The sequence below is a fragment of the Pinus tabuliformis genome, chromosome 7, assembly GCF_031772625.1.
Source record: "Pinus tabuliformis cultivar Carrire ecotype Pingquan chromosome 7, CPIR1, whole genome shotgun sequence".
Lineage (NCBI taxonomy): Eukaryota > Viridiplantae > Streptophyta > Pinopsida > Pinales > Pinaceae > Pinus > Pinus tabuliformis.
In genome coordinates, this window is record NC_142293.1 from 56,136,767 (window position 1) to 56,208,855 (window position 72,089).

Below are 72,089 nucleotides of genomic sequence, written 5' to 3' on the forward strand. Positions count from 1 at the left end.
GCAAGACATAAGTTGATCTGCAAAAACACGGTAAAATCATTTCTACCTGGAATGAATTTGTTTCTTATATCAAAAAGCAATTCTATCCCTTAGCTTACATACAGCAGGCAATGATGAGTTGGCAACTCTTCGTCAATTGAAGGGTCAAAGTGTACAGAGTTATACTCAGGTCAGAAAGAGAGCTTTAACTCTAGGTATATCATTAGACTCACCTGAGACTTTGTTGAAGTATATAGGTGGTCTTCATAGCTATTTAAAGCATATGATTCTCATGTTTAATCCCACTAGCTTAGATGATGTATCAGTTCAAGCCACACATCTAGAAGCTAGAGGTAAGAATGTAAACCTAGAGGTTGGGGGATCATCTAAATATTATGTAAGCAAGAGCAAGGAAAAGAGGAAACTAAAATGGAAGGAGAGGAAAGCAAACACTATAAAGAATGATAAACCTTCATGCACTCATTGCAAGAAAGAATGACATGATGAGGCACACTACTGGTCTTTGCATCTAGAATGGAAACCTATGAAGTTCGGTGGAAAGAAGAAAAATAATGTTGCTGCTATTCAGCAGGACTTGGGATTAGATCAGGCAATGAAACAACAGTTACAACCACAGGTATTAAAGGTAAAGATTCTGAAGCACCCACAAGTAATTCTACACAATCTATTGATAATGAAAGTAATGAGAGGGAAAGAAATGAGCTTTTTCATATTAGAGTAATTTCCAAGCACAATAAGATTGATACTTTATTTGATAGTGGATCACAAGTAAATTTGATTTCTGAAACAATTGTAAAGAAGTTGGGATTACAAAAGAAACCTCATGAGAAGCCATATCCATTAGGTTGGGTGTGTGATAAAACAAAGTTACAAGTAACGAGACAATGTAAACTTAGGTTTGCTATTGGATCAACATTTGTAGATGAGGTTGAATTAGATATAGTTCCATTGGATATATGTGGTATTGTTTTGGGAAGTCCATACTTGTATGATAGGAAAGCTATTTTCTATAGAATTGAGAATAAGTATCAACTCATTAAAAATGGAATAGAATACATTGTAAGAGCTCATAAACTCAAAGGTAACTATTATATCATAAACTCAGGACAGATGAAAAGAATTGTGAATTCAAGTAAGCAATTTTTACTAATGGTTGTAAAGGCAAAGGATCCTGAAAAATCCAATGCATTTGAAGGTTGTGATTCTAAACAGAAAGTTGATTTAGTTAAAGTTTTTTCAGAGTATGTTGTTCTATTTCAAGAACCAAAAGGTCTGCCACCCAAGCGAGAAATAGTACATGATATTTATTTGCAGTAAGATGCTCCATTACCTAACATTAGAATGTATAGGTTGTCAGCTTTAGAGAATGCAAAGATAAAGAAACAAGTATAGGAGTTTCTCAATAAAGGGTTTATATGACCAAGCACATCACCATGTGGATCTCCAATCATGCTGGTGAGAAAGAAAGATGGTTCATGGAGAATGTGCATTAATTATAGAGCACTAAATAAAATAACGATCAAGAATCGTTATCCTCTTCCTCGTATTGATTATTTATTAGATCAATTGAAAGAAGAAGTTTACTTTTCTAAGTTAGACTTGCAAAGTGGTTATCATCAAGTCAAAGTTGCAGAATAGGATGCATGGAAGACTACTTTCAAGACAAAGCGAGGACTTTATGAATGGTTGGTTATGCCTTTTGGCTTAACTAATGCTCCTGCTACATTTATGAGAGTTATGAATGATGTAATCAGACCATTTATTGATGATTTTGTAATTATTTATTTAGATGAAATTCTTGTTTTTATTAAGACATGGGAAGACCATGTAAAGCATGTAAAGCAGACTTTAGATGTTTTAAAAAGAGAAAATATCTATGTAAAACTGTCAAAATGTGAATTTGGCAAAACATCTTTAAATTATTTGGGTTATATTGTAGGGGGTGGTGAATTGAAGATAGATCCCTCTAAGGTTGAAGTCATTGTGAACTGGCCTAAACCCAAATCTGCTACAGAGGTTAGGAGTTTCCTAGGGGCAGCACAATACTGGAGAAAGTTTATTGCTAACTTTTCTTTGATTGCATCTCCATTACATGCTTTAACAGGATTGAAACAGGTGATTAAGTGGGGAGGCAAACACCAGAAGGCCTTCGACACCTTAAAAGAGAAAATCAGTACAGCACCAGTACTAGCACTACCAGATCTTCAACATCCATTTGAGATTAAGACAAATTCCAGTGACTATGCCATGGGAGCAGTGTTGATGCAACACGGAAAACCCATATGCTATCATTCTGAGACATTTACTTCTGCAATAGTTAATTATCCCACATATGATAAAGAATTGTATGCATTAGTACAAAGTGTGAAAAAAGTGGAAACATTACCTAATGGGTAAAGAAACAATCATACATACAGATCATCAACCACTTCAATATTTGCACTCACAAACTAAATTGCAGCAATCAAGAAATTATAGGTGGATGGGTTTTCTACAGAAATTTCATCTTGTCATCAGATATAAGAAGGGCATACATAATAAGGTTACAGACATGTTATCATGACCAATCATAAATTCATCTACTATACTTAAGCATAACTCAGTAATGCACAAAAGTTACATTGAACAATATGCTCAAGATGTAGATTTTAAAGATGTATATGCAACTTTAAGGCATGGCAAGAAAGTAGAAGAATTGTATTATTATGTAAAGGACCAAATCTTATATCATTTGGGAAAGTTATGCATTCCTCAAACTGAAAGAGTTAACATAATCCGAGAGGCACATACTTCTCTCATATCAGGTCATTTTGGTGTAAGTAAAATAGTTGCACAATTGCAAAGGTTCTATTATTGGCCAAGAATGCATGAGACAGTTTCTAGATATATCAAAGGATGTACTATGTGTGCTACAAGCAAGCCCAATAATAGGAAATTAGGCTTGTACACTCCACTTCCAATTCCTTCTCGTCCTTGGGAAAGTGTTTCCATGGATTTTTTTGGGGGATTGCCAAAATCTAGGAAAGGTCATGATTATTTGTATGTTGTTGTGGATAGGTTCAGTAAAATGTGTATTTTGATACCATGTAACAAACAAGTTACAGCTGAACAAACAGCAAAGTTGTTCTTTCAGAATGTATGGGTTCATTTTGGGTTACCCACTTCTATTGTATCTGATCGAGATTCTCGATTTGTTGGGAAGTTTTGGTCAAGTTTGTGGGAGTTGATGGACACCAGGTTGAAGAAGAGCACAGCATTTCATCCACAAACAGATGGTCAGACAGAAGTGGTCAAAAAGATAGTGATCCAGTTGCTCAAAGGCTATTGCAGCAAGCATCCCAAAATTTGGGATGAGCATTGTGTTGTGTGCAGCATGCTTACAACCATGCCAAGCACTCTTCTACTCATAGATCTCCTTTTGAGACTTGTTTTTGTTTTATACCAAAGTCTCCCTTGGATTTTGTCTTTGGTAAAGACATAGCAGTTGATGGACACAGTGATGTGGACAAAGCAACCAAGTTCATTGAACAAATCCAGGAAATTCACTAGGCATTATAGGAACAGCTAGAAAGAAGCCAAGCCAAGTATAAGGCAAGACATGACAAGCATCAAGCTGAACATAGTTTTCAAGTTGGTGATCAAGTCTGGTTGTACATCAGCAAAGACAGAATGCAAGGTGAAGGTAAGAAGCTAAAACCAATAAGGTATCGACCTTTCAAGATACTTGATAAAGTTGGTGAAAATTCTTTTCGCCTTGATTTTCCAGCTTATATGCAGATCTATACAGTCATTAATGTAGAAAACTTGAGATTGTATGAACCCTCATTGGTTGAAGATCCTAAAGAGCAAATTCAGTTGCCTTCTATTGGGGATTTGTTTCCTGAGTATCTCAATGAGTTACAGGAGGACACAGTTTTGGACAGGAAGGTAAGAACTACGCGTCAAGGGGATGTTAAGTACCTGAGAGTAGGACTCAAAGGTTCAAATCCAAGCAAGGCACGATGGATAGAAATTGGACAAGTGAGGGAACTGTATCCTCACTTGATCAATGCCTAAAACCAACTTTTGGTGGTCCAAAATCTTTTCAGTGGGAAGGCATGATCCAAAATGGATCTTGTATCAAACCTCTAAGTCTAAGTCTTCATATATACATACATACATATATATATATATATATAGATATATATATATATATATATATATATATATATATATATATATATATATATATATATATAGATATATATATATATATATATATGATCCAAATGGATCTTGTATCAAACCTCTAAGTCTAAGTCTTCATATGTACATACATACATACATACATATATATATATATACATATATAGATATAGATATATATATATTATCGGAAAACACTATCGCAGAAGAAAAACACTAAGAATGGTGGAAAACAGAGCTAAGCGGAACGTAAAGTCTTGTTGCACAGGAGCCGTCAGATCGGAAAAATCAATGGCCCAGATTAGATCGGGATATCGCATCGGGAGAGGCCAGCGGAGTATATCGAAGGTGGCCCTAAGGGGAATGCGACTGTGATCGATGACTTAACGTGGACCGTTGATCGGGCGTGCAGATCAACGGAGGAGATTACAGACATTGCATCACAGATCCCTAAAGGAAGGACTTAACACAGGCGAAAGGCTTTCAGCGAACCCGAAGGAGTTATGAATTAAACAGCAAAGGATTTGAGTTCCGTGGTAAATGGTATTTCGGGTAGGCTTTAGGTGGTAAGTGTTATTGGAAGGGCTTCACCTGATTCCATACACCAGCCGACACGTAGCATGCCGCAGGAGAGAGAAAAACACTTTTTCAGGCGGGTAATCTTCATGCAAGTGGGCCACCCGAAATGGCTGACAGTCGTTGGATTAGAGATCGTGGATCAACAGTGGAGATTGAGAGGACTACTTGATGTTTCGAGTTGGATGCGAACTATTGGATTGAAGGCAGATCAACGGTGTGGAATACAAAAGGATTATGACCCGTAGCCAATGCGACTTGTGATTGCGATCGAGGTGGACCCGAGAGGATTATAGGGCGAACTTTATATTGTTTGAAGTCCGGCTTTGGTGTTTTCGGTCGGATTTTCCACTATTTTAGAGTTTTTCCTATGTATTTCTCTGTGTAAACAGAGAAGTGTATTCCCGGGGATTTCACCTGTGCCAATGGCCCTTTCCATTTATAAACAGGTGGCCTCAATGCCTTGAGCATTATTATTATGATTGTTTAACGCTCAGTAGGGAGAGGAAGGGATAGCGGCTGAGAGCCAGAGAGCTAGAAACGGAGGCGAACAGACAGCGTTGATAGGCTTAAAATCCATCCAATGGCAGAACAAAGGGGGGTAGAGAGAGAGCAAGAGAAATCAAAAGACGGAGAGCAAGAGGAAGCGGTTTTGTACTCTTGTAGAATTGAGGATTTCGAGTAAATCCCTATTGTTCTTGTCACTGTTGTGTTGAGACTCTATTTGAGCTCACACTTGTAATATTTTTCTCTTAAAGACATAATATAGAGGTTAACACTGAAAGCTTGGACCATGAGACATAGCCAGGGGGTTTGGTGAACTCCTTCATTATTTTTACTGTGTCGATGTGTGTTTATTATGTTTTATAACTATTCATTGTCTATATTATTCACAATATTTTCGATCCATTGCACTAAATAATATAGGCATTCCTGCACATGACTCTGTAATATCTTTTCTTCTTGATTTAGTATCCATTTCGAATCAACACTCCATGGAGTTATCCTTTATTTATTCAATTCTCAACACAAATTTTAGAACTTCAAACACCAAATCATAGCCTGACTCGAATGATTTCAACGAGCTTCATATTGTTTACTTCATTCAAAGGCTCGTTATACTCAACATCACGTTGTAATCTTTTTGTATCGAACAACTCTCCACATGATTCACTGTGAATCCATTATTCAGACAAACTCCTATTTCTAGAGGTCCATTTCTGAAATTCAAATACCAACACGAGAGGGGAGATGGTTTAAAAGTAATATGCTTCTCCACCAATTCATACGACTCCATTATAAGTCGCTTGTCCCATTGTGTCCTACAAACAATTTCAGGGTTTTCCGTGGTGTAAAAGTTGGCATTAAGAGTAGTTACACTTTCCAGAACTCTGGATTTCTCTAAAGTCACTCCAACTTCTGAAATAAATGTCTGGGTTGGGGATGTGTATTTTCAGCCTTACCCAATATTTTTAGATAAATCCTTGATGTTTGGATTTCCATAAGGAGATCCTCCCCTCTCTATTACTAAAACAAAATGCTTTAGCAGAGAGCGTTATTGAGAGCACATAGCCAGTTGTTCCTCTGCTCACTACAATACTCATATGTTTTTTAAACTTTTCTCTCCCGTCAATAACACCATGGAGGCGATGAAATGCTAGTGTATAATCATAACTTCATCCAATTTCCGGTCCATGTGAAGATTGAAGGCATAGAAACAATGAAATTTGAACTCAAATATACGTACTTAGGAATAAATCAAACTCAATGCAATGATTTATCACACAAGGAACTCAATGACATCACAAAATCAACTCTAACCTTGAGCTCTAATACCAAAAATTTGACGCATGTACAAATAACATAGGATCAAACACACGCATCAAATTGAAAAGAAAGCAATATGAATGCACATAAACTCAGAAATAATTAATAAATAAACAAGGTAATTATAGGAAAACTATTGGCCCAATGATTGGCCTCTTCATTCCTCACACTCGCTCACATAATACATGCTTTCATGCCTCATAGGCTCACCTCAATTTATACAAATGGATTAGAGCCCAGGTCGGTTCTAGATCCCTAAACTAACTCCCAAAATATCTCTCATGATCCCTATCATCGTTCATTTAATTTATTATCCCTAGATAAGAGCTAAATAATACATAATCCTCTCAAACCTTCCACAATACTCTCGAATCTTCTCTTATTTACAATCATCTTCATTCTCTCTTAAAAACTATAGAAAAATACAATAAATAATTAAATCCCCACTTTACAAAGTCACTCTTCTAGTAAACAATTTACCTAGGTTAGATGCACCTACATCAAAAGGTGAGCCTCTACGAGAGAGGTAATAGTACCACCCTAGAAGAGACACACATAAACAGGAAATATTCGTCTAACATCCAGTGGAATAGTCCACAAATATATGGTAGTCATTGTGACCATTACAACACATTCTCAATATGATAAGCACTAAAATAACCAAAATAGTTCAACTACTTTAGTACAGGTGAAAAAAAACATGAATCATAAACATTCACAAAACAATCTTACAAACATTCATAATCCATCCATCAAGAACATGTTGTCCATCAAGCTTCATATAATAAGTAAAATTCCCAGGACACATTTATACAACAAAAACCACTAGCTCCAATAATGGAGCATTGGAGCCACGACTTACTCCCCAAAAGTATTGACTTTGTCTCTCTGGTTCCTTATGGGAGAAGCCAAGGTGAAAATTCCTTTTATTTTATAACGAGGGTGAATATATAACAAGTAGAGTGATCCTTTACCTCCCTTGTGACTCTTGGACTACCCTCATGACCTTTTGACTTCTCTATGACATTTTGACTTCCTACATTACTTTTCACATTACATCAATGAATCTTGGACTTCCACTTTACATTATATTTCTCCATTATATAATTTTCATACTCCAAAAAACGATGTGGCACATGATGACACATGACAGAACATGACAGGGCACTCATGACTGTTGTAGGGAAAAGTATCCGACTCGGATGACCCTATCCCACTCTAAGGGTGATAGTTCCTTAGCAACAACTGTAAAACAAACTACTTAAGGTTTACTTCTTTATGAAAGCAAAAGAGAATGGAGAAATGCACTAACCGTTGCCTTGCGCTTAATGTCGAATCCAAACTCTTCTCTTTGGCCGCTTGCTCCTAGCTCCTTGTTCTTTTGCTTGCCCAGCTACAATGAGATCCTGCAAAATAACAAAGAAGGAAACTACAAGAGGCATGCAATCATAACTGGTTCATGGATTAGTGTAAACCAAACATGCAATCATCACTATATATTATTGAAACAAGAGCACATAGAAGAACCTCAATAGCTTTTATTAATGAAGAAGTAAAGGTTCTGAGAGTATTACAACCATTGAAGGCTCCAACCCAGCAACACCTCCCAGCAGAAAGAATTTCTCCTTTTCACCTCTCTCAAACAATCACCCAATAGCTCAATAGTGAAACCAACAGCATATCATTACTTTGCACAAAATTCCAGCCTCCTGAGCTCATAGGAGAGAGCTCAATATATAGATGAATTGAGAAAGGATGAGTCAGCTTGCAACTGATGTGTAGCTGCCTTGTGTCCTCTCTCTCTTCAGTTAATCTTCAGTTGATCTTCAGTTCTTGAGTCCACTTGGAGAACCTTGCTTCCACTTGGAGAAACAGAGCCTCTGACTCATCACAAGGCGAAATACCTGATCCAAGTGTCATTTTTGGAAGATTCCAGAGCAATGACTCAGTGTGCCACTTGTCCCATCTCGCTCAGCGCAGGTGGCCTTTGTTCCACTTGCTTTGCAACGCAGGTACACCATGGAGCAACTGAGTTTCAGCGCAGAAACCTAGTGGAGCACCTGCTTTGATTTCAGGATTGCTTGTTTTTGAGTGTTTTCAGGTGGAGAACTGATCTGAGAGTTGTTGGTTTGTTGACCTTGTTCCTCTAGGGGTAGGAACACCATGTTTAGGGAACTTTGGATCCCTTGGATTATCGACAATTCATGCTTGTTGCTGTAAGGCACAAAATTGTCTATAACAATGACATGGATTACATGATCACGTGGCAGTGTCAAGTCACTTTTTGTTGCTAGTTTCTTTGTGTCTTCTCGACAAGTAGAACATGGTATTTTCTTTCTCCTCCTCATGACTTGCAGATAAGGAGTCTTCAATGTGGTCTTGATCTTTTGTCTTTTGTTCTAAATTGTTACTTTTTCTTCTCGCCTTATAATCATCTAGTTTCTTTAGCTCCATAGGTGTCTATTAGAATGGTCTCCTTCTCCAACTCTTTCATCATGATCTTGTCATAACATGAAATAATACCTATGATTGCAATCCACTCATGACAAGATGACATCAGTGTAATAAACCCCTAATTTAAAATTCTTAATGAAATCACTTGTTGGGGATGGAACTAGTCATTGGTCGAGTGGCTGGCTCAGGGATTTCTTAGTTCGAGAGGTCAAGGTCTGGGACTGAGGATTGAGATTGTGCAATGTGTAGTTATGGAGGCCTAGGTAAAGGGACTGTGTAGTTGGGGGACTCAAGAGCTCAAGATAGAGGCTTGAGGCTTGAGACTTCACATTGCACAGTTATGAAGACCTTTGTTGAGTGACTGCGTAGTTGAGGGACTCAAGAGATCAAGCTTGAGGCTTGAATTTTTCCAATACACAGTTCAGACAGGAGAACAGGATGCGAGGTTTCACAGTTGACGGGTTAAAGCACTCAAGCTTGAGGCTTGAGGTTTAAAATTTCCCAATGCAGAGTTCAAGAGGGACAAATACCAAGTGATTACACAGTTTCACAATTCAAGAGCTCAAGGCTGAGGTTCTATGCTTGAGACTACACAATGTGCAGAGAAGGTTGGTTGTAGGCAAGGATTTCGCAGTTCTAGAGCTCAAGGGTTGGTACTAAGCACTAAGATTATGCAGTGTGCATTTCTGGAACGCATAAGTTGTGCATTTCATAGTACCAAGAGACAAGGTTGTTACTTGAGGGATGATACTGTGCAATGTGCAGTTCAGGCTAGCTAGAGGAGGTTCAATGGTCTGGTCAGAGAGTTTTCCCAATTTGACTAAGTTTTGGATCAGTAAGAGGAAGATAAGAAAAAGAAAGGCTTGAACATGATCGCGAAATTAGTTCACTTAATGACACAACATGAAACACTCGAAATACATGAACAACATTCTTTCCTCAATGTGACAACATTGTGAAAACTCACTCCAAGTGCGACACTGAAGATACATAATGTGACAACATTGATGACACGTGTGCGACAGTGCTCGAAAATTTAGAAATGAGTGTGATGCATGTTTACATGATAATAAACAATCATTAACACAAATATTACCCCTTGAAACAAACTAGAACTCCACTTTACATGATAAGTTACACTTCCCATGCTAAAAGATGACATTTTCTATATGAAAATAAAAGTGTTAGTGACACTTGCAATAAGCGAATGACGACGAAAGAAACACATGTCGGAGTGAAGATAACATGAAAATGATACTAATCAAAGTGAAAGAAATCAAAAGTAGCAGTCAAAAATATAAAAACAACACTCGCAAAAATGATGGTGCGCCAAAGTGACAATTTGAAAACCTCACCGAAATAGAAGTACAAATGCAACCAGAAGTGAGAGACTGTCAATGAAAATACACACTAATTGTCGACATGAATTGAACATTGCACAGGAATTGTCTTGATGGAATGTGCTAGGATTTTTCAAGCTTGCATGAATAAATGTTCTCATGAATTCATTACAGACTGAGCATGTGTTAGCAGGTGACTTCGACACTTACAATCAAATAAGGGAGTTCGAGGACTTAACAAAGTATCAACCGACCGAAAAGCGACTACAGAACAATCGATCGCAAGATCCATAGTAGACTCCAAAATTTAAGTATAGGAAAAATTTTGGAGGGTGTTTGTCGCATCAACAATAAAGCTTAAGGTCACTTGTATTTATAGGCTTCCAAGGGTGACGAATTACATGTTAGGGCCGACCTGTCCAAATATGCATATGTGGGATTTTCTTCATAAGTACACTTTCTCTTATTCGATTTGAGTGATCTTTATGTCAATTTTGGTCCTCTCTAAAAGAGGAATTCAATGAAATATTTATATCCATCAAATGAGCTATCCAAAATGGAATTTGACCCTAGTTTCATAATTTAACACTCCCTATCAACTATAGATAAATCCACCTGTCAATATCTCACCATCATTCATCATGTCATCATGTCATCCTGTCATCATGTCATCCTATCATCATATCATGTCCCATCTTTTCTCAACTCTATCTGCTAAAAAATTATTGAATCTAAAGAAGTAGAATCATCGAGGAGCTAAAGATACCACCCTCTACATCATCAGAGAGCACATCTCAATCTGAAACTTCATTCAGTAGCACATATCAACCCAGAATCTCATGGGGGACTAAACATCTTCAACCCCATGTCGAGCAATAGGTGATATAGTGGAGAACATCTCAACCCATCCTATCACCTACTGATCTTCCCATCAATGAACTTCAAGGGTTATGTGGTAGAACACCTGCATCATAATCGAAGCTTGGACAAGATACTCGACTTACCAAAAGGTAAGGATCACATGCCTTCAAGCCTCCTCAAACCGTTGGCCAGAAGGGGAGGGAAAATCCCAACAAGCCCAGCATATGGATATGATGCCAACTAGGGTATAATCTATAAATACCAAGATATTGCAGAAACATCTCAAACCCTATGGGTAATAGATAGGGGTGATAGGGGTAATAGATAGGGGTAATAGATAGGGGTGGACTTGTCATGAAATACAGGATTCTCTATCAGATCGATCCCACTCATGTTATCATAATATATCACTATAGTGTCTAGGACATGTTCAAATATCTCTCCAAAGATCTTCCTCAGCCAAACTACTTCGCAACTAGTCATGCTGGAGACAATGTACTTTGCCTCGACGGTAATAAATGCTACATACTTCTACTTACTGGTCATCCAAGATATCATGGAAGATCGAAGGCTAAAACAACATCCATACTTACTCTTTTTGTCAACAACATTTGATGCCCAGTCAACATTGGTGTATCCATGAAGTTGAACATTTCTAGTAGAATATCTCAGAACAAGTTTGATCATCACAAGATATTATCTCAAAATGTGTTTCACAACGATCCAATGTGCATGGAGAGGCTCAATCATGAATTGAATCAACGTATTCACTGCATAACATATGTCCTGACAAGTGTTCACTATGAACATCAAAGCCCCAATCAATTGTCTATACTCATATGGATTTTCCAAATTAGGTCCTATAGCCTCTCTAAAAAACTTCTTAAAGTTCATTTCCATCGATGTGGGTAAGGACTTGCATTTTTCATTCCAAATCTCTCCAAAAGCTTCACAACATATTTTCCTTATGAAAGGAAAATCTCACTAGGCCTTTACCACACCTCAAGGCCTAGAAAGTAGTGCATGAGTCCAAGGTCCTTCATCTCAAATTCAAAGGCTAGCTCCCTCTTACACTCAATTATTACGCGCTCACTACCTATCAAGAATAGATCGTTAATATATAAAACTGGAATCAACAGAATACCTTGGAATACCTTGAAAAAGAGGTTAGGATCGGAATTTCTTCTTGTGAATCCCAACTTCAACAAATAATTGTCAATGTGGGTGTACCATGCTATGGAGTCTTGCTTCAAACCATAAAATGCCTTCTTCATCCTACAAACATATGTCTTTTGATCCTCTACTTCAAATTATTGTGGTTCCTCAATGTACACTTGTTCTTGTAACATGCCACGGAGGAATGTCATCTTTACGTCCATTCTAATGAAGGGTGATGCAGGGTTACCCCCGCTTACACCCACAGTATGCATGTAAAATGCATAATCCTGTCTGTCCCAGGAATTTAACTCACAAAGGAGTCAAAATTTTCAACCATCAATGATTAAGGCCCCTTTATTAACTCAACGGAACCATTCATTACAATAGCCCAATCTTTCATTTCCTTCTATCGGAACTCTATCCACCCTTATAAACTTAGTTTAAACCCATAAGTCACAAATTAGGCCTTTATAACATTGTTGTCGCATATATATAACAAAACCCTCTTTAAACTTTGGTTAATGCGGACTTAACCCATAAAACAGGCATAACTTACCTTTTTTCCATTTTTAAATCCTTGCACAGTTTCCAAGGTTTCCCCTTTATCATTGATCGCAATTGGGGCTCTCCGTGGTCACATTACACACTCCTTGCATCCCTGATATGCGATAACCTTCCAAAACTCAAATTATTAGATTCGCATATATAAACCTCTCGGATCCGCCTTTCCCATATGCCTTAAATTATTTTTTCCTTTATAAATCAGAACCACCACACTTTATCGCAATACAAAGGATTACACGGGAAACCTGCTTCGAACCATAAGGCTGGACTTCAAATTCATTAAACCCACGTTCATAAAATCGACAGGTCCGCTGCGCTGCTCCTTTACACTCCCGATCTCCAATCAGCCCGTTCTCCAATCGCACTTCATTGGCTATCGGCGATATTGCATAATCGCATATCGGCGCTTCAACATTCCACCATCCCTTGACCTCTTTCCAATGCGATTTGCAATTAAATCTTGGCTATTGATTTGGCGCTCGATCCAACGGTCGAGATCCTTCCCCGATCCAAAAGTCGCTTGATGATCCTCCGTCGTTGATCTACACTTAGTAGATCCAATGGTCCACGATGGTTTCAGGTGGACAAGTAGTATGGGGAATACCCACCCGATGAGACTATTTTTCTCTCTCCTTCGGTTGCTACGTGTTGCGATATGTATGGAATCGGGTGGCTAGCCTTCAATACCACTTATGGTTCTAAGGCCACCCGAAATACTACTTCCATTGTTTGAAACCGCCAATGCGATATCAATTCCTCTGTCTTCACGATATGATCCTGTCCGTTGATCATAATGATCCAACGATTCCTGTGTACTAACGCTTCGCTTCTCTGTTTGTCCCTTTTCTTATGTTTTACGCTATCTCTTCAGCATTTTCTCTGTGGTTCAGGTTCTTCAAAGGTTCTTTTCCTTCCACCATTCTACTGCGCACTCTCTCCTGGGCTTGCCTTCTGTGAATTCTCACTTCGCTACCTCTCCATAGATCCACTCTAATCTTCCAATTGGATTCAAAGACGCGTTATGATTCCTCTGAATGATTCTTATCCTCTGCATATTCTATAGAATTCTGCCTACAACCTCTGTTACAGAACCTACGAATTCATATGTAAATCAATCATTAAATACTCGATTCACACATTTACACAGTTCTGGAATAAACCTCTGTATAAACAAGTATAAACAATTGATTACATATCAAGATCCTCTGTCTCACAGGCCTGATCTTTAATATCAGTGGCCTCCTCTCCTTTTCACTCTGCCCATAGGCTTACATTTATACCAGAAAGGTTCTGTTGAACTAATTCTGGTTCAAACCCTTAATCTACTGAACTGACTCCTAAATGTCCTCTAAGTCCACTTCTAACTCTAATTAATCCCTAAGAACTCTCTCTAGTTCCTCGAATCATGAAACTGCCTTAAGAGTTATAATTGACTTCTAACTCTCTTGTCATTATTAACCACTCATGTTCTCCTTAATTCGAGAGCATTTACAACATCCTCACATTATCTAATTAATTCTTATCCTACTCACTCAAAAGCCTAAATATTACATTAATTCATCACTTAGGAATCCAACTTCCTTAAAATACATGACCCCCTATGTCTACTAAAATACAATGATTTTCTCTTGGGTTGAATGCTCCTGCATCAGACTCCCAAAGTAGAAAATATTCATGATCTCCTGATCATGTGTTTTCATGTGTTGATAAAAACCTCCAAGGTCCCAAACTTTAGTTTGTAGCTACCCAAATGTCTTGAACTTTGCTGCTACTGTATTTTTGCTGTCTTCTGTTTCATCTTCCTCTCCTTGTCAATTAGGTTCAAATTCTAATTAATCATCCTTCCTGCTGCTATTATTTTCCTCCATATGGACTGCTTCATCATTAACTGCCATAACTCTTCAATCTCCATCTCTAGCATATCTTTGGACTGGTCCATATTCTGCCATTCACTGTTACCTCTTTCTCTCTGCTTCAGGTTGTTGTTGCTGTCCACTAACTCTTCAAATTTTTGTTTATTTTCTTCTCTTTGAAGTTGTCGGATTCTTACTTTTTCTTCTACTTTTTCTCTTGCTCCAACTTTTTCTGCCCTAGATATTGTTGTAGTTACTACTCTAGGTGCCACTATAGGCATTGCTTCCACCCAAACTTCCTCAATATCTTTAAGGATATCTCCCTCTGCAACATCTAATTTCTGCATTGAATTCTAACTTTCCAGCATTCTCTCCAGCAATTGAGCATCTCTGTTCCATGGATTAAATTCTTCCATAGAATCCTCTTCTTTCATCTTTATTTGGTTGCTCTTTTGTTCCAAATTTTCTCCAGCATTTGCAACTAAACCTTCATTCACAAAACATTTGTTAAAATCAAAAACATAAGGCTTCAGTGCCTTATTTTCCTTTGGCAACAATTCAATTTGTTGCTCTATTTATTTCTCCTTTGTCAGCATATCAATATGATGTTTTGAATTCTCAAAAGAATTCATGAGACTGTCAATTAGCCTCTCCTCTACATCATCTGTTTCAATGATGCCTCCTTGCTTTTGTTCACAGTAAGGAACTTCTTCTTCCTTAGACTGTTGCTGGTTAACTCTTCTTTGAAATTGTTTGATTCTTACTGCCTCCCTTTCATCCTTGCCCTCTTGTTCTTTAAGAACCTCCATATCATCTTCAAACAATCTCTATCCTTCCCCAGTGGCATTCATTGGATCATCTCTTTGGGACAAAATTTCTTCAGTCTTCATTGGAATAAGACTGCCATCTTTCTGCTCTATGACACTTCTAACATTCTGCTTCCTACTCCCAGGTGACTCTTCTGTCTCCTTCTGGTTCTGAGATCTTGCCATCTCAGTCTTGATCTGAATAGATTTTAGATTCTGCTCCTTCTCTCTGACAAACTCTAAAGTTTGTTCATCCTCCTGTGATGTACCTGCAACCATCCACAAATTATTAATTTTAAAATCATAAGACCTAGCGGTCTTACTCGACTCTTCAGTCATCACATCTCCTTGTTGCTCTAAGTCTTCTACGTGATTCAGCTCCTCAGGCTCAACTTCATCTCCTTCCTTCATAAGGAATGGTTCTTGTCTTGTAAGAACTCCAATTATTATTTTGTCAATGAGTTCTTTCTGTCGTAACAACTCAATACTTTCCTTCTTTGAGAGGTATTCTTCATCATAATCTGCTCTAGAGTACCTTTTATCCCCTAAAACACATTGCTCCTCATACTTCAGTTCAAGAGCTCTATTCATCTTCACTTCATATTATTCATGTTCTGTAAGATACTCCTCCATCCTTTCGACAACTTCACAAGACTGTCTATCCTCTCCTATGCATCCTGCAAGCACACCAAAACTATTAGGTTCAACAACACAAGGCTTGATGGCCTTATACATCAGTTCTTCATCTTCAATCAGCATCTCCTCATGTTGTTTTGAACTATCCCAATAGTCCATGAGATCTTCACTTGATCTCCATTCTTTAGCTTCAGTGTAGTCTTCACTTTCTCCCAGAAATTCTCCATGTTTTGGTTCACAAATGGACTCTTCCATTTCCAACTCAACTTCCTTGAGTTTTTCCCTCAGCCACTTTACTTGCTTTTTTTGTAGCCTTCTCTGCATCTCATGGCACTCCACTGGCTTCTTCCTTAATACCCAACCTTGTCTCTGGTTTTCTTCTAGCCGCATTGTTAACACATCAAGTTATTTTCTTATCTCAGCCAACCCCTTGTCAATCTCCTCTTGACTCAGTCTCTTATAATCTGTTTTGGCTTTCTTCTTCTCATATCTTATGTTGTTGCTTCTCTCTAAACCTTTGCTATGAATATCAGTAGTCATCTTATTCTCCTCTTTCTTCATGAGCTCCTCACTTATTCACAACAAGCCTCTGCAATAGATAGTCCTCCTCGCTGCAATATTACCTCACTAAGCTCCCCTCACTCAGTCTTTTGGTAAGCACAAGTCCTCTATCTAGAACCTCCTCTTGAGAAACACCTTTGCTCCTTCTAAGCTTTTGCAATCTCTCACTCTCTCTTGAGAACACTTCAGTTGTCCTCTATGTCCAACCTCTTGTTGGATTCTTCAGGTTCACTGCCACTTCTTTAGAGTGTTTTCCTTACTCTACCTTCAAGAACACATCTGGTTCTCCTCTCACAGCTTCTCTTGCTGTCCTTTGCTGAGATGCTTCATCGATAACCACAATATTTAATTTCAATTTGAAACAAAACACACTATCTTACCTCCAACATCTATGTAGTATCTTATTCTCCCATTCTTCTGCACTTTGAATGGATTGTCCTCTGTTTGGTCTCCAAGTCCTCTTTCCTTCAAAACCTGTACTAAGCAATCTTGCTCTCACTTTTCTTCAAGGAATCCTCTATTCCTGTCTACTCCAAGCCTCTGCTGGAACTGCTACAATCCCCTAGGAACTGCAAAAGTTCCCCTTACAATCTTCTGTTGTAGTCTCCACCATTCATTAATTAACTTATGCACATTACCTTCTTATGTGTGCAAACTCCTTTTTCATAGGAAATCTTTCCCCACTCTGATTACAGTTCTGCTCTGATACCACTAATGACGCAGGGTCTACCCCCACTTACACCCACAGTATGCATGTAAAATGCATAATCTTGTCTGTCCCAGGAATTTAACTCACAAAGGAGTCAAAATCTTCAACCATCAATGATTAAGTACCCTTTATTAACTCAACGGAACCATTCATTACAATAGCCCAGTCTTTCATTTCCTTCTATCAGAACTCTATGCACCCTTATAACCTTAGTTTAAACCAATAAGCCACACATTAGGCCTTTATAACATTTTTGCGGCATATATATAACAAAACCCTCTTTAAAATTTGGTTAATGTGGACTTAACACATAAAACCCTCTATCGGCGCTTCATTTCTATTATAAATAGAGACACACATAAACATGCATAACTTACCTTTTCACCTTTTTTAAAGCCTTTCACATTTTCCAAGGTTTCCCCTTTATCGCTGATCGCAATCGGGGCTCTCCGCGGTCACATTACACACTCCTTGCATCCTCGATATGCGATAACCTTTCGGAACTCAAATTATTAGATCCGCATATACAAATATCTCGGATCCATCTTTCCCATATGCCTTAAATCGGTTTTTCCTTTATAAATCAAAACCACCACACTTTATCGCAATACAAAGGATTACACAGGAAACCTGGATCAAACCATAAGGCTAGACTTCAAATTCATTAAATCCACGTTCATAAAATCATCGGGTCTGTTGCGCTACTCCTTTACACTCCCAATCTCCGATTGGCCCGATCTCCAATCGTGCTTCATCGGCTATCGGCGATATCGCGTAATCGCATATCAGTACTTCAACATTCCATCGTCCCTTGACCTCTGTCCAATGCGATTTGCGATTAAATCTTGGTTGTTGATTTGGTGCTCGATCCAACGGTCGATATCCTTCCCCGATCCAAAATTCGCTTGATGGTCCTTCGTCATTGATATACACTTAGTAGATCCAATGGTCCACGATGGTTTCAGGTGGACAAATAGTATGGGGAATACCCACCCGATGAGACTGTTTTTCTCTCTCCTTCGGCTGCTACGTGTTGAGATATGTATGGAATTGGGTGGCTAGCCTTCAATACCACTTATGGTTTTGAGGCCGCCCGAAATACTACTTCCACTATTTAAAACGCTGATGTGATATCAATTCCTCTATCTTCGCGATATGATCCTATCCGTTGATCATAATGATCCAACGGTTCCTGTGTACTGACACTTCACTTCTCTGTTCGTCCCTTTTCTTATGGTTTACACTATCTCTTCAATGTTTTCTCTATGGTTTGGGTTCTTCAAAGGTTCTCGTCCTTCCACCATTCTACTGCACACTCTCTCTTGAGCTTGCCTTCTACAAATTCTCACTTTGCTACCTCTCCAAAGCTCCACTCCGATCTTCCAATTGGATTCAAAGACCTGTTATGATTCCTCTGAATCATTCTTCTCCTCTGCGTATTCTATAGAATTCTGCCTGCAACCTCTGTTACAAAACCTACGAATTCATACGTAAATCAATCATTAAATACTTGATTCACAAATTTACACAGTTCTGGAATAAACCTCTGTATAAACAGGTATAAACAAATGATTACATATCAAGAGCCTCTGTCTCACAGGCCTGATCTTCAATATCAGTGGCCTCCTCTCCTTTTCACTCTACCCGTAGGCTTACATTTATACCAGAAAGGTTCTATTGAACTAATTTTGGTTCAAACCCTTAATCTGCCAAACTAACTCCTAAATGTCCTCTAATTCCACTTCTAACTCTAATTAATCCCTAAGAACTCTCTCTAGTTCCTTGAATCTGGAAACTTCCTTAAGAGTTATAATTGACTTCTAACTCTCTTGTCATTATTAACCACTCATGTTCTCCTTAATTCGAGAGCATTTACAACATCCTCACATTATCTAATTAATTCTTATCCTACTCACTCAAAAGCCTAAATATTACATTAATTCATCACTTAGGAATCCAACTTCCTTTACATGACCCCCTATGTCTACTAAAATACAATGATTTTCTCTTGGGTTGAATGCTCTAGCATCAAAGGGTCCATCCTTGACTTGCGGTAAGGGAAACTATCAAACGAATAGTTGTATATAAAGCCACAGGTGCATATATATCGTCATAATCTTCTCCCTCTTTTTGGGATAATCCTCGTACCATGAACCTTGACTTGTATTTCTCAATGCTATCATCAACTCCATGATTGAACTTTAATAGCCACTTTGAAGTCACCATGAAGTTCCCCTTTGGTCTCGACGAAACATCCCATATGTCATTCTTCATGATCGATTCATATTATTTGGCCATAGCATCCTTCCAAAATTGTTATTTCACGACTTATTAAAAGTTAGGGTTTCAGCTTGAATCATAGTGCTCATGGATGCAACATATCCCCGGTATATGCACGGCTTCTTCCTTTCTCTAAATAATGTTTGAACGAGAGCTCTTCTCTCATCATCCTGTAATGTGTCATGGAGCCAAACTAGAATTTTCCTGGCAGGAGGATCATGTGGAGGAGGATCTAAGGGATCCATAGGTTCCATGGGATAATCAACAATATATGTCTCATATTCTGGCATGGAAGGACCATCTAAAATATCCATATCATCATTCTTCTCAGGAGGAGGAGGTAGAGGAATGTCCCTTACTTTCCCAAGGGTAGCAACTTCATCAAACGTTACATCCCTACTAATTTCAACCTTCCTTTGACTAGGAATATATATTTTAATGCTTTAGAATTTTCACAATATTCAACAAACATGTCTTTTCTTCATGTGGCTTCCAGCTTGTTTATTTTGTCCTTTGGAACATGAAAGTATACGGGGTAGCGAAAGATACGAAAATGGCTAACATCGGACTTGACACATGTGAATACTTCTTTGGGGGTATTGTTGTCTAATGATTGATGAGGCACCCAGTTTTGAACATATAAGAAACATTTTTTTGCTCATCCCCAAAGGAACTTTGGAAACTTTTGATCATGGAGCATGGCACGGACAGCTTCTATAATGGACCTATTATTTCTTTCAGCCGCTCCATTTTTTTTAGGAGTACTAAGCACAATATTTTCTTTCTTGATACCTTCATTCTTTCAAAAATCAATGAAATCCTTTGATGTGTACTCTCCACCATTCTCAAACATGAATATTTTGATTTTCTTCCCTATTTGATTTTCAATCAAAGAATTGAAATTCTTGAACATTTAAAAGGATTCATCCTTGTGCTTCAAATAATATATCCATGTATCTATTGAGAAGTCATCAATGGCAGTGATGTAGTAGATATGACCACCAATATAATGCACGAGAATTAAACCACATATGTAGAAATGAATGAGATGGAGAATTTCATTTGTCTTGTTCTTGTCAGAGGGGAATGGTCCCCTTGTCTTCTTTCCACTGGCACAATCTAGACATACTCCATCATGTTGGGCTTTAACCTTGGGAGCCCCTAAGACCAACTTATCCAATTTCGGAAGAGCATCATAATGTAGATGGGCCAATCTTCAATGCTATAGCTCACTTAGATTATTAGTATCATGGACTAATGCTAGAAGAGGTCGTCCAGTAACCCTATAGAGTCCTTCAAATCTTAATCCCAATGTGAATGCATATCTCATAGGTGATCCAATAGGCCAAGTAAGAACCTTTCCTTTCATGAAGGTAATCCTCATCCCTTTGTCTTCTAAAGCATATATTGATACCAAATTCTTCTTCAAACCTGACACATACATTACATCATAGAGAAAAATAGATTCCCCGGAATCCAAATGAAATTTGATAGACCCAAAACCTTTAACGGAATGAGTGGAGTTGTCTCCAAGAATAATTTTCAAATTTGACTCCTTCTCTACCAATTTAGAGAGAACTACCTTATAACCAAATAAGTGATAAGTGGCCCCACTGTCAACCAACTAACTAGCCCACGAATTCGGAGGAAAATAACTAGTAAGGGAAGAAATAAGAATATATTCAGATTGATTTGTAACGTTACTTTCATAATTGGAGAATCTTGACTTCTTATGGGGATGATTATCTTATTCATGATCACTTGGAGCATCTCGTCTTCTACTTTCATCTCTTCCATTTCAATCATTCCTTCAGTCATCTCTTCTTCTTCGATCATCAAACCTATTGTGGTTACTTCTAGTGTTGTAGTGTGTTCCATTGTTCTTCACGGAGCAATCTTGAGCATAGTGGCCTCTCTTATAACAATTGAAGCATTCAATTTGCAATGATTCCTTCCTTCTACTTGAATTTCGAGGAGGAGGCTTCCTTGAATTTGATGGAACTCCTTTTCCTTTCTTCTTCTTCTTGTCATGAATGATGAATGCAACAAGCTCTCCGTCTTCATGCTTTTGAATCCTTCCTATTGATATCACCCTTTATTATTATTGAGTGAGCTTTCTAACAATCTCATCAAATGATGGAAAAACATGGTTTTTGCTTATGGTAGTAATGAAGGTTTCCCAAATAGGAGGGAGACCTCTAAGAGTCACAATCACCAATTCCCTGTTAGGCACAAATTCCCCGACTCTTTGCAATTGATCTCTATGACAAGATATCCTCATAATGTAGGATTTCACAGACTCCCTTTTGTTCATATTTTTGTCTTTGAGTCGATCCTTCAAGGAGATGATTTCATTCAAGTTGTTGACTTCATACATGCCATCTATATTATCATACATGTCATTAGACTTCCTCAAATTTCCAACATATGCAAGTAAATTATCTTGTAAACCATCAACTATAATTTGTTTTGTTTTTAACTCACCTTTCTTGTGATTTTTCTTGATAGCATCGGAAGCATTCTTTGGAGGCTCATGTACTTTTCCTTGAATGTAATCCAAAACATCATTGTTGTCAATTATGATCTCCAACCTAACTTTCCATGCAACAAAGTTAGATCAATCACCCAACTTCTCATGTTCCTTGAAGAAAGAGGAAGACATCTTGACTTGATTGGATAGGCTCCTGCAACTTTCCAAAGATGATTTCTTTGATTCTTGTCTCCTTTTGGGATTAGCCTTCACCTTAGATCTGATACCATGTTAAATTTTCAGGTTGTCCTATGTTGTTTCAAATACTTTAGCCCAATTCAATTCTTCAATTAGAAATATTTCCAATAAAAATTCATCTTCCTAATAATCAACATTAATTTAAGATAGAAAAATAAATGCAACTATAAAGGAGACATTGAACACATCAACAAGAGACACTGGGTTTGGTCAAAGACTAGGGGAAAACCCCATAAGGGGGAAAACCCTTTGAAAGTATTATTCTATTATATTGTCATAAAATGTTCCATGGAGAGTACAATAAGCCCAATACAATATCATCTAGCAAAATTATCCCAACAATATTCATAAATATGTTTCTATCGGCCAATTGTGGTCAGTTGCGGTCAATTGTCAAATTTTAGCCCTACTTTCTAGTCGCAAGGAGAAGGAGGTATTTGAGTGACTGAGATTTTTCAGTCACTCCCTTGAGATTGCAAGTCGGTGTCTGCAACCAAATATTCCCTTTTTCAAGCCAACAACTATAACCCAAACCCTAGAAACGGATGTGAGCTTCAGACCCTGTAACTCCAAACCTTTGTGAACCTCTTTTTTCGACCCAGCCTTAGACCTGTGTGAACCAATCAATGAAGAATAGAATAAGAAGATGCTTTATGATTTCCAAAGTATCTTGAGGTCACTTATACTTATAGGCTTCCAAGGGTGACCAATTTCCTGTTAGGGTCGACCTATCCAAATGTGCATATGTGGGATTTGCTTCATAAGTACACTTCCCTTTATCCTATTTGAGTGATATTTAGGTCGATTTTGGTCATCTCGAAAAGAGGAATTCAATTCAATAATTATCTCCACCAAATTAGTTGTCTAAAGTGTAATTTGACCCTAGTTGGATAATTTAACAAGTTACACTTTTGGGGAAAATGTGGCAATGAAATTTCAAAATTTTACTTTGAAGCCCTCAAAATTCATATACGCATGGTGAATTTTGATTCAGATTAAAAACAAAATTTATGGAGAATTATGTTATTGTCCTAATGATATTTTTTGCAAAAAAAAAAAAATAGTGTCATACAATATGTCAATTTTCTATTAAATGAAACGTTTGTCCTTGCAAATTTTCACACATCTTAAGAGGTATGGTGTGTTCATGTAGCATAACTTAGTCTAAATTGTGTAGTTTTTAGAATATATGTATATGTGTGTGTGTATGTGTGTGTGTGTGTGTAAGCATGATCTACACTAAGAGAACTAAGTTTTTCATATTAAAAAATATTTTTTTATGCAAAATTGTATTTTTTATTATTTTTTGAAGTTGGCGAAGTAATATTCCAATTGCATTTTGTAGAAATATGTGTCCGCGTAAGGTTTTTTCCAACTATTTAAATAAATTGAAAAACCAAGACTACCCTTTTGAAGAGGACTAGTAAACAAAGATATTGGTATTTTTTGAAATTTTTTCGTTGTGTATATATTATGCTATTGATTTTTTATTCAGCCTCTTTAAAACCATCCAAAAAAATGTAATGAATAAAATATATAAATAATGTAAATATAATATAAATGATAATAAGCATAAATAAATATTAGTTAATTAGTAATTGGGTTGAAGAGGCATGTCTAATAGGACATGACTCTTCATGAAGAGACACTTGCTTGGTACATAAGCAAGCCTCTCGTTCTCATTTGTAATTCATTCTTATTCATTTTATTTAATATAATATTTATATCCTAAATGGATATCTTGACATTCCAAGTCTTTTGGAGTAATTAATCTGTAGAAGGAACTTTGTTCGCTTCATTTGGTATCAGAGCCACGTTTGGCTGATCACCAGGCCTTTGACTATCGTCAACCTTGTTGCCGTATAATTGAAGCATTTTGCTCAATATTTGGGAGTTTCTCCTTTTCTCCGTTTTTCTAGGCCTTTGGCCATTGAAATATATATATATATATATATATATATATATATATAAGTAAATAAATTTAAAAAAAAACAAAGAAGAAAAAAAAGTAAAAGAGAAAACAAAACGGATACAAAATCTCATACCAAGTATATTTAAAACTCTTTACGTGGAGAAGCCTATGGTTTTAAAAACAACCCATGGTAATTGCCCATGGTATTTTAAAAAGTTAAAAAAAAAACAAAACAAAACAAAACAAAAAACAAAAGGAATACGTTTTACTTTTTACGTGGAGAACATTTTAATGGAGGTTTTAAAAACAACCCATGGTATTTTAAAAGTTAAAGAAAAAACAAGGATACAAAAGCTCTTACATGAAAGGTAAACATTACTTTTTACAAGAGGTTTTAAAAACAACCCATGGTAATAGCCCATGGTATTTTAAAAGTAAAAGATATTTTGATTAGAGAAAAAAGGTGTGATCTAAATAATTTTAATCGTTCAAATCGAAAGATTGTGACCGTACCAAGAGTCACGTCTCATCCAAATTTACTGAGAAAAAAAATATTATTATAATTATAAAAAGGGATACTATATAAGCCTTATATAGTTACATATAAAAGGAAAAGCGGGTCTCAAAAAAGTATATATAAAATTTATATAATTATAATTTTATAATATATATAAATTAAAATTATATAATATATATATAATTTAAATTATATATAGAAAAAAATATTATTATATAAAAAAAATTATTAAAAGAGTGAAAAAAAAAGGAGAATATTTGAAAAATATTTGGAAAATATATATAGAAGAAATAAGTAATATTTTATAATAATAATAGCTCTAGTTGACATATTGTTTACGTAAAAACATCAAGGAAAAAATGGAGACTAGTAATGAAAGGTTTCATGAAACCCGTAGTACATGTGTTTGCAAACTATTTAACATCAAAGGATCACTCGCAAGAAGAGACATCATAATCTCTATCAGTCCTATTGAAAGAAGTAATTATGTTAGTCCTAAATGTGTTAATAAATTGGTGATTCCTGAATCAAATATAGTTGAAACAAATTTTTTTGGCAAACAATACGATATAAGCAATTTACACCTAAATATTGGAGATTATACTTTTACCTCACAATTCATTGTGCAAACCTTATCTTTTAACGATAGTGACATTGTTTTGGGATCACCATGGATGAAAACTCTAGGTTCCTTTATTCTAAATACTAAGAAAAAGTTTTTAACATTTTCTTACAAGAAGAAGAAAATAACGCTCCAAGATGTTACACTGAAACCTAATTCAGTAATGCCAGAAGATATATCGGATATTTCAAAAGTAATTTCTCAAGAAGGTAAAAAGGTATTAAAAAATATGTAAAATGAAATTGACAAAATCACTATTGACAAAAATGAAGAAGTTTATCGACTTAAAAACCATAGTGAAAAATTGTTGACACAAATTAAGAAACTTAAGAAGGATAAGAAGTCATTAGAAAACTAGGTACAACAACTTATCAAGAAGGAAGCATCAAATGTAGGAATTCAAGTTGATGACAAAATAACAAATACCGATTTAGTGAATGTCACAACTCAGGAAGAAGACAAGCAAGTTGAAGAAAAGACGCGCTTGGATGTTGCAGTTCAAACAATGAACATCCCCAGTGAATGTTTCATAACCAACTCAACAACATTTTCGCCAAAAGAAAATATAAAAATTGCCGCATGCCCATTAAGGAAAAATCAAATAAAAAAAGTTCCTATCGGCATCTGAATCATGAGAACAGAAAAATCAACCATGCTACATATTTGAACCAGTCAGAACCAAAACAACAAACTAATGTTCTAGAGAACAATAATGTAACCTCAATCCAGTGCTACGAGGACAAGTCATTACAAAATTCCAGTGATCAGAATGCTATACAGAAGATTAATCTCGGATGGTCTAATCCCTTCTCGGTGCGACAATTTTGTTTGTCACTTAGAAGATCATATCAACTTGTATCGACGAAGATGATTGTTCCAAGACAGAAAGATGTTCAAAGCCGAAAAAGAGATCAAGCCTTTTTCATCGACAAGCTTTGTGGACAAAGCTTTTTGAGGAAGGAGGCAATGTAACGAATAAAATATATAAATAATGTAAATATAATATAAATGATAATAAGCATAAATAAATATTAGTTAATTAGTAATTAGGTTGAAGAGGCATGTCTAATAGGACATGACTCTTCATGAAGAGACACTTGCTTGGTATATAAGCAAGCCTCTCGTTCTCATTTGTAATTCATTCTTATTCATTTTATTTAATATAATATTTATATCCTAAATGGATATCTTGACATTCCAAGTCTTTTGGAGTAATTAATCTGTAGAAGGAACTTTGTTTGCTTCAAAAAAATTCAAGTATTATGTTTAAAAGAAATTAGATGAAAAATATCATATGACATCAAAAATGTCAAACTCTATTCCATTGGATAGAGGATTCATTCATGAATCAAATATGATCAACTCCGCCACTTAAGGACAAATGTTTCCCTAAGTTCGCTAAGGTGAAAAATGGTGTTGCAAACCAATTTGCAGAAAGGATGCTGAAATTGTGGTTTTTAGGACTTCAGAAGCTCGATCGAATTCTTAAAATGATTGATCAAGCGCCTAAATTTTAAATTCAAATACCTCAATCGAGGGTTTCCTAAACCCTTTATTGATCCATCTACATGGTTACCTATATGGATCAATCGAGCTATGGAGCTCGATCGAGTTATTAAGCTTGATTGAGCCTTTATAAAAAAAAAATGTGAATCCCATAATTTATGTTTTAGAATCAATAAAGATCTAAAATTTAATCCATTAATAATTTAACCAAGTTGATATGATACTATTTTACTAGAAATGAAATTCAACTAGATCTAAGTTTTCAACAACATTAAAAAAAATTATGTTATTGCGCTAAATGCACATTCTATAACCTAGTATGTTATGTTATGTTAAATAACCTTATGTTATGTTAAATAACTTTATGTTATGTTATATGTTATATATATAGAACTCTAACCTATAGCTATGTGATATCATAGTTTTAATAGTTAAATATATATAGTTATATAATTATGTTATGAAATATATTTATAGTTATGTTACATGTTATGTTATAGTTATAATATGTGTGTGTGTTTTTAAATAACTCTATGTTATGACTAAATAGTTATAGAACTATGTTATGTTATAAACAATATATATAGAACTATAATATATAGTTATGTGATGTTATAAATTTATAATAGTTAAATAAATATAGTTATATTAATAATTATATAGTCAAATAGTTATGAACTATAGTTATAGTTATAGTTATGTATGTGTGTGCTATATATGTTAATAACTTTATGTTATGAATTAAATAGTTATAAAACTATGTTATGTTTTTTTCCCCAGGGAAAAATCGTAATTTTCTATTATAAATGGAAAATTACATGTTGTAAATGCCAATGGAATATGTTGTATGTGTGTCCATATCCATCAAAATATATAGTTATGTACATAATTACCCACTAAGGGTATGCCTTTAGGTTCTATAAATATTTATACAATATACAATATATATATATATATATATATATATATATATATATATATATATATATAACTTGCAAAGTTTACTGATATAAATTTGCATCAAAAACTGTAAAATTAGGGCCTATCAGCCCTCTATTGTATCTGGTCGATGTAGGGCCTGTGATAATACTGATAAAACTCTGCCTCCCTCTATTCTTGAATCAACCATTGACCTCTGGGTTGATTCGTTGCCTCCTTGGAAATTTGATTTGCAGTCTGGTTGCGCTCCATGTAAATATGTAGACAAGAAATCTGTTCAAATTGTGATTTTAATTGCAATGCATCATCCAAAATGTTTCTGAGGGAATGCACATGACATGCAGATGTGCAATTGAACCAAGTAATGATGATTTTAGAGTCCTCAAAGATCTGAATTTGTCTGCAGTCCTGTACCAAATAAAAATATAATAGGTGTCAGAGAAAAAAGAGTTCAGCGAAGTTGTTTGTGCCAGCTCCCAACCCCATGTGAATTTGGAAGGAATGGCTGTCGGATAGGTAGATTAGGATACCCCCCCCCCCCCCCCACATCCCTAGCCTTGGGCAGATCCATCAAAGTAGGCCCAGGGATGGTCATGGTTGATAGCTTCTGGAGATATAGTGCAAGTAGGTGTCTTTTGATCATCATCAGGTAGCTCATTAAAATTATTGATGATCTGAGTGATAATTAATGGCCAAAAAATTTGCAAATTATTGAATATGATTTTGTTCTGAGATAACCAGGTGTGCCAACATATAATCAGGGGGAGATTACGAATCTTCATGTTGGAGGAAGTAGTCCACCAGTTGTTCCATGCTTCTTTGATATTGCATCCATCCCAATGTTGAGTGATAGCCAGGGAGGTGAGGACTTTCTCCCAACTTTGTCGTAATGTTTTGCAGAACAGGAATAGATGATCATTTGATTCCTCGTACTGTTTACAAATGACACACCAAGTTGGCCCATAATGATATCTCTTCATCAAGTTGGTGTCTGTAGGAGTTTTATTCATGATGGCTTTCCACATAAAGAGACGCGTGCGTGGGGGCGCCTTAAGTTTCCAAAGATCTCTCCACCACCCCTCTAGAACAAATGGCTTATGTGCAACATGAATAATGGGGTAACCAACCTTGGGAGAGTATGCTCCATGTGCTGCAGGAGCCCATATAAGGTCATCATTGTCATTAGATATGCAGACATGTGATTCAGATAAAGCATTTACGTAACCCTCCCAATCCTAAATCCACCAATCTGGAATGCCTAGTGTGGTTGTTGATTTCCAAGCTTGCATGAAAATAATAGTTCTTTCCTGATCCATTATTTGTGCAAACAAGGTGATTCCCCTGTAATTTAGGTATTCAATATGGTCCGGTGGAAGTCGATATAAATTGCCACAGCTTATCCATGGATCTGAACCAACGCGAGTCGATGTACCCACTTTAATTCGCCAGGTGAGGCCATTCCTTATGGTTGGGAGGGTTTGTAATACAGCCCTCTAGATAACTGAGATACCATATTTTTTCCAAGCTCAAAGGAGGATCCAATCCATTAGGTTAAGCGGCCATATGTATTTATTGATTATCACTTCAGTCCATAGACTTCTAGATTTTAGAAGAAGCCAACCTAATTTGGAAGCCAAATTATGTGCAAAGGCTGGAATATCCTTGAGGCACCATCCTCCCCATTTCTTGGGTAAAGTAATAGGACTCCATTTCACCCAAGCGAAAGGCTTCCCCTCCTTATGTCCATTCCATAGAAATTTGCAACATATCTTTTGGATTCTTGAAAGTATACCTTGTGGAATCCATGCTAAGGACATCCAATAAACCAGGGTGGCTTCCAAAACCGATTTGATAAGCACCAACCTCCCTACTCTGGATAAGAAACGGTGATTCCAATTTAGCAGCCTTTTTTCCACCTTAGTCACCAGCCAGATCCAGTCAGCTATTTTGTACCCATGAGATTTTATGTGGAACCCTAGATATTTAAGTCCATCATCCAATTGGTGACTTTGAAAGGGGAACTTCTGATAAGCATATCTGGTTTCCTGAGGAGAGCATGCCGAGAAAGTGATGGTAGACTTTGGCTTGTTGATTTCCATCCCAATGGCAGCACTAAACAGTAGCATGATGTCATAGAAAGTAGTGAAGTCTCAGATGCCACTATTGAGGAAGATAAGCACATCATCAACGAATAGAAGATGGGATATAGTACATTGTTCAGTGATCTTAAGCCCCTGTAGTCGCCCTTCTCTTCTTTCATGCAAGATCAACCTGCTTAGGCCTTCCATGACAAGCAGAAAAAGTAAAGGGGAGAGTGGGAAACCTTGTCTGAGGCCCCTCTCAGCATGGAAGAAGTTGGAGGCAGATCCATTTATAAGTACACTAAAAGAGACAGAGGAAATGCAACACATGATCCATCGGATGAATGAGATAGGGAATCCAAGATGAGTGAGAAGCATTCTAAGATAGAGCCAGTTGACTCGATCAAATGCCTTTGAAAGGTCGATTTTGAGAATAGCTCCTTTAAGGTGCTTCAATTTGATGGAGTGGAGTGCTTCCTGAGCAGTACCAATGGCCTCATGGATCTGTCGATTGTGGAGGAATGCAAACTGTTCAGATGAGATGTTGGCTGAGAGAATAGGCTTGATATGGTTGGCAATGATTTTGGCTATAATTTTATATAAGAAATTGCAAAGGGATATGGGTCGGAAATCATTGAAGGATTGGGGAGAATCCACCTTTGGGATGAGGGAAATGAAGGTGGAATTGATGGCCTCATACATGCGCCCCGTAATTCTGCATTCCTCAACAACCTTGAGTAGGTCCATGCCTAAAGTCTCAAAAAAGGCAAGATATAATTCTACAATCCATCCATCAAGGCCAGGACTTTTATCCTTCTTGAACCATTTAAGAGTACATTCCAATTCCCCCATAGATATAGGTTTGGTAAGGTCTTCAGATATATCAGGATCAACATACCTTGGGAGTGACTAGCAATACGAATGATTTTTGCAAGCGAAGTCTCGGGAGGAGCTATGAAGGGTTGTTGAAAATGTGAACTTCCCAAATGAGCCAACTGGTGGAATGTATGAGCATATTGTCCATGTTCAGTAGGCATCTTCCAAATAGTATTACTAGCCCGCATTCCTTTGGAATAATTGTGGAAGAATTTAGTGTTTTTGTCCCATGCCTTCATCCATATGGCTCTGCTTCTAAGCCTCCATGTCTCCTCTTGTTCCTGTAGGATCTTGGACCTCTGGGCCTCCAACTCGATGAGGGTAGCTTTAGCTTCTACTGAGGTGAACCCCTGGCCATGATCATCCAGAAGGTCAACAAGCTGGTTCTCAATAGAACAGAGTGTCAGATCATCTCTGGATTGTTTAGAGTTACTCATTGTATGGAGAGACTTTTAATTTCAATGATGTTTCGACAAAAACCTTCTGCCAAAGTCCGCCCCTAGGAAGGAGGGTGATCTCTCCAAAAATCAGTGACCAATTTGTGATATTCAGGGTCCTGCAACTAGGTCGAGTTGAATTTGAATGGTGCTCTGGGTTTATGGAAAGGGCCAACTAATTCTAGATAGATGGGGGAGTGATCAAAGATACCCCCAGATCCTACCCATTGGCGAAAATTGGAAAGGGTACCAAGAAAGTCCTCCTTGATGAGAAAACGATCCAATATTCGACTTCCGGAAACATCACCAATTCTCCTATTATGACATGTCGGTTGCTTCTTGTTCATGGGAATATCAATCATATGATGTTGTTCTAGGAGATGTTCCATATAATTTGATAAGGGATCTAGCTGGGCATGATGTCCCCAAGATTCCTCATGACCAATTATGAAATTGAGGTCTCCTCCCATGATTATATTATTTGGATTCATCAGGGATATATTCATGAGGTGTTTCCAGAACTCTACCCTGTTTTGATATGGGGCATAGACATTGATGAGATGGAATTTCCTTCGCATCTCTGAGGAGAAGATATCCATACCCAGGAAGTCGGGTCCCCCGCAAATAGAAATAGTTTTGATGGATTGAGAATTAATGCCCAGAGCGATACCCCCGGATCATCCATTGACATCGAGGGCATGAAAGCACCAGCCAGGCTTCATTGTGTGTAGGATCTAGGCAACCTGTTTTGCCTTCCCAAGGGTTTCTTGTAAAAAAATAATGTCGGACGGCTCTGAATCCAGGAGCCTCTTAAGGGCTATTTTTTTAGCAAGGCTAGCCAACCCTCTATAATTGAAGGATAGCCACTTCATGGATGATCTCGGGTAAGGGTGTTCTTTTCTCTAAGAACCCTGTCAATGGTGGCTTGTCTGCCCAGGGCCACATCTGCCCTAGCAAGTAGAATAGCTCTTGAAATCATGGAAGGGCACCCTCGAGGGGGTTTGGTCACTTTTAGTTAGGGGAAGAGACCAATATCAGTTGGATCAAGAGGGATGGATACCCGGGAGCGAAGGTTATATGGATGAGAAGGACGAGATGAGGTGGAGGGATCTGGGGAAGAGATGGAGTTTGTACCAGAAATCGAGGGTGGGGTAGTGGAGAATATAGAGGTAGGAAGTTCGAGAGGGCATGTAAGAGGGGAAGTGGACATGCAAGCAATGGATGCATATGAAACATGAATTTGTTGTGTAGTGCAAGAAAAATAAACAGAGGAACAAAGTGGAGGAAGTGTACCTGTGGAGATAGCATCTGCTGCAGCAGTCTGAAATCTCGTCATGGGCGGAGATGTAGGCCGCGGAGAGGAAATACTAGTTGGCAAAGTAGTGTTCCCATCCATAGCCATTGGACTGGTAGCACGAGGAGGTTGTTCATCCATTGAGGGAGATTTAGTATGTGGGTTCTCTATGCCTTTAGTCGATGATGAAGTCATCAATGAAACTAAGGGGCATTCCTTATACAGGTGCCCAACCATGTTACCCCTTCTACATCTGAAGGGGGCCCCTTCATAGTCTAGGGTTTTTTTTCAATTGAAATGCTTCCAGTGCAAAGTGATATTTTCTTCCAAACCTTCCCTTGTATCAAGGTGAACCAGAATGTGGGCCATTTATTTGTTGCCTAATGATGTATAGGACTTATCATGGTCCAAATAGGTGCCCAACGCATTGACAATGCAAATAAAAATATCCACCGACTAGAAATGTAGAGGCAGCCTAGGTCGGCGGACCCAAATCGGTCCAGCACCCAATTTCTCTCATTCTAGATCGAAGAGGGGGATCCATCACTTGAGAAGCACTGGGACCATTTAAATGTGCCAATAGTGGGAGGGTATCCATTCTGTGTATTCTTCCTGGTGAAAACTAAGGGCAAACCAACCTCGCGTCAGAATGGTGATCGATGGTAGTTCCTTGAGTAAATTGCCCCATATCTCTAAGGCCCAAAGGCAAAGCCGCTCTGCCGAATATGTTTTGCCCCTCACATGCCCCACCAATACCCGGTTCATTGTGTCCACCACTTCACCCATAGTGACACCTTCCCCAAAACTGAGAGAGAGGTCTTTGCTCGTAGCCTTGACACACTTTCTCTTCTTGGCCTTGCTTGTCAGGGGTGCTATCGAATGATCCCAAAAAGGATCCTGATTTCCTTGTGAATCTGCCTATGGAGAAATAGAGGAGTTACGGGGGTTTACTGCAAGAATGTTAAAGTTGTCAGAGGGAATAGGAAACCTCCCCAGAAAACAGGTAAGGTTAGGCTTATTGTCTGGAAAAGAGTGAGGGAAAGAGGAATTCCCATATTGTGAAAACCCTAATGAGGAGGGAAGCTCAGATGATGAGGGGCGTAGGGTTGCCTCAAGCGATATTGAATTGAAAGTAGGAAAGGGTGTGATGCAGGAGACCAGAAGGTTGAGCATAGTGGGGAGAGTGGAGGGAAGTTGATCTATGGTGGTGCAATGAAGAGAGTAAAGGCCAACAGGTAGGGCATTGATGGTCCGAGAGGTGTGTTGACAGACGGTGGGTTTGTCCACGGTGGAGTAGGTGTGCATGGAGGTCTAGAACCCGACACTTCTGGCACAGCATGAGGGAGTGTCCAAATCAGTTCGTAGGGATTTGGGCCTGCAGAATTATCAACAACATCTATCTCCATTCTGACAGCTGCAAACAGAATCGGAGACGCAGGTAAACGGTTGGAGATGGGTTAGGGCAGCGGTCCACAAGCCGGCACAGTGAGATCCACATTGCAGAAAGATGGCGAGAGCAACGATGGTGAGAGCTATGCACAGGACCGTATGTTAACCTAATCCCTGAGGTGCTTCAGAGAAAAGTGCCATCCTTCATCCTAAAACTATGTTATGTTATATATAAAACTATAATATATAACTATCTGATGTTATAACTTTATAAGATTTTAAAATATATATAGTTATATTTATAATTATATAGTTATGTTATGAACTATAGTTATGGTTATGTTACATGCTATGCTATGTGTGTGTTGTGTTAAATAATTTTATGTTATGTTAAATAGCTATAGTCTAACTATGTTATATTTTATATATATAACTATAATATATAATTATGTGATGCTATAATTAAATAATAGTTAAATATAATTATGTTATAGTTTTTTTCCCCTAAGGAAAAATCGTAATTTTCATTCATAGTAGGAAAATTACATATTGTAGATGTTGTGTAGCATATGTTGTAAGGTGGGGCGACTTGCCCATCAAAAATATCGGAGTACAAAAATGCTCCTCACAGGGAGTACAGTTTTAGTTGTGACATTATATACATCAAATAAATAGTAAATATGTATTGATAAATAAGAAAAAAATAAGCCATATAAAGACAGACCCCTTGGGACTTTATACTCTGATGTCCATGTATGATCTATGATAGTATTGGTAATGTTCTTCGTCCCTCTGTTCCTAAATCATCCATGCACCTCTAGGCCGGATCGCAACTTCCTTGGATAGCTGATTGGAAATCTAGTTGTGTTCCCTGTATATATGACGGAAAACAAGGAAATCAAAATGAGATATGAGTCTTTGTACCTCTTCCAAAATGTGCCTCAGAGAATAAGCATGAAAGATAGAAATATTGTTGATCCAATTGATAATGATCTTTGAGTCCCTGAATATTTGAATATTTCTGCAATGTTTTTCTAATGAAAATTGGAGAAGATGTCTGAGAGTAATGAGCTTGGAAAAATTATCAGTACCCATTCCCAACCCCATTTGGATTTTAAATAAATGTGTATTAGATAGGTAAAGGATAGCTCCCCCCTCCCCCCGCAACCTCCATCTTGTGCAGACCCGTCGAAGTATGACCAAGGGTAATTTTTGTTGATGGCTTCAGGAATAACAGTCCTAGAAGAAGGTGTAGTGTCATCTTCAAGGATAAGATGATAGGTGGCTAGTACTCGGGCAGAGATAATCTGCCAGTTTGGTAATTGATTTGAGAATATGAGTTGATTTCGGGCTAACCAGATGGCCCAATAGATGAGGAGAGGAAAGTTCCTGGCTTTGATCGGATTTACCAATGCCCACTAGGATTTCCATGTGTCCTAGACATATATGCCCTACCATCGGATGTGGATTTGGGTAGCGGAGACGATCGATAGCCAGAGATCCACAGATACAGGACAATGAAGGAAAAGGTGGTATGTGGATTCTGTGTTATTCCTGCATAAACAACACCAGGATGGGCCATGAAAAGTTCGTTTCATGAGGTTTTCCCCAGTGGGGGCCTTGTTCCTGAGCACAGTCGACATGAACAATCACATTTTGGGTGGTGCCTTTAATTTCCAAAACTGACTCCACCATTGCTCCAATAATGGTGGTCGATAGTCCGCATAGATGCAGAGGTATCCTTCCTTAGGAGAATACAATCCATGTTTTTTCAAATCCCAGATTAGTTCATCTTCACCCTCTGTGATCCTGATATGAGGTTCTGTGAGGGTCATTAAATATAATTCCCAATTTTTATTCCATATCTAAGGAAGGTTTAGACGATGAGCAGTTTTCCACGCTTATTGGAAGAGGGTCACAGGATCCACTGTGTGATCTAAATGTGAGATGCCAACATTGTTGAGCAGCGTGATTAAATCCTATGGGAGCCTGTGTAAGTTGCCACTTCCAATCCAAGGATCCAAACCAATGCGCATCAAAGTGCCATAGTGAATTTTCCAAGTAATCCCTTCCCTAATGAGTGGCAGGGAGTTGAGAACTACTTTCCATATGATGGATATACCTAATATGTTCCATGTGGGGTTTCTGATTTAATCTAGAGTGTTGTGGGGGTAAATGTATTTCATGTAGACAGCCCTCATCCATAAACTGCAAGTGGTGAGTAGTTTCCACCCTAGTTTACCAGCCAGAGTAGATGAGAAGTGTGCCGAACTTTTAATACCCCATCCACCCCACTTCTTGGGTAGAGCTATTAGATTCCATCGGGCCCAAGAAAAAATCTTGCCTTCTTGTTTACCTTTCCAAAGGAATCTGTAGCATAGGTTTTGTATCCTGGAGAGAATTCCCCTATGGATCCATGCTAGGGACATCCAGTATACAGGTGTGGCCTCCATAACAGTTTTTATGAGGATCAGTCAACCTGATCTGGATAGATATTTGTGATGCCAACTTCTTAGTCTTTGCTCGATCTTGGCAACCAACCATATCCATTTAGCAATTTTGCAGTAGTGAGGTTTTAGTCTGTGTCCAAGATATCTCAGTCCATCGTCCAGGGTGTGTAGAGTGAAGGGAAACCTATGGAGGCAAAATTGAATTTCATGAGGAGAGCAACCCGATGCATTGATGGTAGACTTATTATTTTTAATATCTCTTACCCATTGCAGTGCCAAAGATGGACATGATAGATTATAACCCGGGCAGATCCCTAATACCTCCATTAAGGAAAAGTAGGACATCATCAACAAAAAGTAGATGGGTCAATGTGAAAATGTTAGAGATTTGATTCCTTGTAAGCGGCCCAGACTATGTTCTTCCAGGATGAGCCTGCTAAGACCCTCCATAATTAGCATAAATAAAAGAGGGGAGAGGGGGCAGCCTTGTCTGAGTCCCCTTTACGAGTGAAAGAAGGGAGAAGTTGAACCATTTATGAGAACACTGAAAGATACATTTTTTATATGGCACATAATCCAATTGATGAACTCCAGAGGAAAACCTAAATGAGTTAAAAGCATTCTTATATATAACGAGCTAGCACGATCAAAAGCTTTTGAGAGATCTACCTTGACGATCATACCTTTCAGCTTTTTTGTCTTAATGGAATGCAAGACCTCTTGGATTGTACCAACAGTTTCATGTATCTCTCGATCCTGAAGGAAAGTGAATTTCTCAGAGGAGATGAGGGAGGATAGAATGGGATGGAGACGGTTTGAAATGATTTTGGCAATGATTTTGTATATATAGTTGCAAAGTGAGATAGGGAAAAAATCATTGAAGGAGTCCGGGTTGTCAGATTTAGAGATGAGCACAATGAATGTTGAATTGAATGCCTCGTACATGCGCCCTGTAGTTCAGCACTCTTCAATGATTTTGAGGAGGTCCTCTCCAAGTATTTCCAAAAATGAAGTATAGAACTCTACAAGCTATCCATCTGGTCCAGGACTCTTGTTCTTCCTGAACCATTTCAAGGTAGATTCTAGCTCCCCCATCAAAATGGGCTTAATGAGGTCCTCAGCATCCTCCTAATTTACAAAACAAGAGAAAATTTGAGCAACCCTAATTATTTCAGCCAGAGATGCATTGGGAGGGGCCTTGTAGAGTTTCCTAAAGTGTGAGGTGCCGAGGGAGGCCAACTGCTGAAAGGAATGTAACCTGATGCCATGTTCATTAGTCATTTTCCATATGGTATTGATTTCTTTGCGCCCATTAGCAAATTTATCGTAGAATTTATTGTTATCATCTCCTTCTTATAGCCAAATAGCCTAGCTTAGGAGCCTCCACGATTCTTCTTTGTCTTTAAGGATCTTATCCCTCTGAGAGACAAGTGATGTGAGCTGCTCCTAGTGCTCAGGAGTCAGATATCCACTCCCATGTTCATCTTCCATAATGGCAATCTCTACTTCAATGTTTCTCAGGGTTTCATCATCGCTCAGTGTCTTGTTGAGAGCCCAGATCATGGAGAGGTGCTTCATGTTGATTAAATAGTGAGAAAACTCTTCTGATTGATTACCTCTGGCACTAGGAGGATGGGTCTTCCAATAGTCGGTAACAATCTTGATGTAATCTGGATCTTTTAACCATGTAGCATTAAACTTGAATGGTGGTTTAAGATTTTTTATTTGACCACTGAGATCAAGGTAAATGGGTGAATGGTCAGACAGACCCCCCGAACCAACCCACTAATGAAAGATATGTCCTTTTACTAGCAGTCGTTCTTTTAGGAGGAAACGGTCTAATCTTTTTGCCAACCTTGCCCACAGTCCTTCTATTCCTCTAGGTGGGTTGGAGCCTGCTTGAAGGAATATCAATTAATCCATGATTCTCCAACATATTCTCGAAGAAGTCTAATAATGAGTCAATCTGCACGTTTTGTCCCCAAGATTTTGAATAACCAATAGAAAAATTAAGGTTGCCTCCCAAAATAATATTATCCACTTGGAGGAGGCTAGATCTGAGTAATTGATCCCAAAAGAAGACCCGATTTTGACATGGTCCATATACATTCTGATTTCAATGGCAAGTTCAGGTGTGAAAATATCCACACCTATGAATCATGTTCCCCCCCAAATATTGATCAATTTAATTAGCCTGGGATTATAACCCATCGCAATGCCACCGAACCTCCCATTAACATCCAGGGCGTGGAAATTCCATCCAGGTAGCATGGATTCAAGAAGGTGTGATATGGGCTCAGCTAAATGCAAAGTCTCCTGAAGAAAAATAACATCCATGCGTTCAATGTTCAAGAGCCTACGAAATGATATTTTTTTGCGGGACTAGCTAACCCTGTGGAATTGAAAGAGAGCAGCTTCATGAGGGGGAGGACACCAGGGTGCTCTGTGCTCTAAGAACTTGGTCAATGGCTAGTTGACAGCCTGCAATGACATCCATGCACACCTCAATCTTTGCCTTGGAGATTGAAGAAGGTCTACCCTATGGAGGTTTCGGGGAAATGGAGGGGGATAATATCCCAATGCCTATGGAGTCTAGAGGCAAAGGCCGATTTAATGAACGGAGGTTGTAGGGGTGTGAGCAATTCCCAGAATCGGAATCAATGGAGTGATCAGCAGTGATGGTTGGCTTAGGGAACGAGGGAGGGGTACAAGAGATAGTCGGAGGAGGATGGTTCAGTGGGCAAGCCAAGGAGTGGGGAGTGTTATCACTCAGGTTGTTCCCTTTGACTCCCAAGGGAATACGGCCGAGGTAACCACTAACCAATCTTTTGGTCACAGGTTCTAGCCTACCTATGACTAGAGAGGGCTCTCTCTTTATGATTTAACTTTGTTTGTATAATATTTTAGGCTAGTTATGATGCTCAAGGTTTTGTTTTTTGAAATTTGCTGGATGATGATTTCAGTCAAGATATATATGTGCTTACCAGGGTGTTCTAGGCCATTGGGCATGGAGTCAGTGGTGCTTAATTTGTTTGAAATATCTGTGTTGATACAGTAGTGATGCTGCAGAGCCAGATAAGTGTCTGAGAAACAATTCTTTAAATCTGTGATTAAGTGTGATGTAACCAGAGCATGAAAGGCAATTAAGAATCTTTCAACAAACTGGTATGGAGAAACAGTGAGAATATTATTTAGAAGCAGTGAAGAATTTCTACATAACATTCATATTTATAGAATTAATGAAAACATGAGCAATTAAGAATTCATGTTCATGATCAATTCTGAAGAAAACATTTTCAGCAATAAAGATTGAGCACAAGGTGTAACTAAACATTTCCTGTACTATTCCTTTTCTCTACTGCTAGATTAGAGAGACATGTGTATGATTTAATAAACATAAGAAAACAAAACATAGATTGAGAAAAACTTATTGTTCCATCAGACAGCACTGGAATTCTGCAACAGCACGCATAGCATCACCAAGACATCAAGCATTCAGGAAATCACTGAGTTTTCCAGCCTTTTGCATTAGATAATCTGAAAATATACAATACATTTGCCTCAGAATGAAAATCACCAACCCCTCATACGTTGCCAGGGGAGGTATATATACATAATTTACATAAGAAAATATCTAGCTGATGAGTAAATGTTTCATTAATGTCGTGCCAACTCCTGGAGCGTTGTAGCTGAGAAAGTAAATGCTGTAGTAACTTATGGCTGTAATAGTTGTCCAAAATAGTCAGAAAATGTTGACTTTGTGACCGTTGGAGTCGGCTGAAGATGCGCTGCCCAAAATTTGCGTATTTTTGATCTTTTGCTTGCTGCCGCTGTCTTTTGCTGAGTCATCCTTCGGTTGCCTTGTGTGCTGTCTTTATTATGCTTTTTGCCTTTTGCTGAGTGGAGGCTGACTGGGATTGATCAACAGAGACTACTGTGGCAAAATTTGTAGCATTGCCTACCACCAATCCTCTTTGGGCAGCTGGTGTCTTCGAATTTTCACCAATGTTTCATCTGCCTTTGTATATCTATAAAAATTAGGGGGAACCTCAAAAAGGTGGTGGATTTCATTTTCAATAAAAAACAGATTTTCAAGTTTGTCAAGAAGGCCCTACCCTGTTGGAGGCCCTGCTTCCTCGGAAGTACTGGCAGATGCAGTGATATGATTTTCAATAAAAGTTGCCATCCTGGCAGCATATTGCTCACGGGGGAGCAGTTTCCCTGTGCTGGTTAGTAGGCTGGGCAATCCCTTTCCTTGTAGTGCTCCCATTTTGAGCTTGTATTCATCCACCTCAGCCTGTATTTCGTGGCACTTTCTCTCTACAGTCTGTACATAATTCCTGAGAGTCGGCACCTTTTTAGCCGTAAGGACAGCCTCTGTTCTGTTGACAATCTTGATGGCTGCTAGCTCCTCCTGGGTCTGATTGTTCAAAAAATGTATCATTCTATTGGCCTGCTCAGGCCTGTTTCCCAGCACTGTTCTGGCTTTCTGGATCTCTATCTGTGCTTTGCCAAGTAACTCCATTTGTTCATGCACAATCTTAATTGACTTCCATTGTCTAGTAATGGATTGGTCAATTCGGGCCCACAAAATTCTTTTTATATCTGCCATAGCACTTTCTAGCTTGAGCTCTTTCTCCAAGGCCTTTATTTTCTCTTTGAGGGCCTTTATTTCTCTACCTTGCTCTGCCACAGTCATTTTTGATTTGTCATACTTGGCCTCTAGTTCTGCTAGCTTTTCCTTGGCCTGCTTAATCTCAGTAGCTTGGAGCTCCATTTCTTTGATAGCATTAGTCAAATCTTCCATGTTTAAACTGGACTCTGGAGTTGTTGTAGTTGCTGCTACTTCTGTTGTGGCTGTAGTTGTTACAGGGGCTACTGCTGCCTCTGTAGTTGTTGCAGTGGTTGAAGTAGTTGGAGGAGCTTGGGATGTGGATTCTCCCTGTTTGTCTTGTAGTGCCCCTTCAAGCTCCTTTTCCAAATCAAGGACCTTCTGGTTAAGCTGCATTATTAACTCAAGCTGCTCATCGGCCTCCTTTTCCTTCTGCAATTCTGTTGTTTGAGGGTGCTCGGTGGGCAGCAGCTTTAACCTTTTCTTCAATGCATTAAGGTCATCTTCTTTTTTCTTCATGAGGGCCCTCACGCCCTTTGGGTCCTTAGGATCATGTCCTAGGTCGATGATGATGTCCTCCAGTGAGTTAATCCTGTTGTCCTTGGCCATGGAGGACATTCTCTCAAAATCCAACTGAATGTTGGTATTCTTCAATGATTCTTTTAATTCATGGGCCATTGTGGCCCTGTCTACCAAGGTGGCATAGACCATTTCTCCAGTTTGTTTGTGGAGTTCAATTTGGTTCATGGGGTGAATGTCTTTTGCCATGACTTCCACCCTTGTCCTTACAAAATCTGCAGCTGATTTAGGCTACGGCACCTTAGGTTTGAAGTGGTTGAGGATCATTTTCTCCTCTTGAATGTCATATACAGACATTAGCCTTTCTTGCTTGGCTGGTGTTGCTTTCAGAAACTGTTTGTACACTTCAATTCTCAGCAAGTCATTTTGTGCCTTTATTTGTTTGAAAGAAGCCTTAGTGCTTGAGGGCTTCTTGCTCTGCTGAGTGGAGGAGGACACCTCCAAGCCAAGTTGTAATCCCTGCTCCTGCTGAAAGGAGCTTGTACCTGTTTGTTGGCTGCCTTCCCCATCTTTCCTTGGACTGTCAAGGACTTCTTCACTTATTTCTTCTATCTCCGGGGAGTCAACCTTTTGCCTCTTGGCCTCAGGTTGCTGGGAGGATCCACTAGCAGGAGTGGACTCTTCTCTGTCTCTTTTCTTACCCCTCTCCTCATGTGCTGGAGTCTGCAAAATAGGTGTTGTAGGTGGTTCAGTTTGCGGTGGAGGGGTCTGCTCTTGTTGCTGCCCAATTGAGAAGGCAGGTTGTTCTTTTACTGTTTCTTATTCAGCACCCATTATTCCTTTACCCTTGTCTGTACCTGATGCTGCTATAGAAGGTGCCTGGGTGGCTGGTGCAGTTGTTGTGGCTGAGGTTCCTTCTCCCACTAGATGTGGTTGCTTGAAGATTACCTGCTACACAGAATCCAAGTCAAGAGTTTTTTCCAAATCCTTGACATTCTTTTGCAGTATCTCTTCTTCAGTTAGTTTTTCAATTAAAGTATCTTGCAGCCATTCTTGCTGATTGGCATACTGTTCAATATGTGGATATTTGCAATGCTCATAGCCTAGCAGCCTGTACTTAACCCTCCTGGCACAGATGAAGCCTTCAGGGTCATAAGGGACCCACTGGAAGCTTTTTGAGAGCATGTACTTGTCTTTGAGGATTTGCTCAGCATCTTGCCATCTCTCTTTTTTATTCATGATGAAGGGGCCCAGGAGGTGCTTGAACTTGAGATGGGCTTTCTTTTTGGCACTGTGAAAGTGAGTGAGGTCAGAGTGAATGAGCTGCCTATAATACTCCAAGGCAAACAGTCTCATGGGCACATATTTTGGGAGCATGTATGGACAGAGCTCACAGCCATAGATTATGATGACTGTATGATCCTGGTATAGGTACCAATCACCTATTTTATAGTTTTTAGAGAGCTGTAGGGTTTTCTGTATTTCAAATGACACTCTGGGAGGAGGGGACCTCATCAATAAGCATGAGACTGGGTATACAAATTGATCAATAAATTCACAATATGAATATGGTGAATTTTGGACTTGGTGGAAGACAGATGTCCAGAAGATAACAGATCTTCTTTCTCCTCTAGAATCCAGCTTTTTGATGTAGCATGGAAAAGCCTCGGACTGGTAGTACATGAACATGTGGTAGATATAAGATGAATACTTGAAGATGCCCTCCCTGTCCACTTTGAAAAGCTGCTCATGTATCTTGTTGGCTATGAATTTAGCAAAATTATATTTGTAGGCAGGAGGTTGGCCTGGGCTATAAGCAGCTAGTAATACCAGCACTGTCTCATCAACAAATTCACTGGTTTTATTGCCCAACACATATGAAATCATGTCCAGCAGAAGTTTGCCTACATCAGTAAAATAGACATATAAGTAGGGAGGTGGCCCTGTGGGCTGGCAGTCAGGCCTCATAAATGTCTTGGTGATCTTCTGCCTGTCATCAGTGGACATCTTGGCACCTGTATCCAGCAGATAGTTCATGGAGAAAGAAAACAACAGCTGAGTCTGTTTAAAGTTGAGCATCTGGTTGATGGACTCAGCATTAATGTGAAAGAGGATGCTCCCAGATGGAGACTTGACAGCTCTGTGATTTGCATCATAATTCTCAGCACATAGGCGAATAATCTCTGGAAAGATGTTAACGGATGGGAGAAAGTAATATGGCAGATTTGATTCCCATATCCCATATGTATCCTTGCCATTCAAATAGTCATCTCTCAATTCCCTGAAGGTCTGCAAATGGTTCATATCACCCACAAAGTCTTGGATGAGGTAGTCCCTGTCAGCAAGAGGCAGGGACTCCAGCTCTTTATTTGGTGGATTCATGGGGGCAACACTGAGAGCTGTGGGTGCAGGAGCAGCCATTATGTAGTTTCTGAATGGAACAAGGTAAGTGCAATGGTTTGCAAGGTTCCTCAAAGCTCAGGTGACAGATTGAATGCAGATAATGCTAAAAATATTCTTCAAAGAGAAATAGGCAGGCTAGGCAGGCTTGCCTCTGCTCTGCTTGGGTAAATTCACAGTGATTGTGACCAACTAGGATAAAATGCAGAGGGAGGGCAGGACTAAATTGGTGAAATGCAGCTCTTCAAGCCTGCACACGGCAAAAGGGAACAATGTCGGGCAGCTTGAGGACAAATTTGTCAATTAAGACCGCGAATTATTGTTTTAACATCAAATTTTCAGAGCAGGGGGCAATGTAGGTTGCTTTGATGCAGAATTGATTAACTGACAGTCCTTAATGTTGGATTTAGCAGGTGTTTAATGGACAACTTGCAGAGAAATGGTACAAACACTGGTGAAACAGGTGAATTTTGGGCAAATACCTGGATGAACGACGCCGCGAGTCGCCGGGCTGAACAATAGATGAAAGGCGCAGTTGAATTTGATGAATGGTGGCGTCCCAAGGTTCGAATTCGCGGTGCAAAGGCAATTTTGGAGCGAACGAGAAAAACAGCTCACAACGGCTCTTCTTTGTTTCCAATGAAAATGACATAAAACGGCCTAAAAGCGCGTTTTTAACGAAAAATTTGGAAAATACGGGTCATTGGCGCTTTTCCGCCGATGACGTCAGCATGACGTCATGGCGGGCCCGGGGTACGGAGGGTGACGTGGGCGCTGAGCTGGAGGCCAGCGTGGCAGGACACGGTGGCGGGTGGTGCGGGGTGGCAAAGTGACGTGGAGGGCCACGAGGCGCGAGGGTATGACGTCATAGCAACGTAGGTTGACGTGACAGCGGAGGTGGTATCGGGGAAAGCGGTAAGCGGTCTCCCAACACCGCTTTTGGGAGAAGGCGGTATCGGGGAGGGGGGCTGCGAACACCCCCGCCGGCTGCCACGCGTCCCGTGTACGGGGGGGAAAACCGCCCACTCCCCGGACGTTAATGCGCGGCACCTTCAGATCTCAAAATGCCCGCCCACCGTTGGATGAAGGGGGGTGGGAGATCAAGGGCTAGCGGGCGCCCCGACACGTCGTGCATGTTGGGGGGACCCGCCAGCCAATTAAAATATTTATTTTAATATTTCGGGGCCGGAACTTTAGGTTATGGGGTTCTCTGTGGGTTTTTGGGGTGTGGGTTAATCTGTCGGGTTTAGGAAAACATATGAGTATTGGGTTTGAGAGGGGGGAAAGGGGTTTCTCATGAATTTTTTAGGGCAAAGGATAAATGAGAGTTAAGGGTGGGCTATTAGTCTAACCAGGGGTTAGAGTAATCCCCAAAAAAGGGTTGACTATAGTCCCTGGTGGACTAATGTCTCCCATAGACATACTATTTAGCTATAATGCTAAAGGGGGGATATTTATACATTGTTTGGGGGTTTATACACCATGGTGTTATAGTAATAGGGAAAGGGGAACATAGGGGATTTAGTGTAGATAGAGTTAGTAGTTAGCATTGGAGGGGATTGAGAATGGGAAGTGATAGTTACTAAGCTTTTTAGGAATCAAACTTAGTTAGGGAGTAGATCAAAATGAAAAGAATTTTTACACAAGAAATGTGGCTTCTTTTCAAAGAGAGAAGTCACTTCTGACATGAAATTTGTACAAATGAAGAGTCTAAGGAGGACTGATCAGGCAGATCCTGCAGTGCTCATGGGGAGGTTAGTAAAAACTTTTGAAGGGGATGAGGGAAGTTAGTGATGGTTTAGTAGTTTGCCAAATAGGCCACTGCTCTTGCCTTTCTCCTGCTGGTGACATCATTGTGATTTTTCCCAATTGCTATGCTTAGATCATGCTTTCTGCAACCTTCAACTGCCTACCCTGCCTAATATGCCTAACATTTTTTTCTTCCTTTGGATGGGTGCACTTGGCCTTGCAAACCCTGATAATTCTCTTTTTCTTTTTGCTGCCCTCCTATCTAAGTCTACCCTTACGACTTCCAAGGGCCCATATTTAGCAGTTGGGCTCCTTTCTTTCTCTATCCACCTAGTCATCTGTCAAGCTTGAGCTGTTTGAACAGGTACTTCCTCTCTAGTCGACAACATGCAATTTAAAACATGGTGAGGCCCAGCTTGAGCTGTTGGACCACCCATCAAAGTAGTAGTGGCAGTTTGGACTAGCCACTTTCATGGTCTTTGTTTGGGGTTCATTTGTTTTATTTTTCTTTGACCAATTCATTTTCTTGCCCTTTGATTTTTCTTTTAAGGCATACCCTCTTTACATTTTTTAACTGTCTGCTTCCTTTACAAAAATGGAACCTTAGCAGCATGGAAGGTGAACATTTTTGGCACTTCCACTATCAATCATGAGAAATGAAAACCTATTGGTATAGGAGGCTAACAGGGAGATGGAGTAGAAGAGACAATGCAATACTGCCGAGATGATTTAAATGCAGATGTACAAGATGAAATGGAAAAAACAAAGGAGAAAGGGATAGAATTACCCGAAGAGAGCGTAGCTGTTGCCGCCACCCGAGCCCTGGTCATGGGAGGTGAGGGAATCCGAATGGGAGCATTATCGTGATTCTTCGGAGTCTCTTTGGAAGCCTTGTTCGGAGCAGTGCTGGTAGTTGCTCGATGATCAGGTACCTTTGATTCTATGACTGGATCCTCTGACTGGTGTTCCAAAGCAGTGGCTTTCTTGTTCAGTGGAAATTCCTTAAATAAATGCCCAAATGTGTGGCACCGTCTACAACGGAATGGGACACCCTCATAGTCAAGTATCTGAGTGCGTGTGTAGTGATTCTAGTGCAAAGTAATATTCTCCTACAAGCCTTCCCTGGTGTCGAGATGTACGAGAATCCACGCCAAAGACATATTTCTCGAAGATGGATATGAATTGTCATGCTCTACATAGGTTCCCAGAGCGTTCCCTATACGGCGGAAGATGTCCTCAGACCAGAAGTGAAGGGGCAGACCAGGGAGTCTTACCCACAGTGGCCCTGCTCCAAGCTACTCCCTCTCAGGATCGAACAGAGGGCTCCATATTTTTAGCAGGACAGGGGTGTGCTCTATATGCCAAAATTTGGATAGAATCCATGTGGTGTAATCAGCCTTTGCAAAAACGCAGAGCAAACCAGCCTCAAGCCAGTGATTGAACAAATGGGAGTTCTGTCAAAATGTGCCCTCAAATCTCGAAAGTCCATTGTTTGAGTCTCGTCATGGAGTAATTTCGTCCTCGCACCCGACCTACCAAGACCCTATCTATTGTATCAAGTATGTCTCCCATCTTGATGTCTTCCCCGAAATGAAGGGCAATGTCCTGATACTTGGCCTTCACACACTTTATCTTCTTCTTGTTTGTGGCCCTTGTTGTTATGGGAGTTCCGAGGGGTACCCAGAGGGGGATTCTGTTCTTCAGGTTGGTGCGTAGATGAGTTCGCTTTGACCTCGGACGGGATTCCTTCAAAATATCCGGAGGTGGGAGGCACCGAAGTAGGTGTGAGTGATGGTCCGGCAAGTAAGTCGAGGAGGCAACCTTCAGGAGAAGAAGAGGGGAAATGGGTCGAGATGTCAACCGAAGAGTTCAGCGAATAACCTGAAGGGTAAATGGAGGGTTCTGAGCTAATGCAGTTGGCCATGAACTGTAGGGTTGTCGACGAAGGTGGAGAGATAGCAGAAACCGGCCATTATAGGAGGTCTTCAGGTAAGGGTTCAGCAAGACAGGAGGATCCCGAAACAGAAGGTGAGGGCAAGGGGACTGTCTAGGAGAAAAAGGAGACGGAATGTTGGGAAAATGACACATCTGGTATCAGGGGAGGAGACGTTGTCTAGATGGAAACTGAGGCAAAGGGATCCTCCGAATAGTCTACCTAGTCTAGCTCCATGATCATAGCCGACAGTGAAAAAGGCGTGCCAACTGTCAAAACGCCCACAGAAAGACGTTACGCCGGAGGTTCACTGCAAAAGAAAAAATAATAATGGGCAGGAGGGTCGCCTCGGGTATGATGGTAGTAGGAGGAAATGGCGACAGGGAGCAGGCAAAGTCGTGACCGGAGTGATCGGTGTGGTCGAAATAGTACAGAAGACCTAATCCTCACTTACTTCAAGCTGTAGTGGAATTTTTTGCCATATTATAGTTATATAGAGTTAAATATTATATATAACTAAATTATGTTTTGTTATATATATATATATATATAGAGAGAGAGAGAGAGAGAGAGAGAGAGAGAGAGAGAGATAAATAATAAAATTTAATTAAATAATAATTTATTTATTTTTTGAATTTTAGAGAATAATATTTATTTTTAAGTAATTAGTTTTTTTTAATTTTAAAGACTAAATAAGTAATTAATTTTAAAAACTAATTATGCTCTATTTACTATTAAAAATATATATATATAAATTAATTTAAATTTAAAATAATAAAATAAAGTAAAATTTATTATTTGATTAGTAGAGGTTCATCCTCAGCAATTATATTCATCGCGTTAATTTCAAGTTCATAATTTATTTATTTATTGGTTATGGTTTGAATATTCTATTTTTGGAGTATTTTGGGGTATATTTTGGGTTAAATTTGTTAGAAATCCAAAATGCATTTTAAATAACAAAAAATTATATTTTTTTTTTAATTTATTTCACAACATTCCCAACTGAAATTTTTAAAACCTAAAATAATTCTCATTAAAAATCAGAAAATATGCGTAATAAACAAGTTGCCATTGCAAGAAAAAATTTAAAACCTAAATTATAGTTATTTTGGTGGTTTCTAAACATTTTCTAGGTTGTTTTTTATGGTTTTCTAAGTTGTTATTTGTGGTTTTCTAGGTTTTTTTTGTTGTTGCCTATGTTGGTTTTGTGGTTTTCTAAGTTGTTTCTTTGTGGTTTTTTAGGTTTTTTTTTTGTTTTCTAGTTTAGTTTTGTGGTTTTCTAATTATTTTTTTGTTGTTTTGAAATGTTTTTTGGGGGGTTTTCATGGTTTGTATGGTAAGTTATATTTTTCAAATTAATTAATAAAATCTTGCAAGAAAAAATAAATAAAAATGATAGGAAACCTACCTTCCCTTGAGCCTCTAGGTAGGACATTGGTTGGGTTTGTTCGGGAGGTTGGTTAGGTTTCTCCATCATGCAATAGTTCGATCAAGCTCCAAGTATCTCGGTCGAGCTTTTATCTATCAGTAGTTTGTGCAAAAATGACCCATGCAGACTACAGGCACACTATTTAATAGAAAACAAGAGTTTGATCGAGCCCTAATGCTCAATGAAGGGTTAGGATTTACTATTTAATGAATTATATTTAATTTAATTTATTCATGCATTCAAAAACACAATCATAAAACACATTTTTACCCAAATTTGTATAATTTAACCTCACCTAAAAATAAAATATAGTTAATGAAGAGTGAAGTGAAGGTTGATGCCAAGGGAAGCTACTAGTGACCAAAAATATTTCATTCTCTCATTGTAATTACTCATAAACATTAATCAACTACAACTTAAGTAGCTTCCCCTTTTATGATATATAAGAAGAAGAATAAATTTCAACATCCAAGAAACTAAAGATAGCCTATGAGCACTATTGGAATTTGATGGGCATTTTCCCTGTTAAATACTTTTAAAAATGTTATGAGGTGGTCTATCATGATGTGTTTTGAAGTGTATAAAAGTATATTTGTTGGGTTATTATTTCCAAAAATGTCATTAATACCCTATCTCAAGCTACTGAAGGACACCCCCACCTCGGCACATTTCACTTGGCATGGGTCCATGTCACAATGTCACTTACTCACTAGTCACTTGTAAAGTTTATCCTACATCATAGTCTCTCTTGTGGTACAGTGAAAGTGTTCTTTTAAATACAATCTCTATAGATCTCCAAAGTCCAAACAAATCACTTAAAAGATATAAAAGATCTACCTCATAAAGAACTACATCTACTACCATTTATGAAATGTTAAAACACTTTTAATACACTGTTTTTGTGTTGGCAGAAAATGATGAACAAGATGAGACCTTGGGTTTAGGCACAGGGGCCAAGAAAATCTCTGTAGTAGTCTAGGGTAGGATGGGCATTTTCACCCTATTCAGGAAGAATAAAGCTTCTCACCCTAGGCTTGCTAGGACCTTACTTGGTTGAGGGGCTTGAACCAAATATTGGGAAAATTCACATGAAAACTATCAATGCTCATTAAACCCAAAACCAGGGCATAGGAGACACAATAGAAACAACTTAAGCATTCAAAAAAGAACATACTTTATACATTTGCATTCATCACAGAAAAATTTGAAAGGGTCACATAAAGTCACACAAAAACACTAACTTAAAACCTTGTAACTTCCTCTTTCATTAGTTTAGCAACATTATATCAATACCTCAGGGGAGAAGCCTCATCAACAAAATAGAGACCAACATTACAGGATAATACATGACAAGAATAGTATAGAACAGAGCATTATATCAATACATCAGGGGAGAAGCCTCATCAACAAAATAGAGACCAACATTACAGGATAATACATGACAAGAATAGTATAGAACAGTACAGGCTCAATGGGCTCCACTACATCATTTCGGTGTACTTCTCTCTTTTCTCCTCTCTTTTCTTTTTCCTCCTCTTTTCTTTTCCCTTTGGCCTTTTTAAAGACGTCCCTGGCTTGGATTGATTCTTCTCCCTTAGATGCTAAGCCTTTATCCTTCTAGGCTGCCTTTGTTGCTCGGATGCCTCTGCTTCCTTGGTTGTGAGCTATCCTTCCATTTTTGCTGCTACTGCTTAATCCCTTATTTCTCTAGTCTGTGCTAGCTAGTCTTTGGGGGTTCTTTCTCCTTCTCTGGTGGTCTTCTATGCGACTTCCTAACTGTTACCTTTAGTCAAAAATGAGGTCATCATCAAAACATGTCAAAACTTAACCCTAAAAACAAAGTACCCACCCTGACCACAATCCATTGAATCATCCCCTAGTCAATCATTTGCTAGTGCTGCTAGTGTTGTTGGTGCTTCTTCATGTGCTACTCCTTCTTGACTTGTTCCTTCAAATGAAGTACCCAACTCTGAAATGGACTCAATTGTTGCATTTTTTAACCTTGTGTACTCAGCTAGTGCCTGTGAGAGCGCTTTATTGATCAATGAACTTAGCTGGGAGTTAGGTTGTAGCTTGGGCAGGGGGGTCATCAAAAAGGTATTCCATTGAGTGTCTGCCTCATCGTTGAGATGTTGTAGAATCTGGAAGTGATCTTGTGCAGGTGTCTTAAGGTCCCAGAGCAGGCTCTTAGTTTTGCTCGATTCATCCTCAATTCCTCAATTTGTTGGATCTGGCTTTCGATGGCATTTCGCTGGGTTTTGTCTCTGGTAGCCATGGCTTGGTTGAATAAATGATTATCTTGGTGGCGCACTGAGTAAACTGGTTGATTTTTCTTTGCCAAGTCTTGACCAGCAGTGAACTTGTACTAAGATTCCTTGAGCTTCCTCTATAGCTTGAATGATAGAGGCTTTCAGACAAGCTGCTTCTGTGATTTTCTGCTCAATCGCAATGGCATATTGGGAGGTAGGATCTGGTAGTTCCCTTTGAATAGTGGCAATACTTAGTCTGATCTCTTTATTTGTCGAATCGAGGTTGATGCAGTTTGCTTTCATGTGGTCATAGCATTCTAATAGATTGCGGTTCGAAAAGTCTTCCGACGCACCAGGCAACAGAGGGCCAGAAATCCTAGAACTTGGCAGTTATTTAGTAGACCTGGCTCTGTAAAATCCACCTCTCCTGGATAATGTGACCCCTTTCTACTACAACGGAGAGAATTTGTTGCTTTTGTTGCTCATGTTCAGTTGGAGAGTATTGTGTAATGTCTCCCTTTGGCGTGCATACAGTTGAATGAAATTAAACAATTGAGAGGATGACCAATTCCAGAGGTCATTAGGGGTCATGGTATTGGGTTTGGGGAACAGACTATGGTTGGCCACTGGCAACTGATTTCTCATATTTCCCTTGGGGTGAGGTTTCTGGCCGTTAGGGCTCGGCAGTGTGAGGATTAATGCGGTTTGGGTTGGTTTGGGTTGGCAGTGTGTGGATGGCTTCTGGTTTTGAATTCTCTATGCGGATGAGCTGACTGGTTTCCATGAATGAGTCGGGCCCCAGTGATAGAGATAACATGGACGTAGTAATGGACTCCGTAATTGTTGGGTGAGTCGCAAGCGTCTCATTAAAAGTGTTTGTAGTGGGTTGGATTATGGATTCGACCTCCATATCTACTTCTGCAGTGAGGGGGTTTCTAGTTAGATGGATGTTTGAAATAGTGGTTGAGGAGGAGGTTATTCTCGGTGATGGATTGCACGATTTTTGGGATACAGCGGAAGTGGAGAGTGGATTTTCGTCAATGATGGGCATGGTAGTATGAGACGATGGTTCCTTGCCAGTAAGATCAACAATTTGAGTTGAGGTGGTTTTAATCTTTTTCTTGGTTCCACTGGTGGTTTGGTGGTAAGTGGTCGAGTAATCTTCACGGTGGGTTCGGTATGAGAGTGAGGGCCTACTGTTGGAATTGAAGCAATAGCAGGGGTTGTGTTACTATACTCAACGTTATATTGCTCATCGTTTCCTGATATTAATACTACAGGCGTTTCTCTGAGCTGCAGTACAAATCCTATTAACATATAAACGAATATGACAGTTGAGCTCAAGGTGGAATATATTCGACAATGTAATATTTGAATAATGTACACTTCATTTATTCTTAACTATCATATTGGGTGTTACATTGAAATTAGGGTTCTCAACATATGTCAATTCAATAGAATGATGGTATCAATCCAATGGAATGTTGGGTGTTTGGAACATTAGTTTCAATTATTAGACTCTTTTCACTTCAATCCAATGGAACGTCGATTATTTGGAGAACAACTTTATTTTTTATTGGACCTTCGGCGTTTTATTTATTGGAGTAGAGTTAGTATCAATGCCTAATTCATATATTATTCAATGTATTATCATGGGGCGTATGTGAAGTAATTATTCAATGGATTGTGGTGAAAGTTATTCAATGAAGTGAACGTTATTCATATATTGTGTTTCAGTTTTCGGCATTCTTGTGTTCACAATACATATATGGCAGCAGTGTTATTCAATCATGTGTGTTAATCAATTCAGTGGTACGTCAATGTTCTCCATTATTTATAGTGTTCTCCTTTATTTGCAATGGTAACATTCTCCTTTATTTGCAATGGCAGCATTCTCCTTTGTTTATGTTCTCCATTGTGATATGGCAACGTTCTCCACTTTAATGAGGTAGTATTCACATTTATTAATGAGGCAGCGTTATTCACTCTATTCACATTTAGTAATGAGGTTAATGAGGTTAAGTTGGAGCTTAAGTTATTCTATAGATGCATTGTTAATGGGTTGTCTTGAGTTATTTTGGACCAGCATTATTAATGGGTTGTATTGAGTAATTTTGGAGCTTGAGTTATTTTGAAGTTGCATTAATAATGGGTTGTGTTGAGTTATTTTAGAGTTTGAGTTATTCTCGAGTTGCATTGTTAATGAATTTTTTAATGGGCAGACTTGGAGTAACTTACAATTGGAACATTTCTAGCATTAATAATGCAATAGAATGCTATGGAACATTGTGTAAGACTCTATAAATAATACAAGGAATGTGCATTGAAATATAATGAGTCATTTTTAATATATAATTGACATATGTTAGTAAAAGTAACATTAATATTTAATTGTTGGGTAGCTTTTAATTATTGGCCATAGTTTAAGGAGTGTGTTGGTATATTGCTAAATGTTCTTTGCAACTTTTGAGAGTGTTAATGCATGTATACATTGGCAACATTAATATTCAATTACTGGGTAGTGTTCATTGACATATTTATCATGGAAATACTTGAATGGAGAGCATATTATTTGGAGGAGCATTAATATTCACTTTTAGTGTTAGCTTTAATATTCATATTACAACATTAGTGCATTATTTTCAATGCAATACCATGTGTTATTTTCAACAACTGGAAATCTAAGGGAGGCAATGTTATTTTCAATGAAATGAATCTGTAACAAATTTTGTGTTACAAGGTATTTCACATGGTGAATATTACAAGATAATTCAAATGTTTCATATTACAAATTATTGAGTGCTTTGATAATTCAAAATGTGTTAAGCAGCGACTTTTATCATGTGGGAGAGCATTTATAGTGTGAGAGAATGTTTATCATATTATTGGAGAGAGCCTTTATCATGTTGGAGCAACATTTATTATATGATTGGAGAGCGTTCAATATGAAGTGTTCAATATTGCATTCTTTATACTATAGGAGACCTTTCAATATTGAGCACTATTTTACATTTCCAACAGCTATATATATTTTGGTGAACAATTTGTTGGTGCTTATTATTTGGTTAAATACAATTCTTTGGTATATATACAATGTGGTGCCTTAATATTATATGTTGGCTCAATACAATGCTTTAACTCTCCAAATTATTATGTGTTGAGAGAGTATTCTTTACATTATTTATGCAATTTTTACAAGAGGAACTTCCTAATAGAAGTGCTTTCCGGAGAAATTATTTATGCAGTGTTTACAAGAGGATTTGTACAAAAACAATGTTTACAAGAGTAGTGTTTACAAGAGGAATTGCACAAGAATGTCATTGAATAGTGTACATACATTTAAGCCAGTGTTGGTATATTATTTATGCAGCATTCATATTTATGTAGCTTTGATACATTATGGAGAAAAGATTTTTTAATTAAATTTCCTTTTACTTTGGAGCAACTTTTGCATTATGAATTGAGATCTTGATTGATGCTACTTTTATAAATTAGGGTTTTGTGCACTAACTTGGTATATACACTTTCTCCAGGGTTCTTCTAGTGCATTCTTAAAAAAAGTTATTGGCAGCATGTTGGTGATTAATACAACATTCTTGGAAGCATGATCAATTTATGGAGTAGCTTTCAACATTTTGGGGAAGGGTTCATTTAAAGGAATCATTTATTTCTATGATGGCAGCCTTCATTTGATACATTGGAGAGAGATTGCAATGGAGATAATTTGCAATACATATATTATGGAGAGCATTGAAATAAAGATTTGACACATATTGCAAATGGTTTAATGTATTTGTAGTAACATTGATATTTCAACTAGCATAATGCTTGCAGTGCATTGATTTGCATCACATTGTCTACAATGCTTTGATATGAAAGCATTAAATACAACACCTTCATGGAGAGTGTTTATTATGGAGCAACTTTAACCGTAAAGCAGCATTCATTCATGGAGATTCATATCATTGAGGTTATGTTCTATATTATGCATTAATATCTTACAGAGAGGATTTTATCAAAAGTGTGGCTGCCCTATTTGCTTCCAAGTGCTTGACTAATATATTTTATTCAAAGAATGTTGTGTATAGAATGTTGCATATGTGGCATCAAAACTTTTTAAGTCATGCAATTTTGAGGTACCTTGTTTTTGCAAACCCAAGGGACCCAGATCATTGGTGTCTAGCTAATCTTTGGAAGAGAGCTTAAATGAAATTATTACCTACTCGTCTTATCTTTCAATGTCTAATGGACTCACATTATATTTGGATGAAATGGTTCATCAATTGTGTTTTTCCATATAGAGACATTACTCTAATTGATTTTTCAACCTTGGTATGTGATGGGTCTCATCAATAGGTATATTTTGACAATCATTGTGCTATCCTCTGGCCCTTAAAACTCTCTTTTTCTCACATGAATTCGCATTTTTAGCCATAATATGCTTAGTAAGAATACTAAAGGGTGTTTTTCATATTGTGTGGCCTAATGTGATTAATATGCATGAAAAAGAAGCATTTTTTGATATATTTATTATCCAAGGGCTTGATGGAGACAACTAGAGAGAATATAGGAGGCTTTTCCACCTCATTAACTCTCCAACTTGGCGAGATCATAGAATCCTCACCAATAGCTTGAATGCACTAGCAGTCGAGGAACTCCAAGTACATGTGAAGACCAAAGGAATCCATATCCACAAATCTAGAGATTTTGGAGGGAATCACTCCACTTTCCAAGGGAGATTCCCTTAGCTACTTTTTGTATAAATAAACCATCCAAAAGGCTCATTAGGATTCGAATTTTGTTGACTACCTCTATCTTCGTCATCTGGAATTGGATTGATAAACCGTTCACACTGCTACGATCACGACGACGAGATTTATGCTCTGGTCCTAGTTCGAAATCATTCTAATCACTTTGATTTTTGAGCTTTCATAAGCCCTCTTTGTCCTGCGTGTGTCTCTGGAGCCACCTGGATCAATCCTCCTTACTGAGGAGCTTTTGGTCCTCCAAAAGCATGAAAAATAATCTGCAACTTCTCTGTACCTTGTCTGCATCACAAGCATCCTGAAAGGTCTCGCTTCCATCTCCTTCACCTTTGTTCTTCGGAGCCCTAAGCGATGAGCCAACACCCGCAACCTGTAATACATTTTTCTTGCAAATTACATGCTTGACTCTCATGACCAACTAATGACCCAAGCATCCCATACTTGCCACGAGTTTATAACATATACTCGGTGGTCAAGTTTACATCAAAATGGACACAATACCCCAACTACGAAAACAAGGCCAACACATCAGTGTTGCTTCAACAAGTGATGGAAAACACTTCATCACTGCAACACATGATTTACAAAGATAAGGCCAAACATTGTTTTGTTTTGACAAGTGATGGAAACACAACATCACTTTCAGAGTTTATCATGCAACACAAAATAAGACCAGATATCATTGTTGTTGAACAAGTGATGGAAAACACATCATCACTTTTACATTTTAAAATGCAACAAATGATTTACAAAAGCACGACCATGACAAGCTAACATATCCAGAAACCATTTTTCACTTATCAAGGTGAATGGTTCGCCTCCTTGTGGCACATTCGATGATCAAACCACTGCTTCACCTGGTTCATGCACTGACACTTTGTCTTTAAGGCGATGTTCTGGATGGAGCCTCCAACATGTGGCTCTTTGATGGCCACTTTTGTCGCAATGACTGCAATATATCTTCTTCCTCCAGATCTGTTTAACATATTTCTTTATTTACTGTTGAGAGGGTCTTCCACGCCTCTCCTTTGTTTGTGCTGCTATTCTTTTCCAACACTTAGAAAATGTATGGTTATGTAATCCACAAAAGGTACATGTCTTTCCATGCAATGTTTTACGTTCATCATTAACAACATGATCATAATCGAAATGAACATTCGAATGTCGAAAGTGGTTATACCTTTCCTTGTTGCCTCTGGTGTAAGTATGGCGATGAGAGCTTGCCTCAACTCTTTATCTACAATGGGCACTGCCATGGGATGATGGGAATGTGTTCCCATCATTCTCTTTCCTCGATGATTTCGATGATGTATCGGAAGAATATGACACCTTCGAGCATTCTCTGTTGGTGTATCCCATGCCTGCAAATTGAGGTCTCTGCACAACCTCCAAATGTTGAGTTATGCCCTGGTTATTGACACCAAGTTCTTTTTCCTCCTCATGCCTCGTTCTTGTAAGGAGCCTCATGTTTGTCCCTGTAATTGGGATCTCCACATTTCCAACAGAAATAATACTATGTGAAGACAAAACTGAAAGGAAATCAACACCTTTTACCTCCTCTGTCGATTTGTAAAGAACTGATGAGGGCTGCTCATCATCTATTGTTAGTGGTTCGCTAACTATCGTGGCGCATTCCCCAACTTCCTTTCTGACATACCCAAGTCCTATTCGACATGGTAATTCCTCTGCTTTGATGGGGTTGATAATGCCTTGGCCATTAATGCCCAAGCCTTTTCCTTCATACCCCATTTTGTTCAGCAGTTTGGAGCCAAATCTTGTGGTATGATTTTCAAAAACAACGAAATCATCATCAGGAAGTATACATGAATTAGGAGAACTACTTTTTACCTCACATAGGTCATGTTGCAGCCTTTCCAAGGCCTCGTCCTTTGCTTGCAACTGTCGTAGAAAACTATGTTTCTCCTCTTTCTCTACATGTAGAAGCATCTTCAATTTAGTGTTATATTTTTGAATATTTTGGTTGTTGCGCTTCAGTTCTTCCAGGGCCTCTTCCGTGGCTTGCAACTGAAGTTGCAATCACTCCTTTTCCTCTATCTCTTTCTGTAGAGTTTCATACATTATTTCCACCCTTTTGGAAATTTTGAGCGTGGTCTCGTACATCGCTTTTTCATCCTCTGTCATTGCTCGTTCCATTGTTCACACTTGCAATTCACATCCACGCAAAGACTGCTCTTATACCACTTGATCCAGGTCCAGGTGTGACAAAGGACCCTTCCAAGGCCTTTTACTTTCGTAATGTGTTAAATTTCATTTTTAAAATAACATAAAGGAATACATGTGCATGTTGTAAAGAAGAGGAACATGACATTCATCAACACATAAGTCGTTGATAACAGAGTTCGTCTAGGAGGGACTACGTCTCCGGGCCCCGATGTCAAGATGGTGTAGGCTGCTGCATTAAGTGTTGTCAATAGTGATGATGTTCATAAGAGGTGATGTCGCTGTCATACAAGGAAAATTCCCTCGCGCAGGAGTGGCTCCAAGAGATGTTCCATTGCAAGAACTGTCAGTTAAAAGGGACTCCTATCAGTATGACACAAACTCATGCATGATGATAATGAGCATCCCGCCAACATGGCATCAAAGGGATCTCAATGCAAACATACATGGTGACAACATGAGTATCCCATCAACATACAATAAAGGGATCTCGAAACACACCATGACGAATCATGACAACAAGTACATCACACAGATGATTCTGCATCACATCAAGCAGGAATCATGGAAACAAGTAAGAGACAAGATCCCACATCAAACATTAAACAAGGATCTGTGCAGCACAATGCATAGAAAAATAAGTACATGAACGCACTCCATATACCTCACATCCAAGGGTCATCTAAAGAAGTGGATGTCAAACTCCTAAACTTGGTCGTACCATCAACCTCGCTGTGTCGAATCTCATGGAAATGGATGCTCGCACATGAATGTTGACACCTGCACTCCACTTAGAAAAGTGGTCGAAAATGAAATGAGCAAATGGAAAATTTGAACACACCATCAGATTTGTGGCATCGAATAGTGCAAAATCGACTGTCAAATTTCTGAATTCTGAGAAAATGAAAACTTGGGGCTTAAGGAATCTTTTAGATTCCCCCTAAATTCCTCAAATATTCCCTCCTCTGGGTCCTCTGCAAATCAGTTGCTCAGATCAGGAAACTGACTGTGCCATCGAGTTCGTGTTACTGAGAGGTGTAAGATCAACATAAAGTTTGTCCAATTTGGACACTGCAAAAATTTCACCCTCTTGGAAATTTTGCTCAGTCATGGTTCCACCTGCATAAAAATTAATTAAAAATTAACTCTGCCTCGTTTTCCGTGCCCACTCCTAGTTCCTCCATCTGCCTGGGTGCATTGGGAAAATGTTGGGTTTATATACAAATTTTCGGGCAGAGTTTACAAAAAGCATCGTTGGTGCATTGGTAAATTTGGAAAAATCGTTGAGGGGTCGGGGGATCAAATCTCGCCCCTCCCCTTTTTTTTACATAAAACAATTATATTATTTAATGGGAGGTGGGTCCGCTAGTTTGGTGGCCCACTCCCCTAACCTCCGCCACCATTATAGTCGTATGAGGGTTCGATGTATTAATTGGTTGGTGGCTCGTACATCAAAATTTTGGAGCGTCATATTAGTGGTTGGTACTTTTCATGGGGCCACCACACGGTGGCGAGCCAGTCCACATGGCTGGTTCGGGCTCGATACCCGCTAGCCTCCCTTAAATGGAATATGTTTGTTACATTGATATGGAGAGGTGTGGGCCACCCTCCCCCCTTTTTAATATTTTTTTTAATTTTTAATATTAATGAGCCCTTTTCGAAAATTTCAAAATTTGACAGATGGAGTCAAATTAAACGGGCCACAAATTCGCCCAGAATCTAGCCCAGGTTAGCTGAAATCCAGTGGCCGGATTTTGTCCAAATTGCAACCTCCTTAAGCCTACCCAGTTAGAAAAAGTCAACCAAAACTTTGATTGCCTCTATCTTCCTCATCTGGACTAAGATTGACGAACCGTTCACACCGATGCGATCAAGACGACGAGATCTATGCTCTAGTCCTAGTTCAAAAGCATTCTTATCACTTTTATTTTCGAGCTTTTATAAGCCCTCTTTATCCTGTGTGTGTCTCTAGAGCCACCTGGATCAATTGGACTTTAATCCTTATGCATGTTTAGTTTCTGCAACTTAGAAGTTAGCAGCATTGGTTTTGCAATTAGAATTATGTTGTAGGTTAGACTAGATTTCAATAAAATTCAACTCATATTTTCCGTGTTAATTTTTTTGTTCTAATAGTCATCATTTGATGAATGTGTTTGATTGTTTTGTAGGGATTGGGTTGACCTACAGGGGTGGGCACACCTTTCTACATCCACCTAGTGTTGGGTATGTGTTATATTCTTTCCACGACTAGAACCAGGTGGTGTACATTGTGTCAGGCACAGTGGAGGGCTCACAGGGGGGAGGCATCCCCCCGTGTGAGGGGGCTCACAGGGGGGAGGCATCCCTCGTGTGAGGGGGTTTGCAGGTGGGTGGTAGCCCCCTGTAGAGGGTCCAGGGTGCACCCTAGGAAAAAAAAAAATATGCGAACACAATAATGGTTGGGCAGACCCAAAGACGAGGGCGGACCTACCCATGGTTTTGTGCATGTTAGGGTCCCACCCTAACCCCCTTATTTATGTCATAGGATCACGTCATAGTCAAGAGTCAATAAAGCCCATATTAATATTTGTAAGTGGTTAACCCGCAATTAATGACGGGACCACAGTTAGTTGCAAATGGGTCGTAGTATTAGATAGATGGTATTAATAAAACCCACGGTATTGGCCCGTGGTATTGCATGTATGAGTCATATATAAAGGATAGAGACTCCCTGCGAGGAGTATCGTGTCTTATTTTGTAATCGAGCTCTACTCTATTGGAGGTTGCCCCCTCGAAGAGGCAAGTGAACATTACTCTCTGAATAATAAAATCATTGCTATTCTGTGTTCTGGGTATCTTTTCTTCGCATATTCTGTATTGGGTATCATTTTGCAGGTTAAGAGCATAACAAGTGGTATCAGAGCACTTTCTAGGGCCGGTGGGATCGCCAATTCTTAGCAAAAAAAAAAAATTGGCTAGAGTGTTCCGGCGTCTTTAAACCACGAGATCTATCGTTGAGCGCATAAACCTGCGGATTTGGGGAGGCATGCACGCAGGAAATACAAGAGGTGGTCACGTCTGTTGGACTCCCTTGTAACCCCTGTGGGTACCCCTTCGAGTAGTAGCGCATTAGACAGAACCGCGCACGGACTGTTTTCCACGTACCCTCTGGGTATATCGGAAGCCCCTAGGCTCCCTTGAAACCTCGCCATAGATAAACCGTCGGTCGTCTTGTGGCTACAGTACACCGAGAACAGCACTCGGAGAGATTACTCGCCCGTACGATAGGGTAGTCGGGTTGTACGGCTAAGGGTACGGTCGATCCTCCTTAGTTAGAGCCCTGAAACATTGGGCCAAGTACTACTGCCAGACCCTTATGTATATTGTGATCTGTAGCACCTGACACTCCTCAAGACCATAGTTCCCTTTTCTCTCGGGGGATCGCACATCATCTATTCCAGATCCGCTGGTGCAAAGGGGTGCAAAAGCAGCCGACATCAGTCCCGCAGTCTCAAGTTCGCAGATCAGTCATTCCGATCTATTAGAGCCAGCCGATCCATAGCAGCAGTCTATTCCGCCGCCCAGAGCTATCCGATCCACCATTCAGATCTCTCAGATCCACCAGATCGGAGTTGTTGTGAAGGGTTCCTATACCGAGGTATAATTTTCGCAGGAAGTTTGGCCGCATTGACATTTTTAGGATTTGGCGACTGTAGTATTGATCAGGAAGGAGTAAAACTCCGTTAGGAGTTTCCAGAAACAAAAACAAAAAACAAAAAAAACTCCGTTAGGAGTCTGAGATCTTCCAGGGCGCTTATTTTTTATCTAGCCCATCAGAATCAGGACGACGAGCTGAGCATGGTGGTACCATTCAATTATTAGTGAAAAATTTTAGGCGGTCCCAATTTTTCATCAGGTTGGTGTATGGTAGAAACTAGAGCTCAAGCAATGGCCAATGAAAGACTGGACAAACTTGACGAATCCATCCAATCCATCAATAGGCAGCTTACCGAACTATCTCTCCAGGTCCAGCAATTACTCCCGAAGGGCAAGGAGCCAGCCCACGAGGAGGCGTATAATGACAATGAATACAATGAGGGTGAGTCTAGCCACTCTCCTCACGTCTGGCACACCCACCCACCACCCAGTCAGCGACCTCCCAAGTTGGATATGCATAAATTTGACGGTTCTCACCCGTCCGCATGGATAGCACAAATGGAGCAGTATTTCAAACTGAATCATATCTTAGATGATGCAACTAAGCTTATGTTGGGGAGCATGTACTTGGACAATGAACGGTGGAAATGGTGGGAATGGCATCAACGTTGCAATGGACCTTTTAAGATTTGGACCCAATTTACCAAAGCTCTTCGAGACCGCTTTAAACAAGAGGACTCTTTTTTGGGTCATCTTACTAAGCTCCGACAAACAGGTACCGTGGATGAATATATTACAACTTTTGAAGCCTTAGCCTTCCGCACTTGGGGTCTCTCAAATGATTTCTACACGGAATGTTTTATCAGTGGTCTTAAAGAAGCCATCAAAGCTCAAGTCTTACTGCACCACTTGAGGAACATGAGGCGCTAGAAGAAGACAACCCAAAGGAGAATGTCTCTGACGAACCAGTTATTTCGTTGCATGCGTTGGCAGGGATTTCTTCCCCTCAAAATCTCAAAATCAGGGGTTTTCTTAAACATCGCCCAGTAGTAGTCTTGATTGATAGTGGAAGTACCCATAATTTCATCCATCAAAAAATCGCAGAAGCAGTGCATTGTTTTGTACAAGCAGTTTCTAACTTCCAAGTCCAAATTGCAGATGGGGGCACAATGAAATGTGAAGGCCGCTGTGAAAATGTCAAACTTCAAATGGGGGATTATCAGTTGAAAACCCACATGTTTTCCATACACATGGGGGGTTGCGACATTGTCCTCGGCGCTGAATGGCTCCGCACGCTTGGGTCAATCACAATGGATTTTCAGGAGTTATATATGAGTTTTAAGCAGAACAACTATACACATACCCTCCGTGGACTCCAGGAGGGAGCCCCCTCTATCATCAGCTCGCATCAGATGGAAAAATTGTTAAAAAAGGGCAATCATGGAGTGGTAGCTCAATTTAATGCCATCCAGGTCGTCGAAACCAAGTCTCTGCCAATTCATCCTGAGATGCAACAGATTTTAAATAACCATCTGTCGGTCTTTGACAAGCCTCATGAGCTTCCACCCTCGCGAGGGGAACATGATCATAGCATCACCTTGGTTCCAGGGGCCCAACCCCCAAATGTGCGGCCATACAGATATCCGTTCACCCAAAAGAATGAAATAGAAAAAATCATCAAGGAACTTTTAGAAGCAGGTGTCATTCGTCCCAGCATTAGTCCTTATTCATCCCCAGTGGTCATGGTGCTCAAGAAAGATGGGGAGTGGCGGATGTGTCCCGACTTCAGGGCCCTCAATAAGTTGACAGTCAAAGATAAATTTCTCATTCCGGTGGTTGACGATTTGCTGGACGAACTCAATGGGGCTCAATTCTTCACTAAGCTGGATCTTCGCTCAGGCTACCATCGAATTCGCATGAAGGAAGTCGACATTCCCAAGACTGCTTTCCGAACTCATGAAGGCCATTATGAGTTCCTGGTCATGCCATTTGGTCTTTGTAATTCCCCCTCTACTTTTCATAGCCTTATGAATCACATTCTCAAACCATATCTCAGGAAATTTGTCCTTGTCTTCTTCGATGACATCCTCATCTATAGTGGCACTTGGGCTGCACATCTTCAGCATGTAGATCTACTCTTACACCTGCTTCGCAAGCATAAATTATTTGTCAAGATGTCCAAGTGTTCGTTTGGCATGGAAGAAGTTGAGTATTTGGGCCACATTGTGGGGCGTGAAGGTGTCAAGGTGGACCCCAAAAAGATCCAGGCAATGCAAGAATGGCCTCAACCTAAGACTTTGAAGAGCTTGAGAGGATTTTTGGGTCTCACAGGCTATTATCGTAAATTTGTCCGCAACTATGGCCGCATAGCGAAGCCCCTCACTCAACTCCTAAAGAAAAATTCCTTCTTCTGGAATGAGGAAGCACAACAGGCATTTACCGCTCTCAAAAACACCATGTGTTCCACTCCAGTCTTAGCACTACCTGACTTCACCAAATCCTTTGTCATTGAATGTGATGCTTCGGGGACCGGTATTGGGGCGGTCTTAATGCAGGAAGGGCGACCTTTGGCCTTCACAAGCCAACAACTAAGTGGGAGGAATCTGGGCCAATCTACCTACGAAAAAGAAATGATGGCCATCTTACATGCCGTCGAGACCTGGCGACCTTACTTATTGGGGCGACGTTTCCAAATCCACACAGATCATCACAGTCTTAAATATTTTTTGGAGCAACGCCTATCCTCCCCACAACAAAATAAATGGCTTGCCAAAATGCTGGGATATGATTATGAGATCATTTACAAGAAAGGGAAAGACAATAGTGTAGCAGATGCATTATCTCGCCAATTTGAGGAAGAAAGTAATCTGCTAGCAATTTCCCTCCCCATTCCAGAATGGATTGAAGAGGCTCGCAAAGAATGGTTTTCACACCCCGGGCTATCCCAACTCATTTCTCAATTGCAGGTAGATCCAAATTCCACCAAGGGCTACTCGTGGCAGGATGATATTCTTTGCTACAGGGACAGAGTCGTAATATCCCCAACATCCACCCTCAAAGGTCGCATTTTGGCAGAATTGCACTCATCGCCCATTGCAGGACATTCGGGCTTTCAGAAGACGTATGCTCGCGCGAGAAGATCATTTTTTGGACAGGCATGAAAAAGGACATCCTTACTTTTGTAGCAGAATGCGATGTCTGTCAACGCCACAAAGGGGAAACAGTCAACACACCAGGCATATTACAACCATTGCCCATTCCGACATCCATTTGGACGGAAGTTTATATGGATTTCATTACAGGTCTTCCAAAGTCCGGGAACAAGTCAGTCATCATGGTGGTTGTGGACCGACTATCGAAGTATGCTCATTTCTGCGCACTACCCCACCCATTTACACCAACTTTGGTCACTCAATATTTCATGGATCAGATTTTCAAATTGCATGGCATGCCCACTTCTATTGTGTCCGATCGCGACCCGATATTCACCAGTAATTTTTGGCAGGAACTCTTCAGGATACAAGGCACTCAACTAAAACTCAATACTTCCTATCATCCGCAAACGGATGGTCAAACTGAAGCCGTCAACAAATGTCTAGAAACCTACCTTAGGTGTTTCACTTCAGAAAAGCAACACCTTTGGGTACAGTGGTTACCTCTAGCTGAATGGTGGTATAACACCAACTATCATGCCACCACCAAAATGACTCCCTATGAAGCAGTATATGGTCAACTTCCGCCTTCCCCTACTTCTTATCTCAAGGGGTGCTCCAAAGTACAAGCAGTGGATCAACTCCTACAACACCGCGCAACCATGCTCGCCCATCTTAGAGAGAATCTTCATCAAGCTCAGAACCGCATGAAGCAACAGGTAGACCAGCATCGTTCAGAGCGCCAATTTCAAGAAGGGGATCAGGTCTTTTTGAGGCTGCAACAATATAAGCAAACATCACTCAAAGACAAGGGTTTTCAGAAGCTATCTCCAAAATTCTACGGACCATACCAAGTACTTCAGCGCATTGGATAAGTGGCTTACAAGTTGGCTTTGCCACCTATTGCAAAAATCCATCCAGTTTTCCATGTATCGTGCCTCAAGAAAGTGATCGGGAACAATTGCCGAGTTCAAACCAGTCTACTTGAATTGGACGAAGAAGGGTCAATATGGCTTCAACCCGAACAGGTTCTAGACACAAGAGACAAACACCTGCGCGGCCGCATGATTAAGGAAGTCCTCGTCAAATGGAAAGACACCTCTCCGGAAGATGCAACTTGGGAACCAGCCACTATTCTTCAGCAGTTTCCGCAGCTTCAGCCTTGAGGACAAGGCTAGTCTTAAGGGGGAGGGCATGTTAGGGTCCCACCCTAACCCCCTTATTTATGTCATGGGATCACGTCATAGTCAAGAGTCAATAAAGCCCATATTAATATTTGTAAGTGGTTAACCCGTAATTAATGACGGGACCACAGTTAGTTGCAAATGGGCCGTAGTATTAGATAGATGGTATTAATAAAACCCACGGTATTGGCCCGTGGTATTGCATGTATGAGTCATATATAAAGGATAGAGACTCCCTGCGAGGAGTATCGTGTCTTATTTTGTAATCGAGCTTTGCTCTATTGGAGGTTGCCCCCTCGAAGAGGCAAGTGAACATTACTCTCTGAATAATAAAATCATTGCTATTCTGTGTTTTGGGTATCTTTTCTTCGCATATTCTGTATTGGGTATCATTTTGCAGGTTAAGAGCATAACAGTGCATGGGTTTTGCACATGGTTTTTGGCATGATGGTTTTTTTCCCATGGTATTTTGTAGATCTAGTCAAGGGAACTTTGGGTATGTTATAATCCAGGGTTAATGGATTGGGGTGTATGAATTATTCAACATGTATATATATGTATTGTAACATTAAAAGGAACATAATGAAAAATCAATCTGGTAGTCCCGGTTTTGAGATCCAGGGAAAATAATATGTATATATTTGTTTTATGTTCTCGTCATTATTTTTTTTGGTTCGAATAACTAGTTTGTAGGTAATTTCTATACATGGTTAAAACCTAGATTTGGTATCTGAGTTCTTTCAGCTTCAAGGGGATGCCTTTACTGCTAAGGGGTTTTGCTCAGGCTTGTGGTAAACCCTGTTCAATGGGATATCTATGGGATCCATTCTTGTGGTGAAAAAATATGGTGAACAGTAGAAATATAGAGATCAATAAATTCAATGAACAAAGTTTTGAGTTGCGGAAGCTCAAGATGGAGGATCTATTGCTTGATAAATATCAGTGGATCGTAGTAGATTCAAGTACTAAACCAACGGCAATGTCAGCAAAAGACTGAGCGAAGTTAGATCTGAAGGCAAAGAGAAAAATATGGGTGTGTATCTCAGATTCGGTATTGTTGAATGTATTAGGGGAAGCTACTGTGAAGGATTTGTGGGAAAAGTTAGGGACTTTGCACCAATCTAAGTCTCTGGTGACCAAATTGTTCCTACAGAAAAATTTGTATAACCTGAGGATGAAGGATAGAAACTCTTAAACAGAGCATCTGAACACCTTTAATATTGTGGTAAGCCAGTTGTTATCTATTGATATAAAAATTTCATATGAAGATAAGTGCATCAGTTTGCTTTGTTCTCTACCTGATTCGTGGGATAGTCTGGTTGTTTCTATAGGTAGCAATACAAATACCTTGAAAATTGTTGAAATAGTTTCATCCTTGTTGTCGGAGGGCAGTCCCATAACAGAATCAAAAATAAATCCTCGAGTGGGAGATATAAATCTAGAGGGAGATCTAAATCTCCAGGAAAACTTGTAAAGGTGTGCTGGAAATGCGGAAAGGAAGGTCACTAAAAAAAGGACTTTAGATCTAAATCTCCTGAGAAAGGAAATGGATCTAATGATTCTCCTTCTGCAAAGGCGAAAACCACCTCACATGAAGGTGGGGATGTGTACTTGGATTCTTCTTCAAGTACACATGTTGATCATGAAGCGTGGTTGATTGACACGGGTGCATCCTTTCACTTCACTCCCCATAGGGAGCGATTATGAAAGTACAAGAAATATGATGGTGGTGATGTATTCTTAGGGGATGACAGGAAGTCTAGAATTATCACACGCAGAAAATTCAAGTTGAAGGTACAAGGTGGAAGGATTAGAACACTTCATGGTGTTCTACATAATCTTGCATTGACCAGAAATATGATTTTTGTAAGCAATATAGATGATGCAGGTGTAAAAATAGTGTTCAAGAAAGATACATGCAAGATGGTTCGAGGAGCACTGGTATTGATGTAGGGAGTTTGCATTGGAACTATGTACAAGATTTTAGGTATCACTTTTAATGATGGGTGCAACAGTTATGCGGTTCCTGGAAGTGGAGCAGAAAATATAGTGGTCTCTGGAGAAAATACCATGCTATGGAATTAAAGGCTTAGACATATTATAGATAAGGGCTTTCGAATACTACATGGTAATGACATGGTAGAAGATATGTCTAATTACTCTCTCAATTTCAATTTTTGTGAACATTGTCTATATGGGAAGCAGAATTGGGTGAGTTTCCCCTCTCGTGCTAAGAGGGCAAAAGGGATATTAGAGCTTGTGCACAATGATGTGTTTGGACCTGTGTCGGTTCCAAGATTTAGTAAGTTTTTGTGATATGTCTCATTTACAGATGATTTCTTAAGGAATATAGGGATATATTTCCTCGAGAAGAAATTTGAAGGATTTGACAGGTTTAAATAATTTAAGGCTCTGGTGGAAAATCAGATAGAGAAGAAGATTAAGGTGTTAAGGATAGATAATGGTGGAGAGTTTTGCAAGGAATTTGAAGAATTTTGTAAGAAGTGTGGTATATCATGGCAGAAGACTACTCCATACACAGATCAGCAAAATGGAGTTGCATAAAGAATGAACAGGATGTTGATGGAAATGGCAATAAGCATGCTCAGTGGCGCTGGATTAGGGCAGGAATTCTCGGGAGAGGTAGTGGATACTACATGTTACCTAGTTAACATACCACCTTCATCAGCGTTGTACAATAAGACTCCACATGAGGTATGGATTGGTAAGAAACCCTATCTTTTACATTTGAGGGTATTTGGTTGTGATTCATGTGTACATGTTCTAAAGGAGAAAAGAACCAAGTTAGATATTAAATCTGAAAGGTGTATCTTTGTTGGGTATAAGGATGGTTTAAAAGGTTATAAGCTACAGAACCCAGAAACAAGGAAGGTTGTGTACAGCCAAGATGTAGTGTTTAGAGAGGTGAATATGTTATTAAACATGAAGTTCTACCAAAGGTACCTGAGAAGATAGAGTTTGAGCTAAAGGATGAAGAATCAAACTCTACAACAGAACAGGAATTAGAAAAGGAAGAGCCACAAACTCCAATTTTGAGGAGATCAATTCAAGAGAGAAGGCATCCAGAAAGGTATATTCCATCTGCTTTCTATTTAAATTTTTCTTTATCTATTACTGATGATGATGCCAAAACTACGAGCGAGGCAGAAGATTCAAAGGATGGCAAACTCTGGAAATAGTCCATGGTTGATGAAATGGAATCTTTGGACAAAAATGAGCCTTGGGATCTAGTGGATTTGTCGGCTCGAAGGAAACCCATTGGAAGCAAATGGGTGTTTAAGAAGAAGATGAATGTAGAAAGAAAGGTGGAGAAATACAAAGCTCGGTTGGTAGAAAAAGATTATTCCCAACTGTCGAGAATTGATTTTAGTGATATTTTTAGTGAAAATGTAACTGTTTTTTGGAAGTCAATATAGTTTTTTCGTTGTTAAGTTTTGGTTATGGAAGTTGCTTGATCTAGTTACAACACGGTTAGATTGGTCTGTTTCGAGGTTTGAAAGTTATTATAATTTTTTTTGGTTGTATTGTGATACAATTGGCCAGTTTTGAAGTCATTTTATTTTACCATATTACAATGTGTTGAATCTCGTTATGGAGTATTAATTGAACCTACCTTGAAACAGAGTTGTTTAAACATGACTTATGACTTGGCAGATGTCTGAAGATTGGCAATGATTTTAGTTTAAGTTTAAAGTTCGGTTAGATATGTTTATAGTAGAATCTAGCAATGATCAAATATAGTTTATAAATAGCAAAGGCCGAGCATGTCGTTCATGAAAATTAACTAAGTCAGAATATACATATATATTGCAGAAGGAATCCTTATGAGTCCTTATGAATTCTTAAGTTTGGCATACAAGCAAGTTTTTTCTGTTGCAATTCGGAGAAGTGTCATTTCCATTTGTGATCGTTTTTCAAACACAAATTATCCATCAATATAAAATAAAGTGTTTTGAATTTGATTGGATTGCATCTAGTTATGATTGCATTGGGTATGCACGCATCTAGATTTGGTTATGCTCACATAGTTGGATGTAATTTATTTGCGGAGTTTTATAAAGATAATTGCTCAGGTTTCAGTCAAACTCTATCAACTTTGGCATAAGTTCATTTTTTACAGAAACTAATTGAAGTAAGTTAGTGCCTACAAATTGCTAAATTGGTGCTTAGTTGAGGAGGTTTGAGCCTACGAGGCTGTTGGTTGGTGCTTAGCTAGGAGATTAGAGTCTCATGTGCCCTCGTGCCCGCAAATTCATTAAGTTAGTGCTCAAGTGGGGATTGGTGTCTCTCGTAGACTAGTGCCTACAAAAGTTTCAGTTGGAGTTTATATACTTGACTATACCTTTTATATATTAAGAAAATATTTTCTCTCAATTATAAATCTTTTGTGTTCTTGTGTCTAATATTGAATGGTTAATTTCATGATTTGTTGGCAGTTAAAAATTGGTTAATTGACAAAATACTAATTCACCCCCCCCCTTCCAGTATTTTCAACATCAAGGGGATAGGGATTGTCATGGCATACCTTGGCCCTAGCCAAAAGTATAATCATTTGATAGTTCTTTCCAACAAGCTAGTGTGCGCCCCAAATGGGCATTGTATAAAAAAGTCGCGCCCCCCATAAGTTGATGTACCAATTAACCACTTTGAGGCATGCAAGCATTTTAGCGCTTCATCTTCTAGATTAGAGTTTTGGACCTCTAAGGTTCTCTCTTTATGTTAAAAGGTCATTCTTTTGGACCTTTTTAATATCTTTATGTGAATTCATGCAGTTGTCATCTCTCTCTTCAAAAATAGCTACCACCATTCTAGCTAGTTTGTGTTCTACAATATTCTATTATTTGATTTATTAATAGAAGTTTGGTTTTCAATATATTATTGTGCTCTCTTATATATTTCTCTATTTCTGTTTCATTTCATTTCCTAATTTTCATTTCATTCCTTGTGAAACCCATATCAATGGCATCAAAGTAATCTTCTCCTTATTGTTTCACGATGAATATCCCTAACGAGGTTAAAGTACAGAGGGTTGGGTCTTAAGCTAGTTTCACTTGGGAACAATCTCTCTCACCAAACCAAGCAGCCTCCCATGGTAGAATAAAAGAGAGATGATGTAGCAAGAAATTCTATGAACTTTTTGTTCGAGGAAGCACCCACATTATAGAGGAATGATATGATGGACAATTTCACCTAAATCCTTTAATAACTACTAATAATGACATAGGCACCTTCAACAAGCAGCAATTTTGAAGGTGCATCACCCTTCGAAGTACAAGTTGACTTTGATATCCCCTTTTTTGAAGACCAAATAGATGTAGATGTTTTTGAGAAATGGTTAAAAATTTTAGAACGCTATTACTCTATCCAAAAAAAATCCAACAATGAATAGATTACCTCTATGCACCTAAAAGCATTTCCCCATGTTAAAGGTCAGTGGAAAAATTACTAGGAGAAACACAGTGAAGATGAGTCTACAATATTCAAGGAAGGACCCACTTGGACCACTTTCATTGATTCCCTTAAGAAGGAATTCTACCATGTAGGAAACCATGATGACCAATACACAAGATGAACAACTTTATGACAAGAGAGAGACTAGACAGTGTCAGAATACACCAATATTTTCCATACCTTATGTTCAAAGCTGGATATGAGAGACTCTAAGCGGCACCTCGTTTTGAAGTTCCTTTGTGA